Here is a 61,069-nt window from a genome sequence, read left to right on the forward strand (position 1 = left end):
GTATGTGTTCTATTGTCGGTGGTGAATGAGGAGGGAAGAAGAAACAGCATAAAAAAAAGAAAATCATACTGAGCCACTTTTTGACTTATTTCTCTTCATTTGAGCAAAAAAATTTTTCAGTGACCCTAACTGTAGAGTGATTATTTTGCAGTTTATTTGGGTTGGAGTTAATGTCAACTCAGATGCAGGGCAAACTGTTGGACATAATAAGTCAAACCAGATCCAGCTTTCTCATAGTTGGAGCATGGGTTCAACTGTTTGCTTCTCTGTCATGGTTTTCCACGTTGATTCAATGTTATTACATTTTATTTTTGTTGTTGAAATGACGTGGAAACAACGTTGATTCAACCAGTGGGACACCTCATGGGCCTCAAGAAAGGAGAGCTTTCACCTAATAGCCTACTCTAGAACAGAGTTTTTGGTTGCTCAGCATTTAATGTGAACTAGGACTACAGGACAGATCTAAATAGAATATAATCTCTCTCTCTCTCTCTCTCTCTCTCTCTCTCTCTCTCTCTCTCTCTCTCTCTCTCTCTCTCTCTCTCTCTCTCTCTCTCTCTCTCTCTCTCTCTCTCGCTCTCTCTCTCTCTCTCTCTCTCTCTCTCTCTCTCTCTCTCTCTCTCTCTCTCTCTCTCTCTCTCTCTCTCTCTCTCTCTCTCTCTCTCTCACTCTCTCTCTCGCTCTCTCACTCTCTCTCTCTCTTGCTCTCTCGCTCTCTCTCTCTCTCTGTCTCCCCTCCTGGAGGACCTGAGCCCTAGGACCATGACCACTCCTGGCTGTCCCTGTCCCCAGTCCACCTTGTCATACTGCTGATCCAGACCTGTTCACCGGAACTGCTACCTTGTCCCGGACCTGCTGTTTCGACCGTCTCTCTCTCTCTCTCGCTCGCTCCTTCTCTCTATACCGGACCTGCTGTCTCGATCTCTGATTGCTCGGCTATGAAAAGCCAACTGACATTTACTCCTGAGGTGCTGACCTGTTGCATCCTCTATAACCACTGTGATTATTATTATTTGACCCTGCTGATCATCTATGAACATTTGAACATCTTGAAGAACGAGCTGGCTTTAATGGCCATGTACTCTTATAATCTCCACCTGGCACAGCCAGAAGAAAATGGGCCACCCCTCGGAGCCTGGTTCCTCTCTAGGTTTCTTCCTAGGTTCCTGCCCTCTAGGGAATTTTTCATAGCCACCGTGCTTCTACATCTGCATTGCTTTCTCTTTGGGGTTTTAGGCTGGGTTTCTGTATAAACACTTTGTGACAACTGCTAATGTAAAATGGGCTTTATTAAATACATTTGATTGATTGATTGATTGATTGATTGATTTAATATATCATGGACCACTCTAATATCTCCTTCCCCCACTCTCCCCTACAAGAAAAACTCAAACAGTTTATATCTAGAAAAGGGAAAGAAGTGCTTTTTGTCAACACCATAAGGGAGCACTGTCTCTATTCCTACCGTACAGTATGCTTACTTCCAGACGTTTGTAGCCCAGAGGGCCTCGCTAAAGAGTTGTAGCTGGAAAATGGTGCGCAGGGGTAATATTTTAATAACATACTCTCCAGGCAGGCCCGCAGCGTGAAATATTATATATTATAATATATATCACATTTCAAACACCCATTGACAGGGGAGATGTCAGAGATATTAATTGGTGTCAGACACACGTTGTGGCTCTCCGTTCAGAGGCTTGGATATACCTCTCCACTTCTGATATTTTATGACCAACTTCTCCAGAGAAGAAGCAGGAGGAGGAGGAAGTCTGACCAAGCAGATGAGGTTGTGCACCTGAATAGGTTATGACTGTAGCAGTACCCTCCCATGAGCACATGTACACAGGAACCATTGTTTTATGTGCTGCTGAGTTTGGCAGGGGATTGAAAGTGTGTGTGTTTGTGTGTGTGTGTGTTTGGAGGGGATGGTCAGTCGGGAAGCAGAGGAATTCCCAGAGAAGGAATTGCGGAACAATGCAGGCTATCCTACTATTGCTTTACTCTGGCACAGGTTGCTGTGACCCACCCTCAGTATCCATGTCCATGTACAGAGGCAGAGGTGAGAAGTCGGCAACAGCCACTCCAAGAAAATGCTTCCTTGTAAAAACAATCGAACAATGTGAGACAGGCCTGTGTGTGCTCACGCTATCCTGTTCCAAAGATGAGGCAATTTAATCGTAATCAATCTATTAACTATTATGATAGGGACTGTTTCTTGTCCATGTCAGCAAAAGGATGCGTGGGTGAGTTGGAACTAGAACTTGGCTTAGACCAAGATGATGATGGCATACTTTCTGCAACACAAGTAACATGGCTGGAGTATTTCATAAAGCAATTTGTATCTTCTAATGTGAAAATTAAGATTTTTGGGGGGGATGAGCTGCAAGAAGTGTGTGTCAGACAATGTCTACATGTCTTGTGAGATCAAGATGGGGTGTGTGTGTGTGTCACATGGGAAATTCTCCCAGCGCTAGGCCTGCTGGAGACCTAGAGAGAAACCATTGGGTTATTACATTTCGCACAAGAGCAAAAACTCAGAGGATATCCCTAATCAGGGGCCAGAGAGTGTGCAATGAACAACCTCGTTGACAGAAACATGGAGCCCTACACTTGCAGCTGGGCATGCTAACAACCTCAGGGATTTACTGTAGTGTGACGTAGTAAAGTACAGAATATGGAGAATCAAGCTAAAACTCTCCACCCCCAAAAAACACAGACACATTTACTCCTTTGGGAAATGTTGCAGTGACTGTTTTTAGACTATATGCGGATGCAACTTATGTTGATATCTGTACAGTTTTGGTCCTCTGTTTTGCACACCGTGACATGTTGTATCAGTTGCAGCACATTCCACAGCACTTGAATAAGATGTGTTTTACTGACCCTAACATTGGAACACCTGGACGTTCACATGGTCTAACGAGGAAAATATTATTTTGACAAAGTGTTGCAAGCCTCAGTACCAAAATAATTCCATTCCACTTTATTGCAGTACGTTTTCTATGTTAATTGTAGAACAATACGAAAGCAATTTGAACACAATTTTATGGCCTTTACATTCGTTCAATCTTAGTCTCTCGTGACATACTTAACATAAATGTCCAGCACACATGAGATTTGGGACTGGGTTCTGAGATTACTTCAATTACTAAGGTTCAAGGAATCATGCAGGCAAAAAAATCTAATAAACCTATCATCATCTCCAAGATCACCACCTCTTGCTAATGTGTAAACACTTATAGCTGCAATGATAATCTTTTAATAAGAAGCGGCCAAATTTCCATTGATCTTATTTGGTCCTCAGCAGCAGCTTGCTACGCCTCTGTTTAATCCAGATGGTAGGAATCCAAAGACATCACTCTTCCCTTTTCCATAAAGTCAGTCTCCTAATAATAGCTCATATCTGACTACCTCTTTTGTCAAAAAGAGCGACACATACAAATAATATGGTTCAGGAGAGACAATGGGGAGGATGAAAACAACAGGATGAGACAGCCTCTTAATGTATGTGCTTGAAGTGAACCTATTGACTGCTCTGTATCATGATGACTCCAGAGTGGAGGGAGTTGGCTTGCTTAGCTTGCTTTCTTGCTGGTATATCAAAGCCAATTATAAAGCCATAGTCTGTATTTTGAAGTATTGTAAATAGTGTTGAATCACAGGCACTCAAACAGCATTTAATAATTTACACATAACTGCCACATGATGGCATGATATAGTCACTTTTACCTCTGTCCTCTTTTTGTGTGTGTGTGGGAAAAACGTCCCCTCTTGGCAGTGGATTTTGTTTTTCAGTGTTAAAGAAAATGTTGCAAGGGTTTCTAAAACCCTTGCAACCTATTTTTGGTTGTGGGCCCCGTAGCAGCAGTACGTAATCTGTGTATAGGAAGAGGCGGATGTGTGTGTGTGTGTGTGTGTGTGTGTGTGTGTGTGTGTGTGTGTGTGAGTGTGTGTGCGTGCATGCATCCATCTCATTTTTGAGTGGAGGAAGTATTTCTTTCGATTTAAACAACTCTTCTTTGGAAATAAAAACTGAAAATACGCTATTACCTAGCCCTAGCCTACCTCTTTTAAAACATCCTGTTTATAACCGTGTGGTTAACTGCTACTGTAGAGCAGGTCTTCTAGTCATTACTGCTGGAGAAGATGTGTAAGAGATGCCCCTATGTTGATTTGGGTTGGGGTAAGTGTGAATTTGTATAATACATTATGAATATTAAGTTATTATTAAATTAATATATTTGTAACATTATTATCATATAGATGGTTTTCACAACGCCCTCATTAAATCCAGGCCTAGAAGGTTAGAATGCTAATTGTGTCAGAATGTACCTATTAAATAGAATTCTCAAAATCGGGACATAATTGTGAAATAAAAATGTTACACTTTGAACCAAATAGTCTTTCTTCATCAGCCACACACTAGAATTTAAAAGTTGTCTTCAATGTGTTTATTTATTTTTGTAGCTCAGCTGGTAGAGCACGGCGCTTGTAACGCCAAGGTAGTGGGTTCGATCCCCGGGACCACCCATACACAAAAAAAATGTATGCACGCATGACTGTAAGTCGCTTTGGATAAAAGCGTCTGCTAAATGGCATATTATTATTATTATTTATTATTATTTTGTATTTGTTTGTTACAGCAGTGTATATGATGACCAGTTTAGTCCTTTCCGAGAGTCTACTAATAATCCAAGCAGACTGCAATGAAGATATTTATATGAAGTGTGAAGCTATCCAGGATAAGAGCTATCGATCCATTACATGGTATAAGGTAGGCCATAATTGGTACTGCATTTACATTTTAGTCATTTAGCAGACACTCTTATCCAGAGAGACTTACAGTTAGAGAGTGCATACATTTTCATACTGGCCCCCCGTGGGAAACAATCCCACAACCCTGGCGTTGCAAGCACCATGCTCTACCAACTGAGCTACAGGGGAACGTCTCTATTTCAAATACATTTGGGTATTCGTTGATGACGTGAGTGCTATGAGAAGTAAATCTTTAAAATCAAACTATATAATTTTGTATTGTAAAGGCAAATATTATTTGTGTATTCTGCTCTGTTTGCAACTAGTGTCACATATTATGCTAAACAAAAAGATAAACGCAATTTGCAACAATTTCAAAGATTTTACTGAGTTACAGTTCATATGAGGAAATCAGTCAATCAGTCAGTTGGCCGGGGTAGGCCATCATTGTAAATAAGAATTCGTTCTTAACTGACTTGCCTAGTTAAATAAAGGATAAATTAAAATTAAAAATAATAATAATTAGGCCTTAATCCATGGATTTCACATGACTGGGAATACAGATATATACAGTGGCTTGCGAAAGTATTCACCCCCTTGGCATTTTCCTGTTTTGTTGCCTTACAACCTGGAATTAAAATTGATTTTTTGGGGGTTTGTATCATTTGATTTACACAACATGCCTACCACTTTGAAGATGCAAAATATTTTTTATTGTGAAACAAACAAGAAATAAGACAAAAAAACTGAAAACTTTAGCGTGCATAACTATTCACCCCCCCCCCCCCCCCCAAAAAAAGTCAATACTTTGTAGAGCCACCGTTTGCAGCAATTACAGCTGCAAGTCTCTTGGGGTATGTCTCTATAAGCTTGGCACATCTAGCCACTGGGATTTTTGCCCATTCTTCAAGGCAAAACTGCTCCAGCTCCTTCAAGTTGGATGGGTTCCGCTGGTGTACAGCAATCTTTAAGTCATCCCACAGATTCTCAATTGGAATGAGGTCTGGGCTTTGACTAGGCCATTCCAAGACATTTAAATGTTTCCCCTTAAACCACTCGAGTGTTGCTTTAGCAGTATGCTTAGGGTCATTGTCCTGCTGGAAGGTGAACCTCCGTCCCAGTCTCAAATCTCTGGAAGACTGAAAGAGGTTTCCCTCAACAATTTCCCTGTAATTGGCGCCATCCATCATTCCTTCAATTCTGACCAGTTTCCCAGTCCCTGCCGATTAAAAACATCCCCACAGCATGATGCTGCCACCACCATGCTTCACTGTGGGGATGGTGTTCTCGGGGTGATGAGAGGTGTTGGGTTTGCGCCAGACATAGCGTTTTCCTTGATGGCCAAAAAGCAAAATTTTTGTCTCATCTGACCAGAGTACCTTCTTCCATATGTGTGGGGAGTCTTCCACATGCCCTTTAGCGAACACCAAACGTGTTTGCTTATTGTTTTCTTTAAGCAATGGCTTTTTTCTGGCCACTCTTCCATAAAGCCCAGCTCTGTGGAGTGTACAGCTTAAAGTGGTCCTATGGACAGATACTCCAATCTCCGCTGTGGAGCTTCGCAGCTCCATCAGGGTTATCTTTGGTCTCTTTGTTGCCTCTCTGATTAATGCCCTCCTTGCCTGGTCCGTGAGTTTTGGTGGGCGGCCGTCTCTTGGCAGGTTTGTTGTGGGGCCATATTATTTCAATTTTTTTATAATGGATTTAATGGTGCTCTGTGGGATGTTCAAAGTTTCTGATATTTTTTTATAACCCAACCCTGATCTGTACTTCTCCACAACTTTGTCGCTGACCTGTTTGGAGAGCTCCTTGGTCTTCATTGTGCCGCTTGCTTGGTGGTGCCCCTTGCTTAGTGGTGTTGCAGACCCTGGGCCTTTCAGAACAGGTGTATATATACTGAGATCATGTGACAGATCATGTGACACTTAGATTGCACACAGGTGGACTTTATTTAACTAATTATGTGACTTCTGAAGGTAATTGGTTGCACCAGATCTTATTTAGGGGCTTCATGGCAAAGGGGGTGAATGCATATGCACGCACCACTTTTCCGTTATTAATTCTTTTGAATTTTTTCAAACAAGTTATTTTTTTCATTTCACTTCACCAATTTGGACTATTTTGTGTATGTCCATTAAATGAAATCCAAATAAAAATAAATTTAAATTACAGGTTGTAATGCAACAAAATAGAAAAAATGCCAAGGGGGATGAACACTTTTGCAAGGCACTATATCTGTTGGTCACAGATACCTTTAAAAAAAATGGGCCTCACAATGGGCCTCAGGATCTTGTCACGGTATTTTTGTGCATTCAAATTGCCATCGATAAAATGCAATTGTGTTCGGTGTCCGTAGCTTATGCCTGCCCATACCATAACCCCACCGCCACCAACTTAGACATTAGAAAACCACTCACCAACATGACACCATACATGTGGTCTGCGGTTGTGAGGCTAGTTGGAAGTACTGCCAAATTTTGTGCACAGAATTCAAGAGAAATAAGCTTTTTGTGCGTATGGAACATTTCTGGGATCTTTTATTTCAGCTCATGAAACATGGGACCAACACTTTATATGTTGCATTTATATTTTTGTTCAGTGTACATATTGTCACGATTCTCTAAAGCAGAACCCAGAAGCAGACCAGGACAAGGTAAGTAGAACGAAGGTGAGTATTTATTTACTGACTCAAATGTGGAAACAGAATAATCCAGGAGACGGAGCGGGCAGCGGAGGTGAGTTGGTGGGAGTGAATAGGCAGATCCAATGGTGTCACAGAAGCCACCGACGACCAGGCAGGGGTGGGGTGAATGTTCCGGGAGAATGACTGTAGACAGAGTAAACAGAGGTGAGTACACGGCAAGCAAAAATTACAGAACAACAAAACTAACTCTAGTAAACTTGAGGCTGATACGCTGACACAACATACTGTTCATGGCTAATGATCCGACAGGGAATAGATGTCAGGTCAGAGCTCATGAAGTGGAGAGGTGATGATCAGGACCAGGTGTGCAGATAGCTGATGAGATGCAGGTGCGGGTAATAGAGAGATCTCCCGCCTAGCTTCGTCGCCTGGCAACCAGACAGGGTGCGTTCAGACAGGGTACTAGAAGTCAGGGCAGTTAATGGAGTGGCCACACGGCTGTAATCACGGATAAATCTACGATAGAAATTCGCAAACCCCAGAAACCTCTGGAGCTGCAATCTCGTACCGGGCTGGTCCCAATCCAGAACCGCCCTAACCTTCTCTTGATCCATCCTAATCTCTCCCCTGGAGATGATGTACCCGAGGAAGGATGTAGTGTGGGCGTGAAATTCACACTTCTCGGCCTTCACAAACAGGCGGTTCTCCAACAATCGCTGCAGAACCTGCTTGACATGCTGGACGTGGCTGGAAAGCTCCTTAGAGAAGATAAGAATGTCATCCAGGTACACGAACACAAAAAGACCGATCATATCTCTCAGGACGTCATTCACCATACTCTGGAACACTGCTGGAGCATTGGTCAGTCCAAACGGCATCACCTGATACTCGAAATGACCCATCGGTGTATTGAAACCAGTCAACCACTCGTCCCTCTCTCTGATCCGGACCAGATGATACGCATTGCGTAGATCTAGCTTGGTGAACAGAGTAGCACCCTGTAAGGAGTCGAAAGCAGAGCTCATCAAGGGCAGGGGATACTTGTTCTTGACTGTAATATCATTCAAACCCCGATAATCAATACAAGGTTGAAGAGAGCCATCCTTCTTACTCACAAAAAAGAATCCTGCCCCCAGGGGTGATGACGAGGGACGAATGAGACCAGCAGCTAGAGACTCCTTTATGTAGGTCTCCAAAGCTTCACGTTCAGGTCGAGAGATACTGTATAACCGTCCCTTGGGATAGGCAGCTCCAGGGAACAGGTTAATGGCACAATCATATGGTCGGTGGAGAGGAAGTGACAGAGCCTTCTGCTTACTGAACACTTCCCCCAAATCGTGATATGTTTCAGGAACCAGGGACAAATCTGGGGGGGTAGACTCAATGACCTGACTGGGAACAGAATGGGAACAGGCAGTCTTAAGGCAGTTAGCATGACATTCAATGCTCCAACTAGTTACCTTGCCAGTCACCCAATCAAACGTGGGATTGTGTTCTCTCAGCCAGGGGTATCCAAGAACCAGAGGAACATGGGGAGAAGGCAGAATGAAGAAGGAGATAACCTCTGAATGATTCCCTGACAACAGCATCTTATCCAGTTCTGTCCTCATAGTGATACGTGCCAGACTACTGCCGTTCAGAGTGGTAGCTTCAATGGCTTCCGGTAATCGCTCCTTGGTAAGCCCCAGCTGTTCCACCAAGTCGGCATCAATAAAGCTGCCATCGGCACCTGAATCGATGAAAGCGTTAATCGCTAAACTCTGATTCTTGTTCATGAGGGTAGCAGGAAAACGGGGTCTGACAGGGCTATTGAGAGGTTGAAACTGGCTCGCTAAAAGTCCTCCCAAATTTAGCGAGCTGGGCAGTTTAACGGGCGCTGGGGACAAGCGGAGATGTAATGTCCCGAGCTACCACAGTAGAGGCAGCTGTTGGTCTCACGTCTACGTTGGCGCTCCTCCTTGGTTAACCCGTGCTGCCCCACTTGCATGGTTTCAGGATCTGGAGGCAGGACCTCTCCACTAATCCCGTGTGGTGAACAATGATCGACTTGTTCTGGTCCACTTCCTGACCCGAATGGTAACCGAGTAGCTGATTGATTGGACGGGCCCCATTGCTTCTCCCTCCTTCTCTCTCGGACTCTGTTATCCACCCGAATAGATAATGCTACCAAACTGTCCAGGTCACTAGGCTCCGGATAGGAGATCAGCTCAGTTGCTTGAGTTGCTCCGACAACCCCTGATAAAAAGCCGCTTGTAGTGACTCCTCATTCCACCCACTCTCCACAGCCAACACTAATCCACACTGCATAAGAAATGAACGGCATCTTCCCAAATCCCCTTCGTACTTATCTGGCGTCGGAACCTTGGGCTCACAGAAGGAAACAGCTCCAGAAGCAGGTGAGAGGGGTGAAGCAGGTGGTGGATGATCCGCCGGCAAACTGAGCTGAGCCTGGATACTCGTCAGACTAGCAGAAAAGTTCCGAACCGAAAACGCTATCTCCTGTAGCGCCGTGCTGTGTTGTCCCAACATCTTCTCCTGATGGGTAATGGAATGGCGTACAGAGTCCAGGTCCGCTGGGTTCATTCTTGGCCGGATCGTTCTGTCACGATTCTCTAAAGCAGAACCCAGAAGCAGACCAGGACAAGTTGAGTAGAACGAAGGTGAGCATTTATTTACTGACTCAAATGTGGAAACAGAATAATCCAGGAGACGGAGCGGGTAGCGGAGGTGAGTTGGTGGGAGTGAATAGGCAGATCCAATGGTGTCACAGAAGCCACCGACGACCAGGCAGGGGTGGGGTGAATGTTCCGGGAGAATGACTGTAGACAGAGTAAACAGAGGTGAGTACACGGCAAGCAAAAATTACAGAACAACAAAACTAACTCTAGTAAACTTGAGGCTGATACGCTGACACAACATACTGTTCATGGCTAACGATCCGGCAGGGAATGGATGTCAGGTCAGAGCTCATGAAGTGGAGAGGTGATGATCAGGACCAGGTGTGCAGATAGCTGATGAGATGCAGGTGCGGGTAATAGAGAGATCTCCCGCCTAGCTTCGTCGCGTGGCAACCAGACATGGTGCGTTCAGGAACCTCAGGAAACAGACTTTAGAACAGAAAACAGGCAACACAGGCAGAAACAGACTCAGGAAGCGGGATTCATGACACATATTCTATAATATTATTACATTAGAGCATTTTTTTCTACTGAGAGAAGGCTTCAATAACTCCCTCCTGTGTGAGACATTAAATCTAATATGGATCACTTCTTCTGGTAAAATACCTCTGATAAAATAACAGAATAGATCAATATAAAGTCAATACAATCTTATTTTCTCTGTGTTTAGCTGAACAACCGGACTGGTATTATCAGAAGAAGTGACAATGAGAAGCCACAGTCATATGAATTTCCCCGACCTGCCAGGTTTGGAGCGATGGACAGTCTCATTCTTCCCAGAGTCAGACCTGAGGATGCAGGGACCTACCAGTGTCTCATCAGGGCCAACATAGGACAGACCAACAGAGTCTCAAATGTCACCCTCAATGTATCTACAGGTAAACTATCACTCACTATACTGGTTTGACTTAGAGTTGGATATGGAAATTAATAGTACTATAACCTAGGTTATGACGAGGGATGATGGATTTATTGATTGTTTGGATACATTGCTTTAATCACCATAAAAGCCACTGGGCCAGGCGAAAATACAGGTTTCATAGTACAGTACAGGCCCAGAGAATAACTAATGAAAGTGAGCATTCTGTAACTTTCCTGGTCTCATGAACTTTTATCATATATCCACAGATTGTGTGATCCAGACTACAGTGGCAGTGACAGCATGGCAGGACGTGACTCACAGTACCCCACTGTGTACCATGCACGTGGTGGAGGTCTCTGTCATATGGACTTCATGTGGATTCTTGATTCTTGGCCTTGTCAAAATCGCTCTGTGTCTCACCTCCATTGAGGTAAATCAATATTCTTTACATCCAAATATATATTTTGTATATAGCCTTTAGCCCTACGTGGTGTCATGGTAGCAGAATATGTAGTTGTTAGGCTACATTACTGGATTTTTTCAAATTTCAGCTCCTCAGATTTACCATAGGTACAATGACACAAACTAGTGAGTGTGGAGGGTTCTTACTGAAATAATATGAGTTGTTTTCATGACAGATGACTATCCAAACTCCATAACTGCAGGGGTTTTGACACTCTAGGTGAGGTGACGTAGCCCTTTCCTGCAGTCAAATGACCCAGGGGCCTCATGGGTGGAATCTTATTAATATTTTTCATAATGTCATAGTTAATAAACATTGTTTTTTGTAAAAACTCAGAAAATCCGGTATTTCTATATCAAACAGTTTTGTTATATTTCAGTCTTCTGTGATGTATATAAATTGTAATATTGGGATGCAAACTCAAAATGTAATACATTTCAACTCTATATCTGACATGATACAGGTGTCTTCTTTTTTTAAGCCCATAACCATGTGTGTGAGGTGTATACTTTTGTTTCAAAGTAGGTTTGTTTAAGACTACCAAGAAACAATCTGTGTAACTCTGATTTAGCCCACTGCAGTAAAAGTTAATAGATGGTTGAGGATTCACTCTGTGAGGTGACATTTCCTCTCAAAGCGAGACCCCTCAATAAACAGTTGCCCCCGCATCCTCTCTTCTTTTCTCCAAATGTGCAAAATATAGGTGGGCATAGTTTTCCCCTCAAAGACGCTGACATTATATTCATGTTAATTTTTCTCATCAGGTTGTTCGAAACATCAAGAGGAGACATAGCAGGGGAAGACAACAGCAGTGGTAATGAAAATGGTTGCGTCTTGGTCAACAGTTCTGAGTGCAGTGATTTCAAAAACATGTTAGGCGTATGAAAACATCTGTTAGATAGTTAGCTACAGGTAGATGCCAAAATAAAGGAAACACTTGAGAGTAAATGAGGGATTCAAAGTATATTGGAAGCAGGTGCTTCCACACAAGTGTGGTTCCTGAGTTAATTAAGCAAATAACATCTCATCACCCTTAGGTTCATGTATAAAAATGTCCAGTTGCCCATTATTTTGGTTACCATGGCTAGAAGAAGAGATCTCAGACTTTGAAAGAGGGGTCTCAAAGGAGTATAGGGGGTTTAAGGGTGTGTGTGTGTGTGTGTGTGTGTGTGTGTGTCTGTGTGTCTGTGTGTCTGTGTGTCTGTGTGTCTGTGTGTCTGTGTGTCTGTGTGTGTGCGTCTCAGTCACCAGATCTCAACCCAATTGAACACATATGGGAGATTCTGGAGTGGTGCCTAAGACAGTGTTTTCCACCACCATAAACAAAACACCAAATGATTTCTCGTGGAAGAATGGTGTTGCATCCCTCCAATAGAGTTCCAGACACTTGTAGAATCTATGCCAAGGCGCATTGAGGCTGTTCTGGCTCGTGGTGGCCCAATGCCCTATAGACGGGTTGGCTGACAACGTCACGAGAATGATACATGCACATCAATGAGGCAGTCAGTGTGGCGTTATGATTCTGAATGGTCAGATAGCTAGCAACAATTACAAGAAATATGGCTAAAATTTGCTAGCTAGCTAACCAACAACCGTAACGATGTATTTGAGAGACAAGTGCTCATTGTGCACATTTATTTATAAACACTTGGAGACTAAATATAGTTTACATGTTTAAAAAAATCTAAGTAACACTGTCTGTTTTGCCCTATAGTTTGGCACGCATCAGTTTTGTTACTAAACAACCAACCCGTCTATAAAGACACTTTTATGTTCGTGTTTCCTTTATTTTGGCAGTTACTTGTAGGTCACCTGGATAAACTTCAAATTTGTGACAGACACAATCATTTAAAGTAAAACCTTACAATGCAATGAAAGATGTAAATATCTGCTTCAAATATACAGTTTATTAGAAGTTCTGCTTTGTGTTGCTAAAATCTTGCAATGATACACTGAGCAGTTATCCACTAAATGCAATTCTATACTGATTGTTCACCCTACTTATCATAGACTACTGTATTGATTTCATTCTGCCAATACTGGATTTGATGGGTGAAGATCCATTGATGGGTGAATATCCAAGATTCACTTTGTGAAATGTTTGATGCTGATGAGGTCTGAATCATGTCCAGGATTGCTGGTAGCCCCTGCTGGTCGTGCCCTATCGAGTAAACTCACACTGTTCAAACAGCAGGGTGCTGTGATGACGACTTAGGGTCAGGCTTTGGGGATTTCTCTGCGTATGATATAGTATTGTTATTAACTATGTAGGCCAGAATATACAAATGTTATAAGGCTCAGGTTTATTGTTTTCTGTATTCAACTGTATTGCGCCTTATGTATGTTACAGAAAAAAAACCTTTCCAAACAACTGTCTGTGGTTTTTCACATTTACGTATCTAGGCTTCTGCCAGGAAGTGTGTGTGTGTGTGTGTGTGTGGGGGGGGAGGGGTCATTTTTTTCTTCTTTCTCACAAGAAACACCTAGGCCTACAAACCAGTTCGATGTAAGGTGACTCAGACTCTGTTGTTTATGTCTGTCTGTGATATGTTTTCCTTTTTAAAAAACGTAAATCATGTCTGTTAAAACAGCAAGTAAGTAAGCAAGTTGAAAATTATTATTTGTTTCAACATGGATAATCTTCCTCCTGCCCATGCAATGTTGTTTCCGTTCCTGTTCTTGCTTTCCTACCTAGAGAAAGTGAAAGAGCTATATCATTCTACCCTTATTGCCTGTATTGGCCTTACCCTGTGGGGGAAATCCAGCTGGTTTGGATGTTGTACTGCTGGGTGCATTGGCTTGACAGAATCTACTGATCATAGAGGGGCTAACTCAGACTCCCCAATGACTTGACCAATGTACTGCAGCAGATTACGCTGGTAGCTTCAGAACAAAGGAACATATTTTATGGATCAGGTACGCATTGATTTGAAATTTACAGAGATGTGCCTTCTCATTGAGGGTCGATTGAAATAGACAATTTGAAAACATGAGTACAGTACTCCACCTGTTGGTGATTTTTGAAAATACAACCAGAACTTTAACACAACAACTTAGATATAATATCACATAGATAAAAAGGTGTTATGTAAAAGTTGTTTTTCTTAAATAAAAATACTGTACAAATATATATTTGAAATGTTGTACTGTAGTTTATCATGTGGACATTCATACAGGTTCATAGTGCTACTCATGCGTACGTGGCAAATCGTACCATGCATTAACGTTGAGCTTTTATGGTTCCTTTTTTCTTAAATACTTGCAATCAGATTCATTACTCCTGTTTGATACAGCCTGACAGGGGACCATATTTTGTATTTTATTAGGATCCCCATTAGCTGTTGCGAAAGCAGCAGCTACTCTTCCTGGGGTCCACGCAAAACATGAAACATGACATAACACAGAACATTCATAGACAAGAACAGCTCAAGGACAGAACTACATCAATAAGAAAATGGCACACGTAGCCTACATATCAATACATACACACAAACTATCTAGGTCAAATAGGGGAGAGGCATTGTGCCGTGAGGTGTTGCTTTATCTGTTTTTTTAAACCAGGTTTGCTGTTCATTTGAGCAATATGAGATGCAAGGGAGTTCCATGCAATAATGGCTCTTTATAATACTGTACGTTTTCTTGAATTTGTTCTGGATTTGGGGACTGTGAAAAGTCCCCTCGTGGCATGTCTGGTAGGGTAAGTGTGTGTGTCAGTGCTGTGTGTAAGTTGACTATGCAAACAATTTGGAATTTTCAACACATTAATGTTTCTTATAAAAAGAAGAAGTGATGCAGTCAGTCTCTCCTCAACTCTTAGCCAAGAGAGACTGGCATGCATAGTATTTATATTAGACCTCTGATTACAATGAAGAGCAAGACGTGCCACTCTCTTCTGGGCCAGCTGCAGCTTAACTAGGTTTATTTCATTGCGTTTCATGTGTATTATGGCAGCTAAAAGCTAAATTACAGTAACACATACAAGAAACACATTTAAATTAATAAGATGAGATGCAACAAATTGAACAAAATCAAATCGATTTTGGTGGTTGAAGGGACTGAGCAGTTGAGAGAGGAGGGAGCATCCTGGTCAAAGTCACAGCCAGGGAGGTCGGTGGTCATATCAGAGTCAGAGACAGGTCCGCAGCCATCAGCACACCTCGCTGTCCCCGACGTCCTCAGTCTCTCCTTATGGAATCCGTAGGTAGCTGACTAGCAACTCCTCTACACTACCAATGTGTAGCACCCACTTGGGTGATGCCCCGGCAGCCGCTGCTTCCAGACAGCCCACCACACATCGTACTCGTCCGAGTAGCTAGTTGTCTTCATCTTTACAGGCCTCTGCTATCTCCCCAATCCTCTCACTATACTTCTCTCTGCCTCTCAAGCCGTTGAAGTTATCAAAAGATAATTTAAGTCACCCTATAGTTTAAATTTAAAATATATATATTTTCTAATCTATATTCACTAATTCACGTTTTTCTAATGTGTCTCAATTGCAGTCAAAGTGAGAAAATGTATATAGTAATAAAACAGGCAGGGAGAATGAGCTTGTCCGCAGTGGTATTCGAACCCCCAACCTTCTGGGCCGTAGCCCAGCGTAGCATCAACTGTGCCATAAAATAACGATTGTGTGGCAGAGTCAATTTCCGCAATTATGAACACAGTGTCACTACAATATTTAACTAAATAAGTCACACTGGAGTTAAATCCTTCACTTTGTACTGTTTGCTTCTCACATTTTCACAAACACTATATACAAGTAAAAACATCAGCCCAATAACAAAGCCAATAAGCCAAATCTGCATGTCACAACAATGTCCAAATACACAGTGTCCATATAACAATGTCCAAATACACAGCACATGAAACTTCCACGTTCAAAGCCTTTTCTGTGCCTTTTTTTTTATGACCAACAACTACAACACTTCAGTATTTACAGTGGAAAATACTGCAAGTGGCACTGAAACAACACAGGATCTCCTTGAAGGTTTTGCGCATCTCGAGGCTGCGGAAGGCATAGATGACGGGGTCTATGACAGAGTTACACATGATGAGCACCAGGTAGGTAGTGAAGTGGGACATGTAGCAGACACAGAGCGGGTTCTTGGGACAGGTGATGAGGAGGATGAGGTGGAGGAAGAAAGGTGCCCAGCAGCAGACGAACACCCCCAGAAGAATGGTGATGGTGACTGCTCCCTTCATGCAGGTCCTCTGGGGCACCAAGCCCTCCACAGGAAGAGCAGCGATGCGCTTGATGTGCAGCCTCGCCAGCAGGAACATGTGAATGTACAGAGTGGCCATGAGCACCAGCATGGTGAAGAACATGATGATCAGACACACAATGACCGTCTTGCTCTCTGAGAAGACGATGAAGACTATCCCACAGACCACACATGTCAGCCAGATCCCCCCGATGGCCAGGAGAGCCCGTCGCATCGTCACGATGCTGTGGTAGCGCAGGGCATAGACGATGGTCACGTAACGGTCAATGGCGATAGCTAGAAGGTTACAGATGGAGGCCACCAGGGAGATACAGATCATGGAGTCAAAGAAGTTGTCCATAAGTTGAATAAAGTGGTCGTCCGCCACTATCAACCGACTGTTCAGCGCAGCGATAACCACCGTCTCTAGTGAGTTGGAGACACTCACCAGCATGTCAGCAGCAGCAAGACTACACAGGAAGACGTACATGGGTGAGTGGAGGTTCTTGTTCTTCACCACCGCCGATATCACCAAGATGTTCTCCAGAAGGCTGACGATCCCCAGAGTCAGGAATACCTCAGCCTGGATGTGGACCGGCTCACACAGACCAGGCTCGATGCTGGTGCCGATGCCGGTCCGGTTCCCCTGCTGGTCTTCCCCGGCCAGAGACTCCCTAGTAGTCTCATTGAGCCAAAGGTCCGGCGGCAGCATATGTCTGTAAGTGTTGTTCATCTGGTGGGAATTTAGACAACAGTTCACAGAGGGAGATGCCGGGATGCCGGGATGCAGGAATACAAGGTAATGAGCGAGCCACCTGCCCCATAAGAGCCTCTTCTGGAGCCCTGCTGCTGGATGCTCCTCCTTTTAGATCACAGCTAGAGAGAACTGTGGTTGTCTGGTTTCTCCTGAGCCCTGAGAACCCTTTCAGCCCCCCCGGTCCAATTCAATGAACACATACATTCACTCAAGCGCACACAGACACATACATTCACTCAAGCGCACACACAGACAGACACACACACACACACATTCAGTAGTTTGACATTTCACCTTATACAACTTTCACTTCACCTGATAATACTTAATCAATGACATTCATTCTATTTGACTGCCTTCTTGAAAGGAAAAATAACCCAGGCAATTGAGAAACTTACAGTAAATTCAACTGACAAAACCGATGGTGCATGTAAAATCAAAATAGAGAAGAATCATTGTTTCACCAAATCATTTAAAGCCAAATGAGATTTGGTTACACACACACACACACACACACACACACACACACACACACACACACACACACACACACACACACACACACACACACACACACACACACACACACACACACACACACACACACACACACACAACAAGCAAAAAGGGTGTTTATAGACATTTCTAGCATTTAGGTCTAATAGTAGATAGAACCTGAGACCTACTGTATTTCCTTAATCTCTATGAAACTTGTCAGAACATATAGGCATAACAACGGGTCTAACCTTTTCTTGCCTCAGGAACCGTCTGTTTGCATTTCATCCAACATAGCATTACACAACTGGGGGGGGGCACCATAGGGGAGACCTGTCCTTTGGGAATAACTGAATGGAACAAATTGATCTGTGAGTCTAAAGTAAAATATGTAATTAGCAGAGTTGCTTAGTTGCACTATCTGCTAAGGGTAAACCACTATGACTATGTCATGGTCTAATCTGGTTCATCAGACACAATCAGCCTTGGGACAAGGTTATGGTTAGTCCACTGCCAGTGCCTACGGCTAACTGACTGTCTCTAGCCATCTCCTCACTTACAGTAACCTGCATGCACCTTGTCATTCTGATTATGCTCTATAGCTGGAAGAATCTGTTCTATAGCTATTACTATTGGGCCAAACATAACCCAAAACAGACTGCAAATGCATCCAACTAGTTTTTCGAGATCACAAGATTGATGTAGTCATTGTGTGGAAGAAATATGGGACCATCTACTACACGTTTTACTACTTTTATACACTATAAGTGAATTTTTTAAAATACTTATGACTTCTTCACATGGGGGGATTAAATACATTAAGTGCTTTCATTTATAAATGGTAAATTAGGCATGAAAATAACCTTAAAGGTACAATCAGCTGTTACTACATCAATTTTTTGACTTATAAATTCACGATTCTTGATTCTTGAAGAATATAATTTAGAAATGCATCATGAGCTTAGTTCAACTGTCATACCCCTTCAGAACCCAAAATATAAGCTTGTTTTACTCCAATGTTTTTAAACAAAGAAAATGTTAACAAAACATGGTTAAAACTATAATTTTCATATCATGGTTGTTCAATCCTTGCATCATAGTGCTGTCTATGAATTTGAGAGTTACATTTCTCCAGCCCCATCCCTCAGCTTTTTACCGAACCAGGGTTGGGGAGGGCACTTTGTTATTGTTTCTACTGCTGATTGCTGCTTTAAGTAAAAGGTGACATTATGTAGGCTACTGTAGTCTCATATGAAACATTTGATCTCAAATCCAAAATGCTGGATTATTGAGCCAAATAAAACAATTTAGCTTCACTGTCCAAATACATATGGAGGGGAGTGTACCCACCACAAACCTGTTTTTATGTATGACACATGTTGACACTAGATGGCACCTCTGCATCGCAGAGAATAGTTAAACAGTGGAAAGCACTACTTATTCCTGTGATCAAGAGCAATAGAGGGTTGGCTCTGACCTCTATGAGGCCATCAGACTGCTGCCAGCAGAGACCGTTTCTTGCCAGGCCAGTGTAGTTATGAATGGCTTTAGACAGTAAAAGAGAGAGGGAGCTATTCCCGTGGGAGAGAAGCGAGCCTGCCATTATCTTATATTGAGCAGTGCCAAAGCAGACTGTCGGTTGTCACTAGTTACCACAGCCACAAAGTAAAAATGGGCTTATCTTAAACATTTACTTTAGCTAGGGTTAGGCAAAAGGTTAGCAGTGTGGTTAAGGTTAGTGTTAGGTTTAAAATCAGATTTTAAGAATATACATTTTAGAAATAGTCATGGTTTAATAATTATGACTTTATGGCTGTGGTAACTATTGACGACCCAGACAGTCGGCTACCAAGTTGTTATACTGCTTTTAACACCAATGTATTTTAAAACAAGCCAGGTCACCCGTGATACAAGTCAGTATTCGACGTCAGGATGTCGGTAAATGACATGGAAACCGGATAATGTGTGAGGATGTCGGTAAATGACATGGAAACCGGCTAATAGGGGCAACAGTAAGCATCTACCTCTGATTCCAAAGGTTGCAAGATCGAATCCAGCAACCGAAAGATATTTTTGTTTTAAGACTATCCTAACCTTAACCCGTACCTTAACCATTAGGAGTTAATGCCCAACCTTAAGAATTTCGAGTTAATGCCTGAACTTAACCCTAACCTTAAAAAATCGGAGTTAATGCCTAAATGTAAACTTCAAGACTTCGAAATTTGAAGTTTGAAACAACTTACAAATTTGATGTTTGAGAAACATTGGAGGAATGTCTATTTCTGACATGTGACTGTGAATGCTAGTAGTTTAATGTAGGCCTATGTCCTCACTCCACATTGTCCCTGCAGATATAGAATGTATGGTTAGTCCTATTTAGGCACATTTGGAGACCTCTGCTGCAGCCTCTCAAACCTTGTGTGTAGTAGTGGTACACCTGCACCCCGTCCGCAATTGCTAATAACTAATCTGCACCCGCCCGCAATTGCTAATAACCCATCTGCACTTGCCCTACAATATGTGATAAAGTGAAAATCTGAGGCCCGCACCCGACCCTAACCCGCTAATATCAGAAAATGATCTGTAGGTTTCAGTGAGAGAAGGCGGAACGATTTTTTTGACAGGGGGTGCAAGATTGTTTTTGCTTGATTTAGATATGTTTCTGCTTGTAATTTTCTAGTTGCCCTAGAAGATGAAATAAACCCTTGCTCCCCAGAACAATGTCATAAATCGATAGAATGAATGCGTCAATCTAGTTGACATCGGTCAAGTTTTCTGTCATCTCTGCTTTATTTGCGGAGCAAACGTTTAGGGACCGGGGAGAACAAGCAAAAGGCCTAACAACAACAACAAAAAACAAGAACGATTTTCTGTGCAAAATGTCCAAATGCCATCAGTTTTCCCGGTTGTAATTAAATATAAAGCTGTGAAAATGACCCAACATGTTGCTGATAAGATTTCAGTTAGGCTTGGATGCATATTTTATGTGCTTGAAAAACGATCAGCTTTTATGATGCTGATAAAGATAGCACCTCTACAGACAGTAAGTAATTCTCTCAAGATGCTTAAAGAAATAAATCATATTTCTCCACTTGTTGCCAAGTCAAAATGTAGCCTACATTTGGTAGCCTATATCATTTTACTGCAAGAAATGCTTAATTCTGCAGGAGTTAATATTAAGGCTATGTGAGAGGTTATAGACCTACAGTCAGTGTCCAGATTTCAGTTTCCATTTAACCCATCTGAACAGTAGTCTTCTAAGTTCCCTTGACATGACATGCCTATTTGAAGTCCCGGTCTTGTGACTGTCGAATTTGTATAGTGCCTCACAATCATCACACATAACATAGCCGGAAATGCTATCATCCTCTTTTACCTTTCCCAAAAACTACTTTTCTGGCTCTCCCTTCTATTTATTTTCAACCCTCCATTTCGCAGCTTTACTCTTACTGAATTAAACGTCGACATTGTCCTTTTTGCCTCGATGTACGTTCACCTTTTCAGCCCGTTCCCAAACGCATTTGGCTATTGGCATGTGGGCTATTTGTCGCGCCTACAGTTAAGCCCTAAAGTTTAGGCTTACGCACTAATGCCAGATAGCCTAAAATAAAAACCTCATGTAGCCTAAATATATAAATTGGACAAGAATTATACATTTATGGATATTTTAAGGTATTGTCTTATCTTTATTCAACCTACACGCCACCCACCAGCCCTTCATCCACACAATGTTGCATGACCCTAAACCCGCCCACCGTGCGGATATAACCGCGAGGATTACGGGTTATGAGTCAAACCGGGCATCACTAGGGTGTAGGCCTGTGTGTGTGTGTATCGGAGGGGTTGGGTAAAAAAAGCAGAAGAAACATTTCCATTTCAATGGACTAATAAAAGTACCTCTCATATTTTGCGTTGTTGTGCACGCAATGGTGGGTGCCACTAACGAAATCACCAATGAACTGAAGTCACCTCTTTAACCAGCCAATGCAATAGGAAGTAGGCCTATCTTTCAATTATCTACGAAAAACAACTAGGCTATGTATCAAGTGTTACTTATTACAATAGTAGTCTCCATGTAGTCGGTCTCCATTTATTTCCAAACATATGAATTCTGCTTAAAGGTCCTGACCTTTATGGCACAGGTGCGTGTTGCTCTTATCCTTTAACTTCAAACAAGGTCACTGGTTCAAGTCCCTACACCCTCAAATTAAGTTTTACATGGCTTACCTGTGTGGCCCCTTCCCTTGTGGGATCCTCCATGGATGGGTTACAGGCTATAAGATCACATGATGATAGACCTTTTTTTATGAACGTTGACATGGCATCTGTTTTGCAGGGAGGAACCAGAAAACCAGACTACTGGAATGCTTTGCATTTTGGTTGTTATTAGTGAAACAAAATAAATCACCTGCCCGATGGGGCAACCACAGAGCAGGCTCAATTTGCGCACATCCATAATAACTTGAACAACGCGTTAGGAGTTAACCTGTAAACCAATAGTTAATCTTCTCCAAGAGTGCAAAAACAACAAAGTCAAAGTAATAAAAGAGATAGAGGCTTCAAGGTCTGCACTAAAGCGTCACATAACGAGCTTTGGAGCTCATATTCGACTTGGAAATGGAAACCATATCAACATTCGCTAAGAAACTTTGGTGTGTCAAGAAACAACTTATTCTTTTCCTCACTCCACTTATTCTTCTCCCGTTACTTTTTGGTCTACCGGAAAAGGTACGTGCTTATTGGAAGATACACAGGTATTGTTACTGTGACCATTTATTCCTCTAACTCACAAGAATAAATAGTTTAAACTTTTAAGTTATACCTAAACCAAATTGCTGAACCATATCAAATTGTCATGAACTACTAACTGAAAGTCAGGTAGCCTACTTGCTAAATACAGTATTGCCGCATAGCCTAAAACTGATATGATCATTAATATCCACACCTGCCTTTAAATTCGAACACCCTTTAACCCCACATCTGTTGGACTTCACTGAAATTAGAATCAGGATCATAAGAAGTGTCCCACGTGATTAAAACCTACAATTCTATCATTTGGATCTGTTTTAGGTTGATAAAGTTATTCCAGCGTATAGGACATGCCCCATACACATTACATTTTAATCATTTAGCAGACACTCTTATCCAGAGCAACTTACAGGAGCAATTAGGGTTAAGTGCCTTGCTCAAGGGCACATCGACAGATTTTTCACCTAGTCGGCTCAGGGATTAGAACCAGCGAGCTTTCGGTTACTGGCACAACGCTCTTAACCACTAAGCTACCTGCCACTCCGTTATATATCTAAAACAACAATCCTTACATCCATAACTTGACTTAACTTCATTCCCCCCTCTTAATCATAACCATAGCCCAATCTGAGCCCTAACCCAATTTTTTATAACTTCAAAGACTTATTTATTTACAATTCCCCCCTAATTTTGCAAATCCAGTCACAGAAAAAAAGTACATTCCTTGTACATTTATCTTTCCACAGCATGATACAAACATTAATTAAATAGATCACCTTTGTAAATGCCACAGTTGGCTTTTACTCTTGAGTGTTCACCAACATGTTTCTGTTACGTTTTTCAGGAGGGGAAATGTCTGTACGTGGTGCTGCTAATGGCTGTGTTCTGGTGCACAGAGACACTTCCCTTAGCTGTCACTGCCATGCTACCCGTTTGCCTCTTTCCAACAATGGGAATTCTTCCATCCAAGAAAGTCTGCCCTCAATACTTCCTCGATACCAATTTTCTCTTTCTCAGTGGTCTTGTGATGGCATCAGCTATTGAGGAATGGGGTCTGCATCGCAGAATAGCTCTGAAAGTTCTTAAGATTGTTGGAGTCAAACCAGCCTGGTGAGAAGTCTATATCACTATATACAACAGTAATAAATTAATCATAATTGATATTTTGGGATTCTTTTCCATTATTTAATATGAATGCCCTGCATATGGCAAAATATAGGCTACATAATCATATTATCAGAAATATGAATTGTATTGATGTGCCTCTCTACTTACTCCTGGCCCATGTGTCCATCTCTTTGTGCAGGTTGATTTTGGGAATGATGATCACCTCTGCCTTCCTGTCCATGTGGCTCAGCAACACCGCAACAACGGCCATGATGCTTCCCATTGCTAACGCCATCCTGGAGAGTCTCTTTGGAGACCTGGCCATTCTGAAGGAGAACTGTAAGGTGAAAGATGAGACAGGGGGTGAGTTGCTGTGTAGGGTTTCTCCAACTGTCCCACATACATCAAGTGAAAAGATTAAGAATATAAAGTAACCAAGCCAGGACAAATTTGGTCTATCGACACTGTAGGGTACATATAATGCAAATTGCTGTAGTGCTTACAAAAACAAACATACTATACTTCAATTTTCTAAAGCTAAGAGTGATGTTTCCACACTAAAACTGTAATATGTAACTGAGGGTGTGAACTTTTTTACAACTAACTGTTCCATCACATTGCCTTCAGTCACGACATGTCAATATTCAAATGATAATTGATTGATTATATTAGCCGCCTTTCAAGTCATACATTAAATATGACAAAGGCCTACAGGCAACCTACTTAGAAAACTGTAACTCACAGGCTTTGATGACAAAGAAATGTTTAAATATCTCTGTTATAGCTTGTCTCATTCATTCCATAGCTATGGATACTGTAGCATCACAGTAATTGGTTCATGGGAAACGTGTTGATTCTCAGTAGAGGCAGTTACACTTAGATGACCCCCTAAATCGCCTTCAAATTGGTCTTCAATATGGAATTGTTATGATGTCTAAGCCTGTCCTTAAAAAATATATATTTTGTCATTTGTCACTGCAGAGTAAACAATGGAGAGAATAACTCTAACACAACCTGTTCACTTCAACATCCATCAGGTCAAAGACAAGTAAAGCTGCATGCACTGCCCTCTGAAAAACAGATATTGTCTATAGACGGGTAAGAAAGCAAACATAAACAAACTTGAAGCTCTCATGTTGTTAGAATAGGATTCATTGTTATCGTGTAGCTATTTACTAATGTTGGTATAATTATACCTTAAGATCTGATCGGATGGAGCGGTCAGATGGGAGGACTGGAGAGGAGATCAGGACAGAGTCCGAGTACCAGATGAAGGTGTGGAAAGGCTTCCTGATCTGTATCCCGTACGCTGCCAGTATCGGAGGGACTGCCACCCTGACAGGCACTGCACCAAACCTCATCCTCATTGGACAACTTAAGAGGTACCCAAGTTGAAGACTTGACTGATCTCACTTTTTCCTACTGCATCTGAACATACCCTCTCATAGACCTCACAGGCCCATCAGAGAGAGCAATAAAGGTCTGTAAGGTGAGACGGTCTCTCTGAGGAGGTCTAGTAGAGGGTTTTGTACAGCGTACAAACTTTTAACCATTATGAAAAGAGATGAGATAAGTGACACAAGTACTGGGATGTTTCAGATGTTGTAGAACTTCAGACGTCACGCTTAAAGGCCTGGTAGGATTTAACTGGCAAATAGCTGCGTACGAAGAACATGTTACATTTAGACCATAAAATACGATTTTTTTCATGTTTGCTGTACTGTTTTTTGACAGTTAATTCTTTGTGTTCTAGTTACTTCCCAGAGTGCGACTTGATCAATTTTGGCTCTTGGTTTGCATTCGCATTTCCTCTCATGGTGTTTTTCCTCATCTTGGGATGGCTATGGATTTCTTTCCTCTACGGGGGCTTGAATACACGGTATGATGGTGAAATCATATCTAAGTGTAATATAAAAATGTGACCATAGATGATGACATGTGGCAGTCTGTGGTAGAGTTATAGGATTCTTTACTGTACACTTTTTGAAGTAATATGGAATAATACATTCTCCTACCTGTCAGATATTTCCACATTATTTTCATACTGTTTGTTGTGTTCAGGTTGTGTGTGAAGAAACAGGACGAAAGAGCACAAGCAGAGGCGAAGGCTGAGGCCGTTATTGATGAAGACTACAGAAAACTAGGCCCCATAAAGTAAGGACTCTAACATATCTCTACACTAAATCACAGGCAACATGCTCTAATCTTAAATCATGCCCTACACCAGGGGTGGCCAATTCTGGTTCAAAAGGGCCACATTGTTCACATGTTATAGATTGTTTATTTGAATCAGTGTGTTAATGCTGGGATGGAACAAAAGCCTGCTACAGCCCTCCATGACTAAAGATGACTACCCCTGTTCTTGACCCTCTGGACTATATGTCAGTGGTAATGTAGAACAGACAATAATTTCCTATCTTCCATTTTAGTTTTGCAGAAGGAGCCATTGCATTCTTTTTCATTTTGTTTGCCGTTCTCCTGTTCACAAGAGATCCCAAATTTGTAACTGGATGGTCCACGTTTTTCAACAAAGGGTAAGAGAGACAAGCTGACAATCCACTGCCCGTTACCTAGGAAATGTCTGTATAATTCACTGGAGGCATGAGGAAACCAGCTGCTTCATGACTTCCTCTTCTCTGACTCTCTTCCTCCTTCAGGTATGTTTCAGATGCGACCACTGGAATGATCATTGTGTCAATCCTATTCTTCTTCCCTTCCCAAAAGCCCTCTCTCAGCTGGTGGTTTGATTCTAGAGGTCAGTACCAGAAAGGATATGTCCCAAATAATGAGAAATACGTTTTTAGAATATGTAGATGGAAAATACCACTGCGTCAATCATACCGCCTTTCTGTACTGATATAGAGAAAACGGTATGTTTTCAAATCAAAAGATTAGATGGAGTGAAGCAGCTGTATACATACACTGTAGATCATGGTTTTTAAACTCACATTATTATTCAATCATGCCTCGACAGACATAAATTACAGAAACATTGACAACTATAAAGGCAGAATATTTTTTTTTGTCATTTCATAAATTCATTTCAGAAGTGCAGAACTTGTATTGGCTCTGTTGTATGGTACTGTAAATAACCTGAGGAATGTTAATGACGTAGATTAGTGAGTCTGAGCAGCGTCTCGTTGTGAGGTAAGACTGTCGCCCCTCTGTTCGTGCAAATATTATTAATCTAAAAAAAATGCGTTGCCACACTTTGGCTTGCTCTGTGTTCACCCACTGGTTTAACATAGCACACAACTTCTTATGCAACAGAAATACCAGGGTTTTCATGTTCTACCCTCATATATTTCCAGCAAGATTAGAATTTCTATATGTTTGGCATTGAGCTCTTTAATGTTCTTTATTAAAAACAATTTTGAGTAGGTATGTTAAGAATTAGCCTGTAAGCTATAAAAACAAAGAGAGTCGCACACTCCATATGTATAACCTCCCAGTAATTTATTGGGTAAAAAACCACCGACGTTTCGGCATCACTGTGCCTTCTTCAGACCCTGAAGTTTATTCCCCGTTAGTCAGCACCTCTACACTGAATAATGTTCTCTGGGTGTGCGCCAGCTCATGCTTTTTATTAGAATTAGCCTGTGAAATTATAGTTCCCTTTCAGTCAGTTCACTCGGTACAACAAAAGCGCGACTCCCCATAACGATGTTGTACCTCGTTCCCTTCCTTCAGGGAATAGTAGTTATATTCATAACTTCATGTTTTACAGCCCAAAATATTTAACTTATTGGTACCCGAGAGAGAAACAAAACCCCAACCAGACTTATTTTGTCCCCTAACCGTTACTTTGACCCCTAACCCCTAGCTTTATTGCCCCTTGCAGGTTAGATATTCTGATATTTCGGTGGTTGACCTGGATTTGTCTGGAGGGCTGAAGTTGATTTCATACCCTGTCATGTTTTCCACAGCACCAAATAATCCATATGTTCCTCTCCTATCATGGAAGAAAACACAGGAATGTGTCCCATGGAATATAATTCTGTTGCTGGGTGGAGGCTTTGCCATGGCCAAGGGGTGTGAGGTAAAACCATAGAATTTACATATAGAATCATTATGCTTTATGATCTCTATGGGGAAACCCCTTTAATGTTTAATGGTGCACACCATAGATATGAAATCCCTTTAACTCACATTCTCATTTGTGTAACTCTACATTCGAATAGCTGTTTGTTTGGTGATTTATATACTTTTTTGACCTATTTCTGCTACTACTGAGACAAGGGCTGTCTTGATGCTCTGTCCCTGTGGTGTAGGAGTCAGGACTGGCGGCGTGGATAGGAGCCTACCTCCAGCCTATTGCTCAGGTCCCTCCTGCTGTGGCTGTCATGTTTATCACAGCTTTCCTGGCCTGTTTCACAGAGTTCGCCAGCAACACCGCCACCATTATCATATTCCTGCCTGTCATCGCTGAACTGGTGAATTGTCATCTATGACATATGACCACAACATTCAACATTTAGTTAGATGTTTCCATTGTTAAGAATGAAGTACCCTGTGGGTATGAAGAGGACTAGTAGACACTCATTTTGTATATTGTGTGTAGTATTTTTGAACACCCTTGTGAACTACCATAAAGTCTTGAACTACACTGTATTACTAATTAATGGATTAGTATTCCCCATGGGAAAAGATAATGGGGAAGTTGATGCTCTCTACTCTCCCACAGCAATTGACTTTTTTACTGTTTGTGAACAGATCTGTCAGTGTAGCACCATGGCTGTTGGGTCTGTTGGACATTAACTACAGTGAGGGAAAAAAGTAGGTTTATTTTAACAGTGAGAGACAGAAAAACGCATGTCAAAAACGTTATCAATTGATTTGCATTTTAATGGGAAAGGGAAATAAGTATTTGACCCCTCTGCAAAACATGACTTAGTACTTGGTGGCAAAACCCTTGTTGGCAATCACAGAGGTCAGACGTTTCTTGTAGTTGGCCACCAGGTTTGCACACATCTCAGGAGGGATTTTGTCCCACTCCTCTTTGCAGATCTTATCCAAGTCATTAAGGTTTCGAGGCTGATGTTTGCCAACTCGAACCTTCAGCTCCCTCCACAGATGTTCTATGAGATTAAGGTCTGAAAACTGGCTAGGCCACTCCAGGACCTTAATGTGCTTCTTCTTGAGCCACTCCTTTGTTGCCTTGGCCGTGTGTTTTGGGTCATTGTCATGCTGGAATACCCATCCACGACCCATTTTCAATGCCCTGGCTGAGGGAAGGAGGTTCTCACCCAAGATTTGACAGTACATGGCCCCGTCCATCGTCCCTTTGATGCGGTGAAGTTGTCCTGTCCCCTTAGCAGAAAAACACCTCCAAAGCATAATGTTTCCACCTCCATGTTTGACGTGTGGTTGGTGTTCTTGGAGTCATAGGCAGCATTCCTCCTCCAAACATGGCGAGTTGAGTTGATGCCAAAGAGCTCCATTTTGGTCTCATCTGACCACAACACTTTCACCCAGTTCTCCTCTGAATCATTCAGATGTTCATTGGCAAACTTCAGACGGGCATGTATATGTGCTTTCTTGAGCAGGGGGACCTTGCGGGCGCTGCAGGATTTCAGTCCTTTATGGCGTAGTGTGATACCAATTGTTTTCTTGGTGACTATAGTCCCAGCTGCCTTGAGATCATTGACAAGATCCTCCCGTGTAGTTCTGGGCTGATTCCTCACCGTTCTCATGATCATTGCAACTCCACAAGGTGAGATCTTGCATGTAGCCCCAGGCCGAGGGAGATTGACAGTTATTTTGTGTTTCTTCCATTTGCGAATAATCGCACCAACTGTTGTCACCTTCTCACCAAGCTGCTTGGCGATGGTCTTGTAGCCCATTCCAGCCTTGTGTATGTCTACAATCTTGTCCCTGACATCCTTGGAGAGCTCTTTGGTCTTGGCCATGGTGGAGAGTTTGGAATCTGATTGATTGATTGCTTCTGTGGACAGGTGTATTTTATACAGGTAACAAACTGAGATTAGGAGCACTCCCTTTAAGAGTGTGCTCCTAATCTCAGCTCGTTACCTGTATAACAGACACCTGGGAGCCAGAAATCTTTCTGATTGAGAGGGGGTCAAATACTTATCTCCCTCATTAAAATGCAAATCAATTTATAACATTTCTGACATGCGTTTTTCTGGATTTTTTTGTTGTTATTCTGTCTCTCACTGTTCAAATAAACCTACCATTAAAATTATAGACTGATCATTTCTTTGTCAGTGGGCAAATGTACAAAATCAGCAGGGGATCAAATTATTTTTTTCCCCTCACTGTACAGTTATCAGTAACCAGTTGTCTTTGGCTGGCTGTACCAATGTCTTACAGTATTGTTAAATCTAAGCAATAGTATCACCCATCCAGTATCATCCAGTATCACCCTGACAAGTGCACCCAAGTTACTTATCTTCAGTGACATTTCTAAGCCAAATACATGACTAAGAATTTGGAATATTGTTGCCATTTATTGAATGCGATATGGATTCACACACTCTGCTCATTTGTGCAAAAAAACTGTTTCTAAGTATTAATATTCCCTATTAACACAATTTTTCAGCAAAATAATATCAATGAATGTGTTTGTCTCCTCTCTACAGGCTATGTTTGTCAAGGTGAACCCTCTTTACTTTATGATACCTGCGACAACAGGATGTTCATTTGCCTTCATGTTGCCAGTCTCCACCCCTCCCAACTCCATTGCCTTTGCATCTGGCCATCTTTTGGTGAAGGACATGGTAAGATCCTTACGCCAATATACTGTATGACCATATTTCAGACTGTTCTTAAACTTAAACATACTGTATCCTAGTAAATATATTATTTACATATGTTTGGTTTCTCTATTTCCAGGTGAAAACAGGCTTTGTGATGAACATTTTGGGCATTTTATCAGTTTCTCTGGCCATAAACACTTGGGGTCGTGCCATGTTCAGTTTGGAGACTTATCCAGACTGGGCTCGTCCAAGCAACATGTCCAGTACTGTCACAGATATACAGTTCCCCTCCGTCCCACCTTTCAACCTTACTAGTTTGTGATACACTGCATACCGTAGATCTGAAGCTTATCCAATACAAAGTATTACACTGTATTATATAGTAAATACTTGAGCAGCATTTCTGAATATGTACAAAAGTCAATAACTATAGACTTGTGGAGCATTAGTTGTTACTAAGTTATTTAGCCTATGGTGTGATGGCTATACTATGTTGCTAATGAACTGTACACTTCTAGATTTTCCCATTGCCTAATGTATACTGTATGAGTTTAGATTTTTTTTGTTCAGGATCTCCTTGTACTCTACGTCCTCTGTCATGTAGATTATACTAAGTTCTATCAGCTCATTTTCTTGCTTGTCACATGCCACGAACCCCTGGTCTCCCAGATGTGTCAACTGTTTTGTCTTGGTTTGTTTTAGGTCCTTGTGCCAAGTTTCCATTTGAAGATCATTTGTTTGGGCAGGGCAGGGGGCGACAGAATGGACAGTGGTTGGTCTGTCTGTTGTTACATTCTCTTCCACAGTTACACAACAAGTACTGTCGGAGATCGTTTTTGTCCAGACACCTGTGACATCTGTGTCATCGTTCTGTTGCTATGCTTGCTGAAATGACTTGCATCTTAGTGACCTCTGCTGGTCAGTGTGCCACTTTACGAGTGTCCGTCTCATTCCTCACTGTAACATTCCCTAGATAGTGTTTGTGATGATAATCCTTATTGATTAGGGTGTTAGCAGTTTGCTTGATGATAATAGACCCAATCCATTTCATCACAATGAACACTCATCCTCCAAGTCCACCACCTACTAGTAAATCATACTTGAACTCGATACTCCATTGATCTTTAGTTGTATAAACTGTGACTGTCTTGACGCACAACAGGAGTTTGTGAATTATTCATGAAAAATGCTTACCTAGTCCATGGGGTCACTGGCTGCACATGTTTTAACACATTGTAAGTTACACACAGAAGGTCATTTTTACTTTTCATCATGTCTTTTAAATCCAGAAATCATGATTTTCTGATCTTATTTTATTTTAAATAATCACTAGAAATGTAGTATGTAGGAAATTTAAATAACAATTTTCTACCATAGTTTGTATTTAGTGTAATACGTTTAGGTTTATCAATGCACATTTTGTAGCTTTGTTATTTTCTTAATACTACTGTTATTACCAAATAAAACTCAACAGCAAATGTGTTATTTACTTTTTTCATCTATCCATGGAATTGCTATATTTAGCTGATGTCAGTGAGCAGGCACCAACAGACACACTGTAATATATACAACAGAGCAACTAAAACCATGGGATAATATTCAGAAGGGGGCCATGCCACTATCATCCTTTTTAGTTTTAATCATTGACCCAGGTGACACAGCATAATATGTACTAAGGAGGCGGTCCTTTGGAAACTCGGCAGAACTCTGAAGTAGTTACTCAGTGTGAGAGAGGAAGGGTCATTGGGGGAGGCCCCAGTAAACGAGACAAACTACAACAGAACACAATAATACTTTGTTAGAAATGTAACACAGTACACACATTAAATAGAAGAACATGACATGTTGGAAAAGGAGCACAACATGTTGGAAAGGGAAGTTTGACAAGTCGTACCACAACATGAAACTGCTCAATCTTGATGCTGACTGTAATACAAAGGGAAATTAAAAAGCCCCAGCTAAACATTTTGTTTTGGAAAACTCTGACCCGTACAATTGCTCACATGCTCATAGTTTCCCAGATCATAACAATCCCTCCTCCTATTAGTCAGTAGTAGTATGACCTCCTCGATCTATAAATAGGATCCCACACTGCTCATATGAGTATAGCACCTTTTAACTCACCAATACTTCCCTAAATGATTAGTCACCAAGTATTGCATGTTTAACAACTATCATAATTTTCTGCTAATATTTTTCCTCAATAACGTGGTTCATGTGTTGATTTGTCATGCCTGTCAATATGAGTGAGTGTGTCAGCATGTGGGCATGAGCAAGAGCCCTTCTGTCCCCTTTGGAAACCATCTTACACATATCTATGTGGCAGTGACTGTGCATAATAAGTTCCTGTTTCAAACTTCATAGTTACCCCCATCAGACAACTTTGTAACTTCACATGAACTGTTACCAAGGAGAATGAAGTTCATTACTGAGTACATGGGCTTTGCCTTTTCATTGAGGTAGGTGTTCACTTTTCAGTCTTTTGAGTGAAAGAGACATTACGTTACTGGATTACGGACAGCTATGTATGAGATGATTTAAGGAATTCATGTTATGGTCAAATGTATATTATTTTCACAGTGAATTGTGCTAGGCCCTTCTTGTGAATTTAAGAAAGCTGGCTTATTAAAGTGTTAATTACACAATAATAAGCTATTCTGCTCTTGTATAATGTGGATATTAAAACAATACATGATGATAGTCAGAATAGTGTGTATTACAGTTTGATCACAATCACAGCATAGTTAGAATACAGTGCAATTCTAAAATGTGTAACATGTTTAGTCTATTCTACTAAGCCATTTACTTTAAGTTCGTATTCTTACCTTTAATTATTTATTATTGTTGTTGCATTGTCGAGAAGGAGCCTACAAGTAAGCAGTCTGTTGGATTGTGTATACCATGTGTATCCTGTACATACAACTAATAAAACTTGAATTCACACAATCATTGGTTTTCAGGCAAGAACCTTGGGGTGCCATAAAGACCACTCTACAGTATCTGTGGGATGTTTATTCAAAGCCGACCCTGGCTGCCAAGGAGGTTCTGACATTGCTTTCTATGTGTTTCATTATCGCCATGGTGACTGGTGGTCTCCTCTACCATTGGATGACAGAGATCTTGAGATATGACAGTGGTACTTCCAGCACTGCTGCCTGCATCTATACTGTGGCCATCCTTTTCCTCTCGTTCCTCTGTCATCCTCTCCGTTGTGTACTAACTATGATCCTGCCCACTCTGGGCACCAAACAGGGGCGCAAGTTGATCATCTCCACCTCTGTGATTGTGTTAGTGTTGAACATCATCCTTAACATAACCGTTAACATGGGAGTGGTGATGCACGTTTTAAAGTGCACCTCTGAAGGTTTTGCCCGCTCTCTTTTGAACTCATCTGAGCTGTTTCAAGAAGCAAAGAGAGATCTTGTTAGAGAGGCTATCAAAGTGAAACAGGAAGAACTGAATATTGTTAACAAATTGAGGAAATTTGATCATTTTACACACATTGATGTGTCAGAGGTCCAAAATAAGTTTGTTACTGTAAGCAAGCAGATTGAGAGTGACTTTTCACGTGCCAATAAACTGCTGGAGGAGTATAAACTTCTGTCAAACAGGATTCTGGCGGCCATCTTTGTAATCTACCTGATAGTTGAATCAGCCTACTACCTGAAGTCATATGTCATTTCAGTTAAGTTTGACAATGTTTACATCACAAGACAGTTACTGCAAAAAGCATCTGATGATGGAATCCAAATAGAACCAACTAACCTGAAAAAGATGGTTAATTCCACAAGTTGTAAAATAACAAACCAGGAATTTACCAGATGTCTTCCTCCCATAGTAGTGGTGACTTTGTATTTCATTGTTATCATCTTCATAATGGCTTTGGATCACATTGTGTACCATCTGGTTACAGTGAGTGGGCCTTGGTTGCTGGATGTTCCAGCTACAGCTGTCAGCATAGCTGTGAAATATAAGGTAGGTCAATATTGATACAGGACTTTTCTATATGAGGTCGGGCACATCACAGAACATAATGTGACATTATATCATGTGTAGCCTTGAGATCAATGATGATATGAAATTGAATAACACAGTGGACAAATGGTGACTGGATTCTCTTTTCTCTGACAGGTTCACCTGCGCTTTCCAGGCCTATGTATTATCCCAGCTATCTGTGGGGATACAGAACTGGCAAACTTCCACAAGCAGTATGACTGGACATTTAACCCAGAGGCATTACTCTGTGATGTAGAGCCCTCGGCACCAGACCTGAGAGTGAGGGTCTTACTGGGTCTACTCTGTCTGGTGAGCTACATCATGGTGTTACTGGAGGTCTACGCCAGACGCATCCGCAGAAAAGTGTCTGCATCCTTCTTCAAAAAGCAGGAGGAAAAGAGAATTAATTTCTTATTGAAGAAGATACAGGCGAAACAGGACACAAGAGAAAACAATATATTTTTCATTGAAGCTGTGAATGAGACCAGCGTTCACACAAACCAAAATGTAATTTGAAGCTTGACTTACTGTCATTATTTGTAGTTTAGGGAGACCTCTGCTGTAGATCTCAAGAACTGCTTTTAATGCTTTCACTGCTCCTCTTTTGAGTTATTGCCATTATAATAGTTTTGATTTATTTTAGATATTGAAAAAACCCTCCTCAGTCTCACCAGCTGTCAGCTGAGAGAATTTGTCGATTTGATTTTTCAATATTTCCAGATTAAACTGATTCTGTAACATACAAATGAAAAACATGGAATACATTTTTTTTAACTTCAAAGTGATACAAGCATGCTTATCCCTGTGTTAAAATACAACTGATGAATCCAGTGACAACATCCTACTTTCCATGAGCCAAAGGGCCTGTTGAGAACATTAGAGGGCATCCTGTTAGTGAGTCACAGTCATATGACCTTTCTCCTGGTCGTGGAGCACCCCTTTTACGCTACCACTGCCTCCTCTCAACAACACTCATGAAACCATGTTTCTAGGCTTAATGAAGAAATTAATACCATATAACAGACAATCACAAGCGTTTTCACTTAAGCTTTTATATTGTGAAAGGTTGATGCTTTTAAAGAATTGCATAAAAATGGCTTTGAGGGCCCTTTTAAAGTAAAATGAATGTTTACTCCATTTAAGGAACAGGACCGTTTATTACATTGTTTCTTACTGCAAGGGAGAACTCCACAATCAACAGACGAGAGTTGGTTTGATGTCTACATACAGTGGCTTGCGAAAGTATTTACCCTCCTTGGCATTTTTCCTATTTTGTTGCCTTACAACCTGGAATGAAAAATTGATTTTTTTGGGGTTTGCATTATTTGATTTACACAACATGCCTACCACTTTGAAGATGCAAAATAATTCTTTTTGTGAAACAAACAAGAAATAAGACATAAAAATAGAAAACTTGAAAACAGAAAACATTCCAAGACATATAAATATTTCCCCTTAAACCACCCGAGTGTTGCTTTAGCAGTATGCTTAGGGTCCTTGTCCTGCTGGAAGGTGAACCTCCGTCCCAGTCTCAAATCTCTGGAAGACTGAAACAGGTTTCTCTCAAGGATTTCCCTGTATTTAGCGCCATCCATCATTCCTTCAATTCTGACCAGTTTCCCAGTCCCTGCCGATGAAAAACATCCCCACAGCATGATGCTGCCACCACCATGCTTCACTGTGGGGATGGTGTTCTCGGGGTGATGAGAGGTGTTGGGTTTGCGCCAAACTTAGCATTTTCCTTGATGGCCAAAAAGCTCAATTTTTGTCTCATCTGATCAGAGTACCTTTTTCCATATGTGTGGGGAGTCTCCCACATGCCCTTTAGCGAACACCAAACGTGTTTGCTTATTCTTTGTTGCCTCTCTGATTAATGCCCTCCTTGCCTGGTCCGTGAGTTTTGGTGGGCGGCCCTCTCTTGGCAGGTTTGTTGTGGTGCCATATTCTTTCTATTTTTTTATAATGGATTTAATGGTGCTCTGTGGGATGTTCAAAGTTACTGATATTTTTTTATAAACCAACCCTGATCTGTACTTCTCCACAACTCTGTCCATGACCTGTTTGGAGAGCTTCTTGGTCTTCATGGTGCCGCTTGCTTGGTGGTGCCCCTTGCTTAGTGGTGTTGCAGACTCTGGGCCTTTCAGAACAGGTGTATACAGTGAGGGAAAAAAGTATTTGATCCCCTGCGGATTTTGTACGTTTGCCCACTGACAAAGACATGATCAGTCTATAATTTGAATGGTAGATTTATTAGACAGAAAGACAGAATAACAACAAAACAATCCATAAAAACGCATGTCAATAATGTTATAAATTGATTTGCATTTTAATGAGGGAAAAAAGTATTTGACCCCTTTGCAAAACATGACTTAGTAACCCTTGTTGGCAATCACAGAGGTCAGACATTTCTTGTAGTTGGCCACCAGGTTTGCACACATTTCAGGAGGGATTTTGTTCCACTCCTCTTTGCAGATCTTCTCCAAGTCATTAAGGTTTCGAACCTTCAGCTCCCTCCACAGATTTTCAACTCCTTTGTTGCCTTGACCGTGTGTTTTGGGTCATTGTCATGCTGGAATACCCATCCATGACCCATTTTCAATGCCCTGGCTGAGGGAAGGAGGTTCTCACCCAAAATTTGATGGTATATGGCCCCGTCCATCGTCCCTTTGATGCGGTGAAGTTGTCCTGTCCCCTTAGCAGAAAAATACCCCCAAAGCATAATGTTTCCACCTCCATGTTTGACGGTGGGGATGGTGTTCTTGGGGTCATAGGCAGCATTCCTCCTCCTCCAAACACGGCGAATTGAGTTGATGCCAAAGAGCTCGATTTTGGTCTCATCTGACCACAACACTTTCACCCAGTTCTCCTCTGAATCATTCAGATGTTCATTGGCAAACTTCAGATGGCCCTGTATATGTGCTTTCTTGAGCAGGGGGACCTTGCGGGCGCTGCAGGATTTCAGTCCTTCACGGCGTAGTGTGTTACCAATTGTTTTCTTGGTGACTATGGTCCCAGCTGCCTTGAGATCATTGACAAGATCCTCCCGTGTAGTTCTGGGCTGATTCCTCACCATTCTCATGATCATTGCAACTTCACGAGGTGAGATCTTGCATGGAGCACCAGGCCGAGGGAGATTGACAGTGCTTTTGTGTTTCTTCCATTTGCGAATAATCGCACAAACTGTTGTCACCTTCTCACCAAGCTGCTTGGCGATGGTCTTGTAGCCCATTCCAGCCTTGTGTAGGTCTACAATCTTGTCCCTGACATCCTTGGAGAGCTCTTTAGTCTTGGCCATGGTGGAGAGTTTGGAATCGGATTGATTGATTGCTTCTGTGGACAGGTGTCTTTTATACAGGTAACAAACTGAGATTAGGAGCACTCCCTTTAAGAGTGTGCTCCTAATCTCAGCTCGTTACCTGTATAAAAGACACCTGGGAGCCAGAAATCTTTCTGATTGAGAGGGGGTCAAATACTTATTTCCCTCATTAAAATACAAATCAATTTATAACATTTTTGACATGTGTTTTTCTGGATTTTGTTGTTGTTATTCTGTCTCTCAATGTTCAAATAAACCTACCATTAAAATTATAGACTGATCATTTCTTTGTCAGTGGGCAAACGTACAAAATCAGCAGGGTGTCAATATAAATAGTCCGGGTGGACATGCGATTAATTGTTCAGCAATCTTATGGCTTGGGGGTAGAAGCTGTTAAGGAGCCTTTTGGTCCTAGACTTGGTGCTCCAGTACCGCTTGCCGTGCGGTAGCAGAGAGAACAGTCTATGACTTGGGTGACTGGAGTTTTTGACAATTTTTTGACACTGCCTAGTATATAGGTCCTGGATGGCAATTAATTAGACTCAGATTAATGTTCAGAGGGCAAATATTGTGGCACATAGTCATGTCATGTGTGGACCTTCCGAATGTTATTACAAATTAATTAATACAATCATGCTTTAAAATGTGCATAAGAAGCTAAATTATTTAGTGTTTTGGTATTATTCTGTTTATTCTTTCTGGTCAATGATGGATTAGATTGTGTAAAACTCATTTTCCTATGACACCTAAAACTTAAAGTCTCTCTGAGAGCAAAAACGGTTTCTGTACCTCTGTGATTTATGTTGGAATACAAACACGTTTTTTGTCATACCTCAAAAATGCTTCAGCGTTTTTATGAGCACACTGCTTTCAACTCCCAGAAGGCATCAGAAGGCTATTTTGGCCAGTGTATTAATAGAATGTCTGTTCATCTATTTTTAATCCAGCCATTTTGTCCGTCTTAATTCTTCTTCATGTTTACCCCATAATTCAAGACTATGTGTCTAATATTTTATGCTTTGTTGCTGTGAGGCCTGGAACAAAATGTATAATTCATATAATTTCTCTTCACATAAATCTTTGGTTCTGTACCAAAATAAAAGGTTAATAAATTGTATAATATATTGCCTGTAACTTTATCTCTTGATTCTAATCCAAGCTATAAGATGCCATATAAATGTATCCTTTAAACTTTCTGTAGAAAAGTGGTGAAAATGTGTGCCAATTTACTGTTTTTTGTAAATGTTTTTGATTGCTAGTTCCAATAGTTTATATGTAAACACTCAACAAATATATATGGGTGTTCACTGAAGTCTACTGATTGCAGTGATATACAGTATAATATCCTATTCTGTTTTGTGTCAATTTTAAGAAATGTGACAGGAAACCTGCCCTTTACACATCACTTTAGGTCAAATCCCATAGGAATGCATTATGTGCAGCAGAGAGACAGGTAACCCTTTATGATGATACCTTTCAGTCTTTACACAAAGTGAGTAAACTACTCCATAAAGATGTGTAGCTATAGTGCCATTGCAGATTCAATACCTATTATACTCTAAAAGACCAGTTTTTGAAAATGAACACCAACCAGCTACATTAGTTCTAATTGGACAGGATTCACATGGCGATATCTTCATAAATAATTGGTACATACAGCCCATTATACAACAGGTGGTTCCAATCCTGAATGCTGATTGGTTAAAACCGCATTCCAGCCAGTTGCTATTCCACAAGTTACCTCTGGCTAAATCTATAATGTTAAAATGCCTATTTACTCTGTTCCATCTAACTGCGCAATCCACTGTCTCCTCAGCCCAGCCAGGCAATTTATAAACTTGATCTCCACGATAAAAAGCATCTAGACATTACTCACATTTCTTTTAGACTAACATTTCGTTTTCAACAACGGATATTTTTATAAACCTTACTGTCTGTCTCTCCGACATTTGCAACATTGTTTCAATATTCAAATTCGATCTGAAGCTGTCCCATAGTAATGAACGTGTCGGGAGTCGGGACGAGACAGACAGGCAGGCAGCATTTCTCAGCCAGTCGAAATCATGAATCAGCTGGCATCTTTTTTATGGATATATACAAAGAAATGTCAATAGAAAAAGTGCAGCAAGTTTGCGGTCTTTCCAGCTTCAGTTTGAAGTGATTGTGTTAGCTGTGTTGTTGGCTAGCTCCTCTGAACAACAGTGTCCTGACGAGAGAGCACATTTTCTATTCAAGGTGAAATCGCGCCTCATTAGCTCATTGTTATGGATGTATCCAAATTAATGTTACTAGAAAACAGCTTAAACACATGTAGCTACTTAGTTTTTTTCTGGCTGCACTGTTTGACGTGACTGTAAGTTAAGTTTTGGTAGAATTATTATCGTGTCCCATACATCCCATTCTATAATTGGAATGGCTTCATGTCCATGGTTTCATTTTCAACATTCTAAGTACAAGGAAGTAAGTACAGGGAAGGTTTATTGTCACATTTCTTGAAATTGACAAAATACAGAATATCTTATTTCATATCATTGTAGTAGACTTTAGGGAACACCCATTTGACAGTTTTAAGTGTTTAAATGTAAAATACTGAAAATGAGGATGGAAGTATGTTCAAGAATCAGTAATCTTTGTAAATTCTTGGCCACTTTTTCACCACTTTTCTACAACACATTTAAAGGATACATATATATGACATACTTTGGCCATTTCTTGTGTTCTCCAGGTATCCTCAAACATGTTAAGCCATCATTGGGATGTATGTACCAGTAACTTATGGAGATACTGTCACGCCCTGGCTCTGGGGACACTGTTATGTTGAGCCAGGGTGTGTTAATCTATGTGTTGTGTTTCTATGTTGGGAGTTTTAGTTGTGTTGTTTCTATGTTGGCCAGAGTGACTCCCAATCAGAGGCAACGAGTGTCAGCTGTGGCTGGTTGTCTCTGATTGGGAGCCATATTTAAACTGTCCATTTGCCCTTTGTGTTTTGTGGGATCTTGTTCAAGTTGGTTTGTGTTTGACCGTTGACTGTCACGTTATCGTTTTTGTTGTTTTGGTCGTGTTCTCTAATAAAGAGTATGTTCGTCTGCAACGCTGCGCCTTGGTCCTCATCTGTTCTCGACGATCGTGACAGAAGATCCCACCAAGACTGGACCAAGCAGCGTGTCCAGGAGCCATCGCCAGGGGAATCTCTAGTGGATCGCCTTTGCTACCTCGACTGGGCCAAGCCTAGTGAAGAGCAGAGAGGTTGGACTTTGGAGCAGTGGGGTGAGAGTCTGGCGAAAGGTTTGGAGACCTGGTCCACGGGTAGGAAGCAACCCCAAAATAAATTTAGGGGGGGGCACACGGCATGGGCGACTGGGCAGCAGGAGGCTGTCACAGGGCATTTAGGGAGCTTAGCAGAGGAGGCCGCCAGGTTACGGGGGCTACTGGTCAAAGAAGGGAAGGAAGGTGTGGAGGCACGGCGAGAGGTACTGGGGTGTGTTACCAGTCCGGTCCGGCCCGTTCCAGATCCCGGTGTAGGGCCAGTGGTGTGTGTCCCCAGTACGGTCCGGTCTGTTCCTGCTCCCCGCACCAAGCCTACGGTGCGCGTCGCCAGCCCAGCCCGGCCTGTTCCTGCCACTCGCACCAAGCCTACGGTGCGCGTCACAAGCTCGGCCCGGCCTGTTCCTGCTCCCCGCACCAAGCCTATGGTGCGCTTCGCCAGCCCGGTCCGGCCTGTTCCTGCTCCCCGCACCAAGCCTATGGTGCGCGTCGCCAGCCCGGTCCGGCCTGTTCCTGCCATTCGCACCAAGCCAGGGATGCAAGTCGTCAGCCCGGTTCAGCCCGTTCCTGCTCCACGCACTAAGCCAGGGGTGCGCATCGTCAGCCCGGTCCGGTCCGTTCCTGCTCCACGCACTAAGCCAGGGGTGCGCATTGTCAGCCCAGTCCGGTCCGTTCCTGCTCCACGCACCAAGCCAGGGGTGCGCATCGTCAGCCCGGTCCGGCCCGCTCCTGCTCCACGCACCAAGCCAGGGGTGCGCATCGTCAGCCCGGTCCGGCCCGCTCCTGCTTCCCGCACCAAGCCAATGGTGCGCGTCGCCAGCCCGGTTCGGCCCGCTCCTGCTCCTCACACCAAGCCAGTGGTGTGTGTCGTCAGTCCAGCACGGCCCGTGCCTGTTCTCCACACCAAGCCAGTGGTGGGCGTCGTCGGTCCGGCACGGCCCGTGCCTGTTCCACTGGTGCCTGGTCCGGCACCGGTCAGATGCGTTACGCCGGAGCTGGAGCAATCCGCTCCATCAGTGTGCAGTCCAGCTCCGGCCAGCGGGGCCAGACCGGACCAGGGGTACTTTGGGGGGTTGGAGAGGGAGTGGGGATCAGGCCCGGAGCCGGATCCGCCGCCAAGGCGGAGTGCCCACCCGGTCCCTCCCCTGTGGAATTTAGTTGGCACGGTCGGAGTCCGCGCCTTTAGGGGGGGGGGTACTGTCACGCCCTGGCTCTGGGGACACTGTTATGTTGAGCCAGGGTGTGTTAATCTATGTGTTGTGTTTCTATGTCGGGAGTTCTAGTTGTGTTGTTTCTATGTTGGCCAGAGTGACTCCCAATCAGAAGCAACGAGTGTCAGCTGTGGCTGGTTGTCTCTGATTGGGAGCCATATTTAAACTGTCTATTTGCCCTTTGTGTTTTGTGGGATCTTGTTCAAGTTGGTTTGTGTTTGACCGTTGACTGTCACGTTATCGTTTTTGTTGTTTTGGTCGTGTTCTCTAATAAAGAGTATGTTCGTCTGCAACGCTGCGCCTTGGTCCTCATCTGTTCCCGACGATCGTGACAGATACGGCCATGTGAATCGTGTCCAATACAACCCTATGCATCTGGTTGGTGCAAATATTGAAAATGGCCGCCAGGGGAGTAATGGACAAAATCTGTGATGGCACTATAGCCAAAAATACCTCTTTAGACATGCCCCAGCTGTGTGAAATTTGGTGGCTCTATCACAAAGTCCACCATTTCTCTTGTAGCTGCTGGACTATGGTCAAAATGGCCTCAATATGACCTGCATTAAGGTCTTAAGAGTATGTTATGATCCAAATTAATTTGTGTATTATCTGTGGGGTTTATTTAGTGGGTAGGTAACATTACAAACTCATTTTGATATTGTTTGGAATTATTTTACCCTATTTTCTTCTAACAGGAAATCCGAATGGCAGCCATCTTATTAAAATGGCCGCCCTGGTTGACTGTTTTTTGCTTCCCAGACTTCCTCTAATCTTAAAAAATTTCCTTAAGGTAGCTAGTATTAGTATAGCATGTTTGATACTTGTATTATAAAGTGGAACGATCTCAGGTATATTTGGTTCTTATCCACTGGAATAAAAGGCCAAAATCTATGGAGGACTAAAAGTGCCACAATTAAATAAATAAATACACCATTAAATAATTACTTAAATGTATCATTAATTAATTCAAATTAGAATTAAATACATAAATGTGTAATTAAATGTATCATTAATTAATTCAAATACCGATTCATTTTATGTAAAATACATATATAATTATTTCACTATTTACATTTACATTTCATGATCCTGCATTGCAGTGATTCATGAATTACTTAAAACTGTCAAACTGACCCATCAAAGTCAGTGGGCGGGGCTAACGCGAATCTAGTCTGATCCATTGCTTTGGTCTGAAGTAGAGTAGGCCAACCTGGATAGAGACAATGGAGGATCTCCGTGAACTTTCCAGGGAGTTGCCTAGAGACATTTTAAACTTAGCAGAGGATGTAGAAGCAGGACCTGCTGACCCAGAGCATGTAGCTAGTAAAGCAGAGGAACTTATTGAAGTTGTTGGAGTCATATCGACCACAGAGTGATTGCAAATCTAGAAGAAGTTGTCCACCGCTTCTCTGGTACCAGGGCACTTCAGGCCCAACACACACAGGGACCGGGGCGTTTGGCGTTTGACATACCGAGTGCAGTTCTGGAGCATCAACTTCTTTGTGGAGTTCCCGCAGTTCAAATTGCAGCGATGTTCGGTGTGTCAAAGAGGACCATCAGGAGGCGCATGCAACAATACAGTTTAAGGTATTTACACTAAATTCATGAGTTTTCTGTTTATGAATTGCTGCTCTCATACACTCGGAAAGAATATGACGTTTAAGGTAACATTACTTGATGTTGTGTTTTTCTTGTTTGTACAGAAAGACAGATCTCTATTCAGCTGTGAATGATGAGGAGTTAGACCGTATTGTAAGTGAAATTCACAGAAGTCATCCAAACACCGGCTACAAGCTAATGCGTGGTCACCTGAATGCAAGAGGTGTGCATGTTCCAAGTGAGTAGATAATAATATGGGCATTATTTAAATGTATTTTTAATTTGGAGCTCTGCCCCTTTGAAAGGTGAAGGAAGCCCGCTTATGGAAAGACATCGCCTCTGAGATGTAGAATGTGTAGAAGAAATGTGAAGAGAAACACACATTTCAGGACGGCTGACTTGTATCATCAGGATAGACATGTCCTGTGATTTTTAGCCTCCTGTTTAATAGAGGTGGAACAATATCTGACAGTAATATTCTCAGCTGTCCGGATGTGCCCCTGCTGTAAAGGGTATAATATAATCATAGAAAAGCAAAATATCATAGGAGGCAAAAAATCTCAGGTCATCTCTGTTCGAGCATGTGGTATCTATCTATCTATCTATCTATCTATCTATCTATCTATCTATCTATCTATCTATCTATCTATCTATCTATCTATCTATCTATCTATCTATCTATCTATCTATCTATCTATCTATCTATCTATCTATCTATCTATCTATCTATCTATCTATCTATCTATCTATCTATCTATCTATCTATATATGTGTGTATATATATGTATATGTGTATATATATGTATATGTGTATATATATGTATATATATGTGTGTATGTATATATATATATATATAAATATATATATATATATATATATATAAATATATGTATGTATGTATATATATGTATGTATATGTATGTATATGCATATAAATATATATATGTATGTATATGTATGTATGTATGTATGTGTATATATATATATGTATATGTATATATAATTTTTATATATGTGTATATATATGTGTATGTATATATATATATGTATGTATATGTACAATATCTGACAGTAAAGTACATTTTTGAAGCTGTGGTGGTTCTGTAATAGTTGACTGTTTTACACACATTATTTATTTTATTATGACACCACTATATCCTCAAAATAAGTAGCCAGTGAGTGTGTGGTTATTCATTTTAAATTCCTCCCCTCAGTCTCAAGACTGCAAGAGTCTTTACGCAGAGTCAATGCAGAGGGAGTCTACATGAGACGTCTGAGGCTGCGTGTATTAAGGCGACGGCAGTATTTTGTTCCTGGCCCAAACTCTTTGTGGCATATAGATGGCCACCATAAGCTTATCAGGTCAGTGATATTAGCAGATAAACAATGCATCTTTCTATATGTTTCATTACAATTGTTATACAATAAAGTTATATTTTTTCATGTGTTTGCAACAGGTGGAGATTTGTTGTCCACGGTGGGGTGGATGGATTCAGTCGTTTAGTGGTCTACCTGACTGTGGCCGGCAATAATAGAGCTCTTACGGTCTTACAGAGCTTTATCGCCGCTGTTGAGCAGTATGGGCTGCCATCAAGGGTACGGTCTGACAAAGGGGGGGAGAATGCAGATGTAGCAGAATTCATGATCAGAAGCAGAGGTACCGACAGGAATTCACACATCACAGGCAGAAGTGTCCACAATCAGCGGTAAAGAAATATGTTTGGCAACTAGGCTCACACAACTAACATACTAGTTGAATGTACTTTAGCATATGTCATAAATTAACAATTTCTCAATTTTATCCTAAACACAGAATAGAGAGGATGTGGAGAGATGTTTATGAACATGCCCTGGACCTCTTCTATCAGATCTTTACTTCATTGGAAGATCAGGAGACACTGAATCCAGACAATGAAGTCCATCTTTTCGCTCTGCACCGGATTTTCCTTCCACTGGTTCAGCAAAGCCTCGACTCTTTTCGAGATGCTTGGAACTTCCACGGTCTTAGAACTGAAAGGAATCAGTCACCACAGCAACTCTGGAGAAGTTACAGAGAGCAAGGCCCTGAGGAGGATCCTACTGAGGTTAACAATGAACTTTAAACACTTTCTTAAAATTGTTTCCCCAAAGGAATTATGGGAGAAAAAAATGGTGCTAAATGTGATACTTTAAATGAAACATTTACTATAGATTATTGTCTCTTTAAAATCTCCCGAGCTTTTAAAGATCAACCTGTGAGCTGTAGTTTCTACAGTGCATACTATGCAAAGCTGTATTATTTTAAAAAACTGAATAAGTAACATTTCATTTCTCACTGCCTTGGTGACCAAAAATAACAATCTTGTGTAAGGACATGTCAAACTAGTTTTAAGTACAAGACTGATTATGCTTGTCATCCATTCAGGTTCCTGAAGAATATGGGATCGATTGGAACGGACCTCACTGCCTTCATCGAGGCACTGTGTCAGTCCCCGAGGTTCAGCTGGCCCGTGAGCTCTCAGATGAAGAGGTTGCAATTTTGCCAGCTCCAGGAGTTTCTGTTACTGATGCACTTAGACTATATGTAGAGACTGTGGAAGTGTTATCAAGAATCTTAGACTGATGTCCAACCCATGTTTTTATTTGTTGTGTTAGAACAAGCAAGGAAAAACTGAAAGTTTACTTTCCTTTTAAAAGAAAGGAAAAAAAGCTGTTTCTTTGAAGCTTCCTGTCTCATTATGGTCCACAGAATGACTAACATGAATGCTGTACTGTTAGCACTGAAGGTGCAGAACAGTTTGATTTTAGTAAATGGAAGAAAAAAAAGTCAACTACTGCACAGTGTGTTAATGTTTTCAAAGACACTGAACTTGTGTCAATTCATCTGAACTGTGTATGCATTGACATTAGGGCTGGGCAATATGGAGAAAATCAAATATCACATTTTTTACCTAACACCTTGATGTCGATATTGCAACGATATTGTAAGGTTGACAATTGGTCCATTCACAAAATATCTTCCACATTTAGATTTCGGATAAATAACTATCATATTGTGGATATAATGACTAAGTGGTAAAAGGCAAATAATAGAACAGCTAGAACAGTCTGGTAAGTTCAGAAAATGACATCACTTTACTGTAATGCAGCCTTTGAAACCAGGAAAAGACTAAACTTACCATGTAACGATATTACACTTCTTCAAAATCTAATGGTGCTTTTCCATTACATGGTACCTACTCGCCTCGCCTCGCCTTTTTTGGTTTTCCATTACGAAAAAAAGTACCTGGTACCTGCTAACATATACTTTTTTTAGCACCTGCTCAGTCGAGGTTCCAAGCGAGCTGAGGCGAGCCGAGAAGGTGACGTGAAACCCTGCAGGCTGCTGATTGGTCGGAAAGAATTCCATTCTAAACAAACAACAACAATAAAGTTATCTATTACAGAGAGACATATTGTGAGTTGGCATGTTACCTGCATATACAGATATCCTCTCACTCTACAGAACAGGAGGAAAATTCTGTTCATTTCTGTCTCCCGAGTGGCGCAGTGGTCTAAGGCACTGCATCGCAGTGTTAACTGTGCCACCAGAGATCCTGGTTCGTATCCAGGCTCTGTCGCAGCCGGCCGCGACCGGGAGACCCATGGGGCGGCGCACAATTGGTCCAGCGTCGTCCAGGGTAGGGGAGGGAATGGCCGGCAGGGATGTAGCTCAGTTGATAGAGCATGGCGTTTGCAACGCCAGGGTTGTGGGTTTGATTCCCACGGGGGGCCAGTATAAAAAAAAAATAAAAAAATAAAAATAAAAAAAAAAGATCTATTCGCTAACTGTAAGTCGCTCTGGATAAGAGCGTCTGCTAAATGACTAAAATGTAATGTAAATGTACTGACAAAACGTGAGACCCAACATCTTCAGAACCTGTCACAACGCTGAGTTGACATAAAAACAGCACTACTAAACAACTACAACGAAATATCAGAAAAATAGAAAAACCCAGTTGCATGTTATTAATTGTCTGTAACTGTATTATCTTATCTAATTATATCCTACAGGTGTTATCTTTCTATTAACTTTTCAGTTACACACAATCTTATAGCAACACTATTGTGATGACACAAACCACTGTCTGTTTCTTTGCGATCCAACTCCTCGTTGACAATCACTGCCGGTACTACTGCACTCTCAGCTGATGTTTCAGGCCTCACTGGAACACTGTCACTGACTAGGGCTGTCTCACTATCATTTTCTTCACTTTGGCCTCCCTCTTGTTCTCTTTCTGATTCCTGCATGGGTGTCCTTGAAGTTAACACAATTGAAATGATGGTCATACTCGCTTATTTGTGTGCACAACAATAAGAGAGACATATTCCCAAAGAAAATAAATTATGCTACCCTTGCATTGCTTTAAGAAGTACATACCCATTGCAGCTCAATCTGTGCAGCTTCATCTCTGAAAAGGGAACTTCCTTCTGACAAGTGATGCAGGGGATGACTGGACCAGAGGCAGGACGTGAGCTCTCCTAACAACAACAACAAATGGCTTTTAATTAATGATTAAAAGTCACCAGTAATCTTTGTTTTGATTATGTATTAAACTAAGTCTCTGTAAATGTATGTACACAATCTAAGGGTAGATCCTGTTGAAGTGGACGTATGTAGATTGTAGCCTGTCCAATCATCGTCGATGGATCTTTCAGATAGGCAAGGGTGTATCCAGTGCTGGGACACTGAAGCAACGCAAGATTTCGACTGCGAGTAGATCCTACAAGTTTTAGAAATTCAAAGCCTCCCCCTTGTTGGAGCTTCGGAAACACTTCCATCAGTTTATTTGTTATAACCATGGGATCGTGGTCATTCCCTGGAGAAAAAAACAAAACAAAATCATAACTCACCTCACCTTAAATTAAGCAAATAAGCCTGTGATAACTATTATTGACACTATGAACACCAATTAAGTTTGAGTCACTATAAAAAGAAATGCAAATAATTTCAACAAGCCACAGACAGTACAAACTTTTTTTACTTTTGGTAAATGCCTAGTTTCGCACTGACCTGAAAATGTTACTTTTTGCTCTCCAAGTCCTGAAGTAAGAAGTTCAGCTTTAAACAGTACGCTTGGAATTTTATCCGCATTGTGGTCAGCCAAACAACAGACAGTGTGTGTGTAGCTTCTTCGGCTAACTTGGACTTGTGCTGGTCGTCTCGTCATATTCCTTCTGGCTCCAATGTTATATGGCGCAAAGAGCCTTGCTACCTCCGCTGCAACACAGAAAAACGTAACAGCTCAATGGTCACCAGTCAGCTAAAACAGCCTCTACTTCTATCTTGGGATGCTCAAGCCAGCTAACACCATTTAGCCGATTAGCGAACTAGCTAGGTTTATGCTTCCCCCCCCCCATTAACAATAAACGTGTCACGCACGAAGCATCATAATACCGCATGCAAATACATGTTCGAGTCGATCTAATTTAACCTACACGTGTGTCCCGAATCATTAAATAGTAGCACACCTGGCTAACATGAAATTACTTAGCTTACCTTGGACAGGTGTACGTGATTGAGCGGCCGGTATCTGCTGTGACTGAGCTGCCGGAGTCACCGGTGCCGCGGGAGCCGTTGGACTTCTGCTCAGAGCTTCCTCAATCAAATTCGCTGCTTCTCTCTGCAGCTCCGGGCAACTTTTAGACATTTTGTCCTGCACCTCACACAGCGTCTCAACATTGGGGCTAGCAGGACCGAGTCTTCTCTTGATTTTTAGCCGTTGCAATGAAAGTTCTGTTTAACCGTGTAACTAAACCAACGTAGAGGTGAATAGCGCCACCCAGTGTATTGGAATGTGTTCAGTAGCTCTGCATCAATCCATTATCCGGAATTGATTTGTCTTGGCTTGATGCAGAGGGTAACCAATCAGGCGTTAGGTTCCGCCTACCAACTTTTGATGGGTCAGTTTGACAGTTTTAAGTAATTCAGGAAGCACTCCAACGCAGGACCATGAAATGTAAATGTAAATAGTGAAATTATTATATATGTATTTTACATAAAATGAATCGGTATTTGAATTAATTAATGACACATTTAATAACACATTTATGTATTTAATTCTATTTTTAATTAATTAATGACACATTTAAGTAATTATTTAATGGTGTATTTATTTATTTAATTGTGGCACTTTTAGTCCTCCATAAAAATCTGCCTGAGCACTGTATTTGTACATTATATAATTTATCAATACAGGGACGCAATGATCTTTACATTTACATTTCAGTCATTTAGTAGACTAACAGTTAGTGCATTCATCTTAAGATAGCTAGGTGGGATAACAACATATCACAGTCATTGTAAGTAAATCTTTCCTCAATAAAGTAGCTATCAGCAAAGTCAGAACTAGTAACAGGGAAAATATTCAAGTGCGAGTGTTAGTCCACAAAAGGGGGTGCGAGGGGTGGGCTGTGGAATTATTTAAGATACTCTTAACTACTGGGTGATTTGAAAAGTCATAGTCAATCGATCAATAATATAATAACACTTTTAGCAAAAAAATATTTTCTATTTACAATCTGTAGAAACAATGAGAATAGAAGGGTTCAGAACTTTTGTGAAACATCACAGTACAGATGAAAAATATATGGCATATAGAAATCCAATATCAATGGTGTTAAGAGGTAGATGGGAGGGGTTGAATGGAGCTGAAGGTTGGGACTAATAACAACTAATAACAACAAAATAACTAATGTAAAACATACTGTGTCCATAATAAGTATATACAGTAGGTTATAGGTTGAGAACTTTTGTGAAAGAGCACAGTTTGAAAGATATGGCATTTAGAAGCAAACTGGATGGACATCATGAAAATGATCGGAGAGGTTGAGGGTAGAGGAAGTTCAGGAGTAAAAACAAACAAAATAGAATTATTGTAAAATTGACTGTGTCCATAAAATGTATGTACAGTCGTGGTCAAAAGTTTTGAGAATGACACAAATATTCATCTTCACAAAGTCTGCTGCCTCAGTTTTTATGATGGCAATTTGCATATACTCCAGAATGTTATGAAGAGTGATCAGATGAATTGCAATTAATTGCAAAGTCCCTCTTTGCCATGAAAATGAACTTAATCCCCAAAAAATATTTCCACTGCATTTCAGCCCTGCCACAAAAGGACCAGCTGACATCATGTCAGTGATTCTCTCGTTAACACAGGTGAGAGTGTTGACAAGGACAAGGCTGGAGATCACTCTGTCATGCTGATTGAGTTAGAATAACAGACTGGAAGCTTTAAAAGGAGGGTGGTGCTTGAAATCATTATTCTTCCTCTGTTAACCATAGTTACCTGCAAGGAAACACGTGCCGTCATCATTGCTTTGCACAAAAAGGGCTTCACAGGCAAGGATATTGCTGCTAGTAAGATTGCACCTAAATCAACCATTTATCAGATCATCAAGAACTTCAAGGAGAGAGGTTCAATTGTTGTGAAGAAGGCTTCAGGGCGCCCAAGAAAGTCCAGCAAGCGCCAGGACCGTCTCCTAAAGTTGATTCAGTTGCGGGATCAGGTCACCACCAACGCAGAGCTTGCTCAGGAATGGCAGCAGGCAGGTGTGAGTGCATCTGCACGCACAGTGAGGCAATGACTTTTGGAGGATGGCCTCGTGTCAAGAAGGGCAGCGAGGAGACACTTCTCACCAGGAAAAACATCAGGGACAGACTGATATGCTGAGGACTGGGGTAAAGTCATTTTCTCTGGCCGCTCTGGCCGAGGAGTAGGGTTGATCAAAGCGTTCTGACCTCATTTTCTCTGATGAATCCCCTTTCCGATTGTTTGGGGCATCCGGAAAAAAGCTTGTCCGTAGAAGGTGAGCGCTGCTATCAGTCCTTTGTCATGCCAACAGTAAAGCATCCTGAGACCATTCATGTGTGGGGTTGCTTCTCAGCCAAGGGAGTGGGCTCACTCACAATTTTGCCTAATAACACAGCCATTAATAAAGAATGGTACCAACACATCCTCCGAGAGCAACTTTTCCCAACCATCCAAGAACAGTTTGGTGACGAACAATGCCTTTTCCAGCATGATGGAGCACCTTGCCATAAGGCAAAGTGATAACTAAGTGGCTCGGGGAACAAAACATCGAAATTTTGGGTCCATGGCCAGGAAACTCCCCAGACCTTAATCCCATTGAGAACTTGTGGTCAATCCTCAAGAGGCGGGTGGACAAACAAAAACCCACAAATTCGGACAAACTCCAAGCATTGATTATGCAAGAATGGGCTGCCATCAGTCAGGATGTGGCCAAGAAGTTAATTGACAGCATGCCAGGGTGGATTGCAGAGGTCATGAAAAAGAAGGGTCAACACTGCAAATATTGACTCTTAATGTAATTGTCAATAAAAGCCTTTGACACTTATGGAATGCTTGTAATTATACTTCAGTATACCATAGTAACATCTGACAAAAATATCTAAAAACACTGAAGCAGCAAACTTTGTGAAGACCAATACTCTCAAAACTTTTGACCATGACTGTAGTGTGTATAAGCTGGAAGTAGAGGCCTAGGAGTTGTTGTTCACTAGTTTACTCCAATTAGGGGAGGGGTGGTGGGGTTGGAAAGTAATAAAGGAAAATATATTTTAACAAAGGATATGTATACATAGTGATGTATATGTGTTTATATGTATGTATGTGAATATGTATGTATGTGTACGTATGTATATGTATATATATATGCAGGGGAAAAAACATATGGGGGATTGGAAGTAATGCAGACAATTACATTGATGGAAGTTACAATGTATCTGTAATATTAAAGCTGATCTACCCCCTAAAAGAATGTAAATACAGTGAGGGAAAAAAGTATTTGATCCCCTGCTGATTTTGTACGTTTTCCCACTGACAAAGACATGATCAGTCTATAATTTTAATGGTAGGTTTATTTGAACAGTGAGAGACAGAATAACAACAAAAAAATCCAGAAAAATGTATGTCAAAAATGTTATAAATTGATTTGCATTTTAATGAGGGAAATAAGTATTTGACCCCTCTGCAAAACATGACTTAGTACTTGGTGGCAAAACCCTTGTTGGCAATCACAGAGGTCAGACGTTTCTTGTAGTTGGCCACCAGGTTTGCACACATCTCAGGAGGGATTTTGTTCCACTCCTCTTTGCAGATCTTCCCCAAGTCATTAAAGTTTCGAGGCTGACGTTTGGCAACTCGAACTTTCAGCTCCCTCCATAGATTTTCTATGGGATTAAGGTCTGGAGACTGGCTAGGCTTCTCCAGGACCTTAATGTGCTTCTTCTTGAGCCACTCCTTTGTTGCCTTGGCCGTGTGTTTTGGGTCATTTTCATGCTGGAATACCCATCCACGACCAATTTTCAATGCCCAGGCTGAGGGAAGGAGGTTCTCACCCAAGATTTGACGGTACATGGCCCCGTCCATCGTCCCTTTGATGCAGTGAAGTTGTCCTGTCCCCTTAGCAGAAAAACACCCCCAAAGCATAATGTTTCCACCTCCATGTTTGACGGTGGGGATGGTGTTCTTGGGATCATAGGCAGCATTCCTCCTCCTCCAAACACGGCGAGTTGAGTTGATGCCAAAGAGCTTGATTTTGGTCTCATCTGACGACAACACTTTCACCCAGTTCTCCTCTGAATCATTCAGATGTTCATTGGCAAACTTCAGACGGCCCTGTATATGTGCTTTCTTGAGCAGGGGGACCTTGCGGGCGCTGCAGGATTTCAGTCCTTCACGGCGTAGTGTGTTACCAATTGTTTTCTTGGTGACTATGGTCCCAGCTGCCTTGAGATCATTGACAAGATCCTCCCGTGTAGTTCTGGGCTGATTCCTCACCGTTCTCATGATCATTGCAACTCCATGAGGTGAGATCTTGCATGAAGCCCCAGGTCGAGGGAGATATACAGTTATTTTGTGTTTCTTCCATTTGTGAATAATCGCACCAACTGTTGTCACCTTCTCACTAAGCTGCTTGGCGATGGTCTTGTAGCCCATTCCAGCCTTGTGTATGTCTACAATCTTGTCCCTGACATCCTTGGATAACTTTTTGGTCTTGGCCATGGTGGAGAGTTTGGAATCTGATTGATTGATTGCTTCTGTGGACAGGTGTCTTTTATACAGGTAACAAGCTGATATTAGGAGCACTCCCTTTAAGAGTGTGCTCCTAATCTCAGCTCGTTACCTGTATAAAAGACACCTGGGAGCCAGAAATCTTTCTGATTGAGAGGGGGTCAAATACTTATTTCCCTCATTAAAATGCAAATCAATTTATAACATTTTTGACATGTGTTTTTCAGGATTTTGTTGTTGTTATTCTGTCACTCACTGTTCAAATAAACCTACCATTAAAATTATAGACGGATAATTTCTTTGTCAGTGGGCAAACGTACAAAATCAGCAGGGGATCAAATACTTTTTTCCCTCACTGTATACACTACCGTATAACAGTTTGGGGTCACTTTGAAATGTCCTTGTTTTCTAAAGATTTTTTTTTTTGTCCATTAAAATAACATCAAATTGAATTGTAAATGGCTATTGTAGCTGGAAACTGCAGATTTTTAATGGAATATCTACATTGGCGTACAGAGGCACATTATCAGCAACCATCAGTCCTGTCACGCCCTGGCTCTGGGGACACTGTTATGTTGAGCCAGGGTGTGTAGGTCTATGTGTTTTGTTTCTATGGTGTAATTCTATGGGTGCTATTTCTATGTTGGCCAGAGTGGCTCCCAATCAGAGGCAACGAGTGTCAGTTGTTGCTGGTTGTCTCTGATTGGGAGCCATATTTAAACAGTCTGTTTTATTTCGTGTGTGTGGGATCTTGTTCGTGTTGGTTTGTGTTTGACCAGTGACTGTCACGTTATCGTTTTGTTGTTTTTGATCGTGTATCATAAATAAAGAGTATGTTCGTCTGCAACGCTGCGCCTTGGTCCTCATCTCTTACCGACGATCGTGACAGAAGATCCCACCAAAACGGGACCAAGCAGCGTGTCCAGGAGCCATCGCCAGGGGAATCGCTAGCAGATCTCCGTGGCAACCTCGACTGGGTCAAGCCTAGTGAGGAGCAGAGAGGGTGGACTTGGGAACAGTGGAGGAAGAGTTTCGATTGGGTCAAGCCAAATGAGGAGCTGAATGGCGGGAGTTGGAAGCAGAAGAGCGAGAGTTGGGCGAGAACTATAGAGGCCTGGCCCACGGGGAAGAGAGACCCCCAGAAATTTTTTAGGGGGGGGGCTCACGACGTCGGGGTAGCAGGAGGCCGCGATAGAGCGGTCCAGCGGGTTGGCAGAGGAGGCCGCCAGGTTACGGGGGCCACTGGTCAAAGAAGGGAAGGAAGGTGTAGAGGCACGGCGAGAGGTACTGGGGTGTGTTACCAGTCCGGTCCGGCCCGTTCCAGATCCCGGTGTAGGGCCAGTGGTGTGTGTCCCCAGTACGGTCCGGTCTTGTCCTGCTCCCCGCACCAAGCCTACGGTGCGCGTCGCCAGCCCAGCCCGGCCTGTTCCTGCCCCTCGCACCAAGCCTACGGTGCGCGTCGCCAGCCCGGCCCGGCCTGTTCCTGCTCCCCACACCAAGCCTATGGTGCGCTTCGCCAGCCCGGCCCGGCCTGTTCCTGCTCCCCGCACCAAGCCTATGGTGCGCGTCGCCAGCCCGGTCCGGCCTGTTCCTGCCACTCGCACCAAGACAGGGGTGCGAGTCGTCAGCCCAGTCCGGCCTGTTCCTGCCACTCGCACCAAGTCAGGGGTGCGAGTCGTCAGCCCGGTCCAGGCCGTTCCTGCTCCACTCACCAAGCCAGGGGTGCGTATCGTCAGCCCGGTTCGGCCCGTTGCTGCTCCACGCACTAAGCCAGGGGTGCGCATCGTCAGCCCGGTCCGGTCCGTTCCTGCTCCACGCACCAAGCCAGGGGTGCGCATCGTCAGCCCGGTCCGTTCCTGCTCCACCCACCAAGCCAGGGGTGCGCATCGTCAGCCCGGTCCGGCCCGCTCCTGCTCCTCACACCAAGCCAGTGGTGTGCGTCGTCAGTCCAGCACGGCCCGTGCCTGTTCTCCACACCAAGCCAGTGGTGGGCGTCGTTAGTCCGGCACGGCCCGTGCCTGTTCCACTGGTGCCTGGTTCGGCACCGGTCAGATGCCTTACGCCGGAGCTAGAGCAATCCGCTCCATCAGTGTGCAGTCCAGCTCCGGCCAGCGGGGCCAGACCGGACCAGGGGTATTTTGGGGGGTTGGAGAGGGAGCGGGGATCAGGCCCGGAGCCGGATCCGCCGCCTAGGCGGAGTGCCCACCCGGTCCCTCCCCTGTGGTATTTGGTTGACGCGGTCGGAGTCCGCGCCTTTAAGGGGGGTACTGTCACGCCCTGGCTCTGGGGACACTGTTATGTTGAGCCAGGGTGTGTAGGTCTATGTGTTTTGTTTCTATGGTGTAATTCTATGGTTGCTATTTCTATGTTGGCCAGAGTGGCTCCCAATCAGAGGCAACGAGTGTCAGTTGTTGCTGGTTGTCTCTGATTGGGAGCCATATTTAAACAGTCTGTTTTCTTTCGTGTGTGTGGGATCTTGTTCGTGTTGGTTTGTGTTTGACCAGTGACTGTCACGTTATCGTTTTGTTGTTTTTGATCGTGTATCATAAATAAAGAGTATGTTCGTCTGCAACGCTGTGCCTTGGTCCTCATCTCTTACCGACAATCATGACAAGTCCTGTGTTCCAATGGCACGTTGTGTTTGCTAATCCAAGTTGATCATTTTAAAAGCCTAATTGATCATTAGAAAACCCTTTCGCAATTATGTTAGCACAGCTGAAAACTGTTGTGCTGATTAAAGAAGCAATAAAACTGGCCTTCTTGAGACTAGTTGAGTATCTGGAGCATCAGCAATTGTGGGTTCGATTACAGGCTCAAAATGTCCAGAAACAAATAACTTTCTTCTGAAACTCGTCAGTCTATTCTTGTTCTGAGAAATGAGGGCTATTCCATGCGAGAAATTGCCAAGAAACTAAAGATCTCGTACAACACTGTGTACTACTCCCTTCACAGAACAGCGCAAACTGGCTCTAACCAGAATAGAAAGAGGAGTGGAAGGCCCCGGTGCACAATTGAGCAAGAGGACAAATACATTACAGTGTCTAGTTTGAGAAACAGACGCCTCACAGGTCCTCAACTGGCAGCTTCATTAAATAGTACCTGCAAAACACCAGTCTCAACGTCAACAGTGAAGAGGCGACTCCAGGATGCTGACCTTCTAGGCAGAGTTGCAAAGAAAAAGCCATATCTCAGACTGGCCAATAAAAAGAAAAGATTAAGATGGGCAAAAGAACACAGACACTGGACAGAGGAAGATTGGAAAAGAGTGTTATGGACAGACGAATCGAAGTTTGAGGTGTTCGGATCACAAAGAAGAACATTTGTGTGATGCAGACCAAATGAAAAGATGCTGGAGGAGTGCTTGATGCCATCTGTCAAGCATGGTGGAGGCAATGTGATGGTCTGGGGGTGATTTTGTGGTGGTAAAATGGGAGATTTGTACAGGGTAAAAGGGATCTTGAAGAAGGAAGGCTATCACTCCATTTTGCAACGCCATGCCAAACCCTGTGGACGGCGCTTGATTGGAGCCAATTTCCTCCTACAACAGGACAATGACCCAAAGCACAGCTCCAAACTATGCAAGAACTATTTAGGGAAGAAGCAGTCAGCTGGTATTCTGTCTATAATGGAGTGGCCAGCACAGTCACCGGATCTCAACCCTATTAAGCTGTTGTGGGAGCAGCTTGACCGTATGGTACGTAAGAAGTGCCCATCAAGCCAATCCAATTTGTGGGAGGTGCTTCAGGAAGCATGAGGTGAAATCTCTTCAGATTGCCTCAACAAATTGACAACTAGAATGCCAAAGGTCTGCAAGGCTGTAATTGCTGCAAATTGAGGATTCTTTGACGAAAGCAAAGTTTGAAGGACACAATTATTATTTCAATTAAAAATCATTATTTCTAACCTTGTCAATGACTAAATTTCCTATTCATTTTGCTATATTTCCTATTCAAACTCATTTCATGTATGTTTTCATGGAAAACAAGGACATTTCTAAGTGACCCCAAACTTTTGAACGGTAGTGTATATAGGCAGCTGTCGATCGTTGTCTCTGATTGGGGATCATACTTAGGTAGCCATTTTGCCTACCTATGTTGTGGGATCTTGACTCTTGTTTGGCTTGTTTGTGTGTAGCCATTGTGAGCTTCACGTTACGTTGCTTTTGTTGTTTTGTCGTGTGTTCACTTCGTTAATAAACATGTATGCATTCCACTCTGCACCTTAGTCCAATCCTGTATTCAACGAACGTGACAGAAGATCCCACCACCAACGGACCAAGCAGCGTGCCCAGGAGGAGAAAACACCCTGGACACAGGTGGGGAAGATGTGGTCTTGGGAGGAGATATTTGCGGGTAAAGGACCCTGGGCGAAGGTAGAGGCTCAGGTAGGAGAGGATCAATGGCGACGCCAACGGTGCCGACGACGAATGAAGTCCGAGAGACAGCCCCAATAAATGTTTTGGGGGGGGCACACGGGGTGGTTGGCGGAGCCAGGGGGCAGACCAGAGCCAACCACCCGCACTCGCTGTAAGGAGCGTGTGTTCATTGAGGAACCAAGTTATGCGGCGATACGCACTGTGTCGCCAGTGCGTCTTCACAGCCCAGTGCGTCCTGTGCCAGCGCCCCGCACGTTCCGTGCGAAAGTGGGCATCCAGCCAGGACGGGTTGTGCCAGCTTTACACTCCAGACCTCCAGTGCGCCTCTATGGTCCAGTATATCCTGCGCCAGTCCTATGCACTGTGTTGCCAGTGCGCGTTCACAGCCCAGTGCGTCCTGTGCCAGCGCCCCGCACGTGCCGTGCGAAAGTGGGCATCCAGCCAGGACGGGTTGTGCCAGCTTTACACTCCAGACCTCCAGTACGCCTCCAAGGTCCAGTATATCCTGCTCCGGTTCTACGCACTGTGTCACCAGTGCGCCTCTCCAGCCCGGTACGGCCCGTACCTGCTCCCCGCACCAAACCAGTGGTGCGTGTCGCCAGCCCAGTATGCCCCGTACCTGCTCCCCGCACCAAACCAGTGGTGCGTGTCTCCAGTCCGGTACGGCCCGTGCCTGCTCCTCGCACCAAACCAGTGGTGCGTGTCTCCAGTCCGGCACGGCCCATGCCTGCTCCTCGCACCAAACCAGTGGTGCGTGTCTCCAGTCCGGCATGGCCCGTGCCTGCTCCTCGCACCAACCCAATGGTGCGTGTCTCCAGTCCGGCATGGCCCGTGCCTGCTCCCCGCACCAGACCAGTGGTGCGTGCTTCCAGCCCGGTGCGGCCCGTGCCTGTTCCTCGCACCAGACCAGTGGTGCGTGTCCCCAGCCCGGTACGGCTGGTGCCAGGCTGGTGCTCCGGTCAGCTGCTCCACTCCAGTGCCAGAGCAGTCCGCTCCACCGGTGCCCAGTCTAGTTCCGGTCAGCTGCTCCACTCCAGTGCCAGAGCAGTCCGCTCTACCGGTGCCTAGTCCAGCTCCGGTCAGCTGCTCCAGTCCAGAGGCAGAGTAGTCCGCTCCACCGGGGTCCAGTTCAGCTCCGGTCAGCAGCTCCACTCCAGAACCAGACGTCAGCCCCTCTCCAGGGTCAGGGCCCCCCACACCAGGGTCCAAACAGGGCTTGGTGCATCACGGGAGGATTGCCGGTCCAGGCCCAGACGTCAGCCCCTCTCCAGGGTCGGGGTCTCCCACACCAGGGTCCAGACAAGGCTTGGTGCATCGTGGGAGGACTGAGAGGGGAAGCATCGCGCCGAGGTCCAGACCGGACCAGGGGTGCAACGGGGAGGCAGAAAGGGAGAGGACGTCACGCCCGTAGCTGGAGCCGCCACCGAGGCTGAATGCCCACCTGGACCCTCCCCTAATGAGTCAGGTTGGTGCGGCCGGAGTACTGGGGGGGGGGGTACTGTCACGCCCTGACCTTTAAATGCCTGTTGTTTCTCGTTGGTTTGGTCAGGGTGTGAATTTCTATGTGTAATCTATGTGGTGTATTTCTATGTTGGCCAGGTTTGGTTCCCAATCAGAGGCAGCTGTCGATCGTTGTCTCTGATTGGGGATCATACTTAGATAGCCATTTTGCCTACCTATGTTGTGGGATCTTGACTCTTGTTTGGCTTGTTTGTGTGTAGCCATTGTGAGCTTCACGTTACGTTGCTTTTGTTGTTTTGTCGTGTGTTAACTTCGTTAATAAACATGTATGCATTTTACGCTGCACCTTGGTCCAATCCTGTATTCAACGAACGTGACATGGTGGGCCGACATCCAAGCTGAGATATCTGCCAGGCACTCAGAGATGGGTGTCGCCACCTGGGTGGCAGAAGGGGGGAAGTAGAAAAGTAGTTGAACGTCATCCGCATAGCAATGATAGGAGAGACCATGTGAGGATATGACAGAGCCGAGTGACTTGGTGTATATAGAGAAGAGATCTTTGACTGAAGGAAAGCAACTCAGAATTAGCTATAGCATGAACAGCTCTGTCCACCTGGAGCAGCCTATTCTGATACGCTCCAAGTGGCTTATTAGATGTGCTGTCTTGGTTTGAGAGAACGGCAGATTAGGTTGGCTGAGAGCTGAGGGGCTTCCAACAGTATTAAAGCAGCTGTTAATTAAACCAGTTTTCCCATAGGACCAAACCTAATCAGACAGCCCAAAGCAGTAGTAAGGACACTGCACCGTTTGAGGTGTGAAGTGTGGCTGAATATGAGGGGGAGAAGGAGATCGGGAGAGAGAGCGAGCGAGCGAGCGAGAGAGAAATAGAGAGAGAGAGAGAGAGAGAGAGAGAGAGAGAGAGAGAGAGAGAGAGAGAGAGAAAGAGAGAGAGAAAGTGAGTGAGTGAGTGAGTGAGTGGGGTGGGTGGGGGGCAATACACAACACCAAGGATAGCTGGTTCCAATTTCCAAAAAGTAGACAGCGAGAGGGGGCGGCTGTGATTTGTATCCACCAAAGTAGCCAACATAAAAAGCACTTTTGACTTTGCCTTACATGGTAAAAACAAGGGACATGCATTACAGCATCATTTTTGGACCCATTGTGTCAACATACTGGGTCATTAAATCTATGGCCATTGCTGGTATTAGACAAGGCTGAGTTGTAGTCTATTTTTGCTGCAATTTGCACTATGTTGTAAAGCACAGTCACAGCAGTTGTCAAATTGATAGGGAAAATAAAACGCCACCAGACATTACAGGTGCATGTTCCATTTCCTTATAGGTTATACATACTGTACAATA

The 61,069-nt window shown here is 42.9% G+C and overlaps 3 protein-coding genes, 1 long non-coding RNA gene and 1 pseudogene across 5 annotated transcripts; 4 read left to right on the forward strand and 1 right to left on the reverse strand.

Moving 5' to 3' along the window:
• The first annotated feature begins 3,936 nt into the window (after positions 1-3,936).
• LOC311115351 (uncharacterized protein) lies at positions 3,937-13,767 on the forward strand. The gene is made up of 5 exons (XM_084190539.1): positions 3,937-4,183; positions 4,644-4,774; positions 10,748-10,955; positions 11,206-11,369; positions 12,167-13,767. The coding sequence occupies exons 1-5, from the start codon at positions 4,147-4,149 to the stop codon at positions 12,218-12,220; spliced, it is 594 nt and encodes a 197-aa protein (XP_084046665.1). The 5' UTR covers positions 3,937-4,146; the 3' UTR covers positions 12,221-13,767.
• Positions 13,768-16,328: 2,561 nt separating this feature from the next.
• On the reverse strand, positions 16,329-17,336 carry LOC311115352 (melanocortin receptor 3-like; the record flags this gene model as incomplete). The annotated part of the gene is made up of 1 exon (XM_084190540.1): positions 16,329-17,336. The coding sequence occupies one exon, from the start codon at positions 17,334-17,336 to the stop codon at positions 16,329-16,331; it is 1,008 nt and encodes a 335-aa protein (XP_084046666.1).
• A 5,136-nt stretch (positions 17,337-22,472) lies between these two features.
• Positions 22,473-30,749, forward strand: LOC311115355 (Na(+)/dicarboxylate cotransporter 3-like; the record flags this gene model as incomplete). Its single annotated transcript, XM_084190541.1, has 13 exons — positions 22,473-22,583; positions 23,449-23,714; positions 23,911-24,074; positions 24,749-24,809; positions 24,914-25,093; positions 25,465-25,590; positions 25,773-25,865; positions 26,141-26,245; positions 26,369-26,466; positions 27,638-27,750; positions 27,983-28,144; positions 30,311-30,448; positions 30,564-30,749. 13 exons carry the CDS (start codon positions 22,473-22,475, stop codon positions 30,747-30,749), a joined length of 1,803 nt encoding a protein of 600 aa, XP_084046667.1.
• Positions 30,750-32,695: 1,946 nt separating this feature from the next.
• LOC311115354 (osteoclast stimulatory transmembrane protein-like) lies at positions 32,696-34,939 on the forward strand (annotated as a pseudogene). Its single transcript has 3 exons — positions 32,696-32,886; positions 33,388-34,402; positions 34,559-34,939. The product of its transcript is annotated as an osteoclast stimulatory transmembrane protein-like (transcript).
• Positions 34,940-45,364: 10,425 nt separating this feature from the next.
• LOC311115353 lies at positions 45,365-46,306 on the forward strand. The gene is made up of 3 exons (XR_014611250.1): positions 45,365-45,520; positions 45,628-45,898; positions 46,219-46,306. It is a non-coding gene; the product is annotated as an uncharacterized lncRNA (long non-coding RNA).
• The last annotated feature ends 14,763 nt before the right edge of the window (positions 46,307-61,069 follow it).

The sequence above is a fragment of the Coregonus lavaretus genome (assembly GCF_964263955.1).
Source record: "Coregonus lavaretus genome assembly, contig: HAP1_SCAFFOLD_3590, whole genome shotgun sequence".
In the NCBI taxonomy this organism is placed as follows: Eukaryota; Metazoa; Chordata; class Actinopteri; order Salmoniformes; family Salmonidae; genus Coregonus; species Coregonus lavaretus.

Bases quoted from the DNA above. Each gene is read 5' to 3' on its own strand.
- LOC311115351 (XM_084190539.1), top strand. From the start codon at position 4,147: ATGTGTAAGAGATGCCCCTATGTTGATTTGGGTTGGG. The intron at 4,775-10,747 runs GTAGGCCATAAT...CTCTGTGTTTAG, and splicing joins GATCCATTACATGGTATAAG to CTGAACAACCGGACTGGTAT. The intron at 11,370-12,166 runs GTAAATCAATAT...TTTTCTCATCAG, and splicing joins TGTGTCTCACCTCCATTGAG to GTTGTTCGAAACATCAAGAG.